Source organism: Cervus elaphus, chromosome 7 (genome assembly GCF_910594005.1).
Source record: "Cervus elaphus chromosome 7, mCerEla1.1, whole genome shotgun sequence".
NCBI lineage: Eukaryota > Metazoa > Chordata > Mammalia > Artiodactyla > Cervidae > Cervus > Cervus elaphus.
The window spans coordinates 47,233,286-47,305,374 of record NC_057821.1 but is presented as its reverse complement, the minus strand read 5'-3'; the positions used below and the strand labels follow the sequence as shown (position 1 = coordinate 47,305,374).

At 40.9% G+C, this 72,089-nt stretch overlaps 1 protein-coding gene across 4 annotated transcripts; it reads right to left on the bottom strand.

Annotated features, from left to right (window-relative positions):
* Positions 1-34,916: 34,916 nt before the first annotated feature.
* Positions 34,917-55,042, bottom strand: SLC35B3 (solute carrier family 35 member B3). Of its 4 annotated transcripts, XM_043908578.1 has the most exons (11): positions 54,919-55,042; positions 51,539-51,646; positions 50,390-50,683; positions 47,716-47,837; positions 43,848-44,002; positions 42,497-42,604; positions 41,159-41,256; positions 38,794-38,886; positions 38,269-38,380; positions 37,191-37,260; positions 34,917-35,624 (listed from the first exon to the last, which is right to left on the bottom strand). In XM_043908578.1, the coding sequence occupies exons 3-11, from the start codon at positions 50,588-50,590 to the stop codon at positions 35,474-35,476; spliced, it is 1,110 nt and encodes a 369-aa protein (XP_043764513.1). In that variant the 5' UTR covers positions 50,591-50,683; positions 51,539-51,646; positions 54,919-55,042; the 3' UTR covers positions 34,917-35,473. The 4 variants fall into 4 exon arrangements, with proteins under 4 accessions (XP_043764513.1, XP_043764511.1, XP_043764514.1 ...); XM_043908576.1 differs by lacking the exon at positions 51,539-51,646; XM_043908579.1 differs by lacking the exons at positions 37,191-37,260; positions 51,539-51,646.
* Positions 55,043-72,089: the final 17,047 nt, after the last annotated feature.

The following is a 72,089-nucleotide window of genomic DNA, read 5'->3' as shown; positions in this document are numbered from 1 at the left end:
ATGTTACCATTCTCCCTAAACTCTCTCCCTGGGCAATTTTACCTGATACAGAACTCCGGCTAAGTGTCCAGGTGATTGACTCCCCACCTGCAACTCTAGCTTTGATCTAGTGTATTATGAGCCCAAATCCCAAGGTTGCTACCTCACAGGAGACTCACATTCATCACCCACTGAGCCCTTTAGGGTTCACTTTCTTCTCCAGCCCTCGTTCTTCCTAAGGCATTCTATTTTTGTTAAAGATACAATAATTCTATGAGCTACCCAGAATTGAAGTCGTAGGGCCATCTGTGCCTCCTGCGGGTGACCAGCCATCCTGGCATGCACAGGAGTGAGAGATTACACAAGAGTAGGACTGTTTGTGCTGAAAATGCCAAAGCTCCTGGTCAACCCAGGTTGGTCATCTTACTTGCTCTTCTTTTGTCCCCAGAACTAATCAGCCATCTCTTTGCTCCATCTTCACTTCCATCTCTGCTGTGATGCCCACGCCAGGAGTAATGGAAGCCATCACCCCTTTTTCTAGGAGCCATGGCCTTTCGAGAGCAATGGAGCCATTAAGACGAACATAATGGCATGTTACTTTCTTCACCCCAAAAAAGGTGAGAAAGGGCATTGTTCAAACCCAATGTAGGGAGAACTTTTTATAAAAATTGTGTAATTTTGCAGTTGCCTCCCAAGTTTTTCATAACCATGTAATTAAAAGAATTAGGAGAGAGTTCTGGTCCTCTCTCATCCAGAGGCATCACCTCATCCTCTGGTTTTCCACGATTTATAATGCCATGGACACGTTCTGAAAAAAGGGGTTATTGTATGTTTATAGTTTAGTGGAGTTGTTTTCTATTCAGGAAGGCTGGAAAGAAATAATTGTTTTAGAACGCACCTCTTTCCAGCCTTTCCTGGGTAGGATCCAGCTAGTTTCAAGATGAATGTCATCTCTCTCCTCTACATTTTCATAATATTGTATATGCATCTTTTATGGTATTCCTCATTTCCTTATCTTGTGTACCTCACGTTCTTCTGCCGACACACATCTTTGACACTCTAAATTCCTTCTTTGAATTTGTATTCCTCTATTTGGTACTCCAGTGGGAATTTCCCCAGAGCTCAGTCCTGAGTCCCTGCCTCATTTCATTCTGCATTGTCTTTTTCAGCAATTTTACCCTTGTCCCTAACTTCAATTAATACCTATAAATGACAACACTCAAATTTATCTCGTCATTTCAGAGTCTTTTATGCTCAGACCTATATATCTTACAGCTTGTGTGACACCATACTTGAATATCATATGGTGCCTCAAATTTCACAACTGTAATGTTGGACAGTTCCTTCAGGATTTATTGCTACTCCAGTGATCACAGCTCAGCTAATGACCCCGCCATTTACCCAGTTTTTTATGCCAGATTCTGACCATCATCCTTTCCCCCTCAGGTTGTTGAAAGTTCCGTGGATTCTGTCTCCTATAATGTATCTTGAATCCTTATCTTCCTCCCTACTATCATGATCATCATCTCCCATTTACTGAGAAACACCTTCTTTGATTACTCAATGGAAAGTAGACTTTCCATGCATATTCCTAATAGGAACTTAACTTTTTCTTCATCGAATTTATCCTCATCTGTAGCCATAACCTGTGTGATTATGAGTGTTTTCTTTTCATTGTTGGGCCGTAAACTCTGCAAGCATTGGAGTTATGCCTGCTTTGCTCACAATTGCATCCTCAACTCCAGCCCAGCGCCCACAGCAAGCCTTTGTTGAATGTGTGAATTAATGAATGAGCCACACAGGAAGTTTTTCCTTTTAGTATTTGCCTACCACTGAATCATTGTTGTTGTTTAGTCACTCAGTCATGTCCAACGCTTTGCCACCCCGTGGACTGTAGCCCACCAGGCTCTTCTGTCCATGGACTTTTCCAGGCAAGAATCCTGGAGTGGGTTGCCATTTCCTTCCCCAGGGCATCTTCCTGAGCCAGGGACCAAACCTGCATCTCCTGCTTGACAGGCAGATTCTTTACCACTGAGCCACCGGGGAAGCCCATCGCTGAATAAGCTTTGCCTCAAAACCTTTTGCCACAGATAATAACCCATAAAAATCTAATTCTCAAATGCAGGAGAAAACAGTAATGTATTCATAAGGTTAATTGCACGTGATCACTTCTACTTAATAACGTGTATGGAATGGCTTTGAGCTCTAGGGTATCTTTCCTTGTGTGTGTGTGTGTGTGTGTGTGTGTGTGTGTGTGAGTTGCTCAGTCATGTTCAACTCTTTGCCACTCCATGGACTGTAACTGCCAAGCTCCTCTGTCCATGGGATTCTCCAGGCAAGAATATTGGAGTTGGTTGTCATTCCCTTCTCCAGGGGATCTTCCCAACCCAGGAATTGATCAGTTCTCCCACATTGCAGGCAGTTTCTTTACCATCTGAGCCATCAGGGAAGCCATTCTTTCCGTAGTTAAATAATATTTAACTGGCCAAATAACCCAAATGAGAGAGCAAAGATCAGTTCTCAGTATGACATTGATTTGTCCTCTTAAATCGGACCCTTAGCTGGTGATACTCCCCAGCGCTTTGGCTAAAACACAGTGGTGAACAGATGGCTAGAATCTACCTAGGCTGGGAAGGTCCACTGAGGGCAGGTCGGACAGGGTCTCGGAACACATGCCTGTGTGGTACTGTGTAAACAAGGCCATAAAAACCTGTTATCATGTGGGACTCAATCACACAGGTGTAATTTCAGCCTGAAGCTCTGGTTAGAAAGGACTTGGGAGGTTCTCTATTACAGTACATCACGTTACCTTGTTTTCAGCTGATGTTTCCCGACAGTTTCCTCTGATAGATCCAGGAGGCTGCAATTTATGCAGAATTCAGGAGTTTTGATTTTTGGCCTCCTTCAGGTACATGGGGAATAATAAGTCCATGGTTCACTTTTTTACTCGTTAATAGCTGTGCACATGGATATGTTTATTTTAAACTCCCTATTGAGGGCAGGAGGAGCAGGGGCTGACAGAGGATGAGATGGTTGGATGGCATCACTGACTCAACGGACATGAGTTTGAGCAAGCTCTGGGAGACGGTGAAGGACAGGGAAGGCTGACATGCTGTGGTCCATGGGGTTGCAAAGAGTTGGACATGACTGAGCGACTGAAAAATAACACTCTACGTCTCGGTTTCCCGAATCTTTTTTTATTTATTGCTTATTTTAAGTTAATTTTTATTGGAGTGTAGTTGCCTTACAATGTTCTGCCTGTTTCTGTGTGTGCTCGCTCCTGTATGTCTCTTTGAGACCCCATGGGCTGTGGCCTGCCAGGCTCTATCCATGGGATTTCCCAGGCAAGAATACTTAGGTGGGTTTCTATTTCCTTCTCCAGGTGATCTTCCTGACTCAGGGGTCAGATTTGCATCTCCTGCTTGGCAGGAGGATTTCTTCACCACCTGGGAAGCCTCTGCATCTGGGACATAGTATGTGCTAAATAAATATTAGTTATTATTCATTTACTCTTTCTGAAAAAAGTTTACTTGAAGACATATATGATCACCTATTCAATAGAGATATAATCAAAATAAGGAATTCTAGATGGGAAGCCAAATATATGAATGTGTACATATCTATTGTCTATTTTATACATGAAAACCAGTTATAAATGACAAAACTAGGAAACCATAATTATGTATAACGTTTTTAAGTTTAGAAATTTAATTTCAATATACAAATAATTCTTAAAAAACAAAAATATATAATATTTTCTATTAAAATTTATGTAGGTCTTAGTTGCATTCTAAATCAAAGGACATCAAAGATTTTTGCCTTGATTTTTTTTTATAGAGAAAAGGAAAAAAATTAAAAAAAAAAAACAGTTATGTAGGTCTAAATTCCAGATTACATCAACAAAATTTGGAAGTTCCTGAAGTGGTGGTATAGGAGAACCAAAAAGACTTTAAATTTCTTATCTTACATATTTGACAATAATTAGAAATTAATGGATCCATTAATTTTAGAAAAATATTCTCCATCCATAAATGAGAGATTCATTCCTTCCCTACTTGAAGTGTATTCCTTCTACAAATGGGATAAATAAATATGTATTTCTTCTTATATACAGATATATTTCTCAGATGTCTAATTGTACCTTGCTCTCTTTTTTTTAAAACAATGTTCCCAAAACTTTACTGGCACAAAAGCATGAATGAGTGAACAATAAAGAATTTATTCAAGAAATGTAAATGAGAAGGGGACTAGAATTACATCACGTAGCAAACAATAAATACAGGTCAAATATCATGGCCGCTTCTTCCTGTTTCTCCTTTCCAGTAAGTTCAATATATATTTCAGTAAATCTCCCCTTCCTTCATCCACAGTGGGGAACGCCCAAGATGCATTTTAGACCATTCAGTGGGTTTGCCAAAACATCTTCTCCATAAGGCTTCTCTCTTCCATAGATCACCTGTTAAGAATATATACCTCTCACATCACTGATTTACATATACATACACATAGAATACGGGCTTCCCAGGTGGCGCTAGTGGTAAAGAACCTGCCTGCCAATGCAGGAGACATAAGAGACTCCAATTTGATCTCTAGGTTGGGAAGATGCCCTGTGGGAGAGCATGGCAACCCACTCCAGTATCCTTGCCTGGAGAATCCCATGGACAGAAGAGCCTCGTGGGGGACCGTCCATAGGGTTGCAAAGAGTCGGACATGACTGAGTGACTTAGTGCACACACACACACACACACACAGAATATATACATATATACGTGGACGAGTGTTAGGAAATACAGCACAATATTAGTACTTGTTGTCTCTGGGTGGTAAGATTACACATTATTTTCTTTTCTATAATTTCTTGGAATTTCCAAATTTTCTATGATGCATATATAATGCTCTTCATCATAAAATGATATTAAAATTGAGAACAAGTTCTACATACAATTCCTGTGTCATATCCCCATTTGGAACCTTCCAGAGGTCCTTCAATGCCTGTGGGATCAACTCTTGATGCTTCGTATGAGAACCCTCCCTTGCTTTATCCGCTATCCCTCTCTGACTTGTAGTTCATGTCTTAATCATGTCTCACCAGGCGTGTCCATGTCTCTCTGCTCACATGGCTTCCACCCAGGATATCGGTTCCCTTCCCCTAGCGACTTCCACCTTCTTCCACCCCTCTGATCAGGCAGTAGCTCTCAGGAGCCTCACCGGGGCAGCTTCCCTGGGCCCAGATGCATTTCACCCCTGGGAAGTAAAGCAATTGGTACCACAGTCTTGATCCCCATCTAGTCTGTAAGGTCCCTAAGATTAGGTGCATATCTTACTCATCTTTATATTAATAACTTCAAGAATGCTCTTTAAACATGATTCAAGATGTAAAACTGAACTAAACTCCAGTGACGCTGGTAAAAGTGTTTTCAGTTCAGTTCAGTCACTCAGTCGTGTCTGACTCTTTGTGACCCCATGGACTGCAGCATGCCAGGCCTTCCTGTCCATCACCAACTCCTGGGGCTTCCTCAAACTCTTGTCCATCAAGTCAGTGATGCCATCCAGCCATCTCATCCTCTGTTATCCCCTTCTCCTCCTGCCCTCAATCTTTCCCAGCATCAGGGTCTTTTCAAATGAGTCAGCTCTTTGCATCAGGTGGCCAACTTACGGGAGTTTCAGCTTCAGCATCAGTCCTTCCAATGAGCACCCAGGACTGATCTCCTTTAGGATGGACTGGTTGGATCTCCTTGCAGTCCAAGGGACTCTCAAGAGTCTTCTCCAACACCACAGTTCAAAAGCATCAATTCATCGGCGCTCAGCTTTCTTCACAGTCCAACTCTCACATCCATACATGACCACTGGAAAAACCATAGCCTTGACCAGATGGACCTTTGCTGGCAAAGTAATGTCTCTGCTTTTTAATATGCTGTCTAGGTTGGTCATAACTTACCTTCCAAGGAGTAAGCATCTTAATTTTGTGGCTGCAGTCACCATCTGCAGTGATTTTGGAGCCCCCAGAAATAAAGTCAGCACTGTTTCCCCATCTATTTGCCATGAAGTGATGGGACTGGATGCCATGATCTTAGTTTTCTGAATGTTGAGTTTTAAGCCAACTTTTTCACTTTCCTCTTTCACTTTCATCAAGAGGCTCTTTAGTTCTTCTTCACTTTCTGCCATAAGGATGGTGTCATCTGCATATCTGAGGTTATTGGTATTTCTCCCGGCAATCTTGATTCCAGCTTGTGCTTCTTCCAGCCCAGCATTTCTCATGATGTACTCTGCATATAAGTTAAATAAGCAGGGTGACAATATACAGCCTTGATGTAATCCTTTTCCTATTTGGAACCAGTCTGTTGTTCCATGTCCAGTTCTAACTGTTGCTTCCTGACCTGCATACAGGTTTCTCAAGAGGCAGGTCAGGTGGTCTGGTATTCCCATCTCTTTCAGAATTTTCTACAGTTTATTGTGATCCACACGGTCAAAGACTTTGGCATAGTCAATAAAGCACAAATAGATATTTTTCTGGAACTCGCTTGCTTTTTTGATGATCCAGTGGATGTTGGCAATTTGATCTCTGGTTCCTCTGCCTTTTCTAAAGCCAGCTTGAACATCTGGAAGTTCACAGTTCATGTACTGTTGAAGCCTGGCTTGGAGAATTTTGAGCATTACTTTACTAGCGTGTGAGATGAGTGCAATTGTGCAGTAGTTTGAGCATTCTTTGGCATTGCCTTTCTTTGGGATTGAAATGAAAACTGACCTTTTCCAGTCCTGTGGCCACTACTGAATTTTCCAAATTTGCTGGTATATTGAGTGCAGAACTTTCACAGCATCATCTTTTAGAATTTGAAATAGCTCAACTGGAATTCCATCACTTTCACTAGTTTTGTTCATAGTGATGCTTCCTAAGGCCCACTTGACTTCACATTCCAGGATGTCTGGCTCTAAGTGAGTGATCACACCATCCTGGTTATCTGGGTTGTGAAGATCTTTTTTTGTATAGTTCTTCTCTATATTCTTGCCACCTCTTCTTGGTATCTTCTGCTTCTATTAAGTCCCTACCATTTCTGTCCTTTATTGAGCCCATCTTTGCATGAAATGTTACCTTGTTATCTCTAATTTTCTTGAAGAGATCTCTAGTCTTTCCCATTCTATTGTTTTCCTCTATTTCTTTGCATTGATAACTGAGGAAGGCTTTCTTATCTCTCTTTGCTATTCTTTGGAACCCTGCATTGAAATGGGAATATCTTTCCTTTTCTCCTTTGCTTTTCGCTTCTCTTCTTATCACAGCTATTTGTAAGGCCTCCTCAGACAGCCATTTTGCTTTTTTGCATTTCTTTTTCTTGGGGATGGTCTTGATCCCTGTCTCCTGTACAATGTCACCCACCTCCGTCCATAGTTCATCAGGCACTCTATCAGATCTAGTCCCTTAAACCTCTTTTTCACTTCTACTGTATAATCATAAGGGATTTGATTTAGGTCATACCTGAATGGCCTAGTGGTTTCCCCCACTTTCTTCAATTTAAGTCTGAATTTGGCAATAAGGAGTTCATGATCTGAGCCACAGTCAGCTCCCGGTCTTGTTTTTGCTGACTGTATAGAGCTTCTCCATCTTTCGCTGCAAAGAATATAATCAATCTGATTTCGGTGTTGGCCATTTGGTGATGTCCATGTGTAGAGTCTTCTCTTGTGTTGTTGGAAGGGAATGTTTGCTATGACCAGTGTGTTCTTTTGGCACAATTCTATTAGCCTTTGCCCTGCTTCATTCTGTACTCCAAGGCCAAATTTGCCTGTTACTCCAGGTGTTTCTTGACTTTCTACTTTTGTATTCCAGTCCCCTATAATGAAAAGGACTTCTTTTTTGGGTGTTAGTTCTAAAAGGTCTTGTAGGTCTTCATAGCACCGTTCAACTTCAGCTTCTTCAGCGTTACTGGTTGGGGCATAGGCTTGGATTACCGTGATATTGAATGGCTTGCCTTGGAAACAGAGATCATTGTAAAAGAGTTTTAGCCATCCGTGAACAGATGAGCTGGGAGAATCCTCAGCATAAAGGACGTTCTTCTTTATTCTCTATGTGTTCAAGAAACTGTTTCAGTTATTCAAAGAACTGGAGCGCCCAGCACCAAGGCCTGAAAACATCAGTCTCTTGAGAGATGAAGCAGGTATATCAGTCGAAGACGCTACCCCTGGGCTGTGGTTCTTCAGTGCCGGGTCTCCCGCCATTAGCTCTGTTAATGGCAGACATGGGGGAAAGTTGGGAAGAATGGAACATGTGAGCAGACAGGATTTTAAACTTCTCTTCTTAGTGTGCTTGGGAGAATATCCTTTACCAAAACTGCTGAGTACAGATAAAATACTTTACTGCTCTTTAAATCACCCTAATCTTGAAAGCAATTAACCGCGCTTTGATAATTGAATTGATTTTTCCTTCCTCATTGAGGAGCACTGACACCGACGGGGGAACCAAAGGAAAATGTCTTAAATATCATGAAAAATGAGCTTTATCGAACAGCTTAGTGCATATTTCAGATACATTTTAAAAGTGAAATTATAAAACTAAATTAAAAAGTTACATGTGGTCATACATGTTCTTACCTTACAATATCGAATTAAAAAGGAATGAATAATTCTGGACACTTTAAAAATAATTTTTGTTTTATATTGGAGTACAGTTGATTAATGATGTTGGAAAGCTGAAAGTGTGAGAAGCCCCTGTAAGTTAATGATTACTTAAGAAAGTAGGTTTTCTTAACCACAGAACCAGGCAGGCTTGCTTAGCAACAAAACCATTTAACAGAAGCATGAGACCTGCCCCCAAACAATAAAACTATCAGGGACTGATGCCCACATCCTGCCCAGTGAGTTCAGTAAGTTAATGATTCCTGGGACATGCTCCTCTATGCACTCTAAAATGAAAATATAAGGGAAAGGTGATATTATACTGAAGCCTGACATGACTGACCTATTTTAGTATATGTTACCTCCTTTTTGCTCATTTCCATTGCCCATGACAGTTTCAGTTTGACCATGTGGGAACAAGAAAACTCCCCCTCCCAGTGTGGAGGAGGAACGGATCGTGGAAGCATGACATCTGCTCAAGAAGGAGGAAGAAGGTGGTCATCTCCACTTTCCTACTTCTGCTTTGATTATAAAGCTGTAGCCCACTAAATTTCTCCACATGATATCCCCTTGCCCACCCACTTGTAAGCCTCACAAGCATCCTATTCTAATAAACCACTTTTTTTTTGTTGTTGCTGTTCCACGTTGCATGCAGGATCTTCGTTCCCCAACCAGGGGTCAAACCTGGCACCCCTGTAGTGGAAGGGCAGAGTCTTAACCACTGGGCCATCAGGGAAGTCCTAAGAACTCACTTCTTATCTATCACTTTGCCTCTGTCTGCATTCTTTCTGCACGGAACTCTTTGGAGTTCCTTGAGATGCATTTCTGCATGTTCAACACAGCAATGGCTTTCTCATTTGCTGGAGGTACCACATCAAAAGTTGAGCAGCCTCTAACTAAAGATAACACAGAGGAGACTCATACACTACGTGAGGACTGACCAGGTGACCTACTCTTGGTCCCTTTAATGCTGGGATAAAGTTCCAGCCACCAGCAAGGGGTCATTGCATGGACATTAATTGTCCAGCTCTGTGAAGGAAAAGATGAGCCTAAGGAAGAATCGGAAGGCAGTCCTCTATTGCCAAGATGTCAACACCACCAAAAGCTATCTATACATTCGAGGCAATCCCTATGAAGATTCCAAAGACATTTTTTACAAAAGTACAAAAAATAATCCTAAAAATCTATATGTAACCCCAAAAGGCCCTGGATAACCAATGCAACTTGAGAAAGAAGGACAAAGGAGGAAGCATCACAGTTCTTGATTTTAAGCTATACTACAAAGCAATAGTAATTAAAACTGTGGTACTGGCATGAAAACAGACACATAGACCAATGGAACAGAGTCAAGATCTCCAAAATTAACCAAAGCATATATGGTCACCTTATATTTGTCTAGGGAGCCAAGAATCTGCCTTAGGGAAAAGATAGTCTCTTTAAGGAATGCTGCGGAGAAAATGAGATATTCACAGGTAAAAAAATGACACTAGGCCCCTCTCTTACACCACTCACAAAAAGTAGCGTAAAATGGATTAGGGATTTAAATGTAAGACCTGAAGCCATAAAACTCTTAGAAGAAAACATGAGAAAAATCTCCCCGAGATGTTCCTTGGCAATAATTTTTTGGACATGACACCTAAAGCACAAACAATAAAATAAAAAATGAACAATGATACAACATAAAACTTAAAAGCTGTTGCACAGCAAAAAAAAAAAAAAAAAAATCAGACCCTCTTGGGACCATATTTAAATGCTGTGGGTGTTGCCAATAGCGAAGTAGAATCAATTTTTCATCTTCTGATCAGGATGTGGAACCAAGAAGTAAGTGTCTTGACCAGGTTAGTTTAGGAGAGGAAAGCTAAATATCCTGAAATCATCCCTTTTACTGAGACTGCCTGCTGCTGGGCTAGCAGGCGAAGCATGTTTCACTTGGCTCCCAGAATGGCGAAATCAGACTGTTGTTGCTCTTTAGTTGCCAAGCTGTGTCCTACTCTTCACGACTCCATAGACTGTAGCCTGCCAGCCTCCTCTGTCCGTGGGGCTTCCCAGGACAAGTCAGATACCGAGTGTTAATTATTGTACAGCTGTCCTGGATGACAGATGGGCAGGAAGAGCTAGTACCCAGGTTTATGAGGATGGGGAAGGAGTTTCAGCCTGGAGAAACCTCCCTCTCACAAGAGGGCGTGCCCCAGCTATCTAATTTGAAAATGAAATGAAGTTCAGTTCCCCTCCGCAGGTACCCTACCCCAGAATGCTGCCTTATTCATTCTGCTTTTCGTCACAATGGGAGGTGTCAGAATGAATGCTGTGGAAGTGGTTATTGGAAAAGTGCCATGTAGTACATTTGTGTGATATTGTTAAAATGGAAATCAAGTCAGATTCATTAGAATGCTTAGTACTTGCAAAATGAGGCCAGAGTCCTTTCCTAGACTCAGTTCCAGCTGGAAGAATAACTTCCCTGGCACAGCTGTCCATGCTTCTAACTGTTTCGGGCAAGATGGCCTGTGAATATAGATTCAAATATATTGGACGACTGACAGATACTCTCAGGACGTGTTAGACATCGGTTTTCCCTCCTTAGGAGATAAGTTCTGTTCTTTTGACTGACCTTGATAAAAAAACGACCCCTGGCAGAATGGGGTGCTATGGAAACATGAGATGCTGTCGCTGTGCTCCCCAATTATGGCTGGATAGCCACGGCCCTGGGTTTCAGTTAGGTGGAGGGTGAACCCCGGGTCGGGCAAGCGCCTGACTGCAGTAGCACGGTTTGAGGAGCGCTGTCTGCAGAACGAGCCGCTGGCCTGCCCGTGCCAGGCTCCAGTGGTTCGGGCACAACTTGATTCAAAAAAGTGCGTTTCCAGGTGACTCACAACATGGCCACAAAAGCAGCTTGGGACACACATGTAGGCACGCATGGACAACGCAGGAGCTGGTGCAAGGGGCAGAGAAAAACAGGAGGGAAGGAGGATAAATAAGGGATCTTCCTGGTGGCTCAGTGGTATAGAATCCCCCTGCCGCTGCAGGAGACACGGGCGACTAGGGTCCAGTCCCCAGGCTGGGAAGATTCCCTGGAGAAGGGCATGGCTACCCTCTCCGGTATTCTTGCCTGGGCCCATGGACAGAGGAGCCTGGTGGGCTACATGCAATGGGGTTGCAAAGAGTCAGCTGCAACTAAGCAACGAAACAACAATAACAACAAAGGACAAGCCAATGAAAGCCAAGCCTTAAAGGGGGGAGGTGGTTGATGGTATCAAGGGCTACACAAAGATCAAGGTTTGTGGAAACATTTAAAACTTGTATTTGTCCATGAGGAGATCATCCGTGACTCTAATTAAAACAGGGGCTGGCCAACTATGGCCCCTGTTTGTCTTTGTATGACCCACAAGCCAGCAGCATATTTTTCTCATTTTTAGATATAAAATATATTTTACAAATTATATTTATTCTGGCTGTCCTGGGTCTTTGTTCCTGTGCATGTGGGCCTTCTCTAGTTGCAACAAGCAGGGGCTCTTCTCCAGTTGTGATGCTCGGGCTTCTCATCGTGCTGGCTTCTCTTGCAGCACGGGCTCTAGGGAGTGTGGGCTCTCAGGAGTGTGGGCTTAGCTGCCGCAAAGCATGTGGAATCTTCTTGGACCAGGGATTGAACCCATGTCTCCTGCATTGGAAGGTGGACTATTAACCACTGGACCACCAAAGAAGTCTTAGATATAAAATATTTAACTGTGATCATGGCTGCTTGGACTTCCCTGGTGCCTCAGCTGGTAAAGAATCTGCCAGCAATGCGGGAGATCTAGGTTCGATCCCTGGGTTAGGAAGATCCCCTGGAGAAGGATAAGGCTACCTACCCAGTAGTCTGGCCTGGAGAATTACATGGACTGTGTGGTTTATGGGGTCGCAAAGAGTCGGACATGACTGAGAGGCTTTCACTTTCACTATGGCTGCTTGATGAGTTGAGGACATTGCCTCTTGCACTGAAAGCCTAAAATGTTTGCTATCTGGCCCTTGACAGAAGAAAATTTGCTTACTCTTGCTTTGAAAAGATATTCTAGGAGAGTGAAAAGGGAAATTGAAGGAACATATACCAGATGTCTTCCATCATCTCAGCAACATGGGAGGATCTTATTATGCTCCTCCCACAGCTCAGGTGAGGAAGATGGGAAGCGGGGAGAGCTTCTGGACTCTGGCTGCATATGAAAATCTCCCAGGGAGATTTAACACATGCAGATTCTTTGGTCCTGACCTCAAGACATTCTGGTCTAATAATTGGCCTGGAATGGAGCCTAGCATGTTTTTAAAAGGCAGGAAGGATTGAGTGTGAAAGTGTCATACTCCTGTTGGAGTGTCAGTATAACTCATCTGGAGTTGAACTGGAAGATTTTGAAGCAAGCTTAACTGACGTTAAATTTCAGCCGATTTTAATGGATTCAGTCAAGACAGTGGTATTATTTTCTTCAGCAGCAGGTAGTGGCAAGATGGGAAGTCAGTCAATAAATATTTATTGAGTGCCTCAATTGTACAGGGCACAGCAGAAAGATGATGGGGTGGGATGGGGGTATCTTAGGGTACTGGTGAAGATACCCTAAAATGGTTAATTCTGTGGTCCACAGTATAATGGGAACCAAGTGAGGTTAGGATAGGATGGACAGACAGATGGACTGATGAATGGATAGTACATTGGATGGATGGATGGAAGGATGGATTGATGGATGTGGAATTCAACAGGACTAAGGATCTGGCAATGACTGAGGGAGAAAGAGAAGATTCAGTACACGTGAGAAAATAAAAAAATATGAGATGCTAATAACCCAGAGAACACTCATGATGAAGCTTTTCGGTGGGCATGTTTCCATTTCTCTTAGGAAATAAGAAGTTCCTAGGAGTGAAATTGCTGTTTGGTGATGAATTTATATTAACTTTTTAAGAAGTTGCTAAACTGCTTTCCAAAGTGAATTCACCATTTTACATTCCCACCAATAATATATGGGAGTCTTGTAGACTTAACTTTAAAAGGTTAAAAGAGAAAGAAGATCTACCAATATATAAATTCCAAGGTTGAAATTCCATTTCCTGGCTTGTATGATCTTCAGTCTCCCTGTTTAATGGAAGGAAAGTTGGTGGATTGAGTGTGCCTTGCCTTCTCTGGAGTCTCACTTGCCACATTTTGCTGTTTGGCTGGAAAAACGGTTTTCTGAGCCCATTCAGTGCTACAGGTTCAGGGGAAAAAACCCTGGACTCCTCCACTCCTAGCGACCCCAAGAAACCATCCACAGAGCAAAGAACATTGAATGACTGAGAAATCTCTCCTAGGCTACAGCAAAAAAAGAGTTAATGCAGTTTGTAACAATTATTGACTACAAGATCTGCAATGATTGCATAAACTTTCTAAAATATGCCTGCAAGCTTCTGTTATTGATGTGGTGCCCCCCAGGGGTGCACATATGGGTTTAAGTGTCTAAGCTGTTTTATTAATTAAATTGCTATGATTTACCTCTCCCATGTTAGCATTTACAGTTTATGAAACAGCCCTGTAATTAGAAAATGACGAGTGTGGCTTGTTTACTTTGTGGGTGAAATATTATATACATAAACACTTATATATGTGTATACACACACATACACAAAACTGTGTTTTCCCCGGCCAACCCTCACAGGCTACTTTATTTCTAGTCCAATTAATAGGCAACCTCCAGTGGTGCATTAAATTGCTTTTTAGGGGGAGGAGGGAGATAGCTGGGAAGTTCATTGTTCCTGCTGAGGTGTGTGATGGCATCCATGAATGTTTGTTTATTTGTTTTCCCTCTATAGACAGAACACTGAAATCTTAAGATTGTATTGTAAAAAATATGTCTAGAATGGCCCCGAGGTACCTAGAGAATTCTAAAATTTGTAGAGCTATTTTTAAAAGGTTTTATTGAAATATAGTTGATTTACAATGTTACGTGAGTTTTAGGTTACAGCGAAGTGATTTGGCTATAATACATATATATCTGACACATATATATGTGTACATCAGAGGTTATTGCAAGATGTTGAGTATACTTCCCTGTGCTTTACAGGAGGTCCTTGTTGATTATGTATTTTATGTATAGTAGTGTGTATATTTTAATCCCAAATTCCTAATTTTTCCCTCCCCCCACTATCCTCTTTGGTAACTATAAGCTTGTTTTCTATGTCCATGAGTCTATTTATGTTTTGTAAATAAGTTCATTTGTATTTTGTTAAGATTCTACATATGTGATATCATATATTTGTCTTTCTCTATTTGGCTTGACTCACTTAGTATGACCATCTCTATTTTAATTGTACAATGTCTACAATCTCCACTCCCCACTTGAAGGTATTTCCAGGAATATATAATACATATCCTATGCTAAAAGACAATACATTGTTGTTGAAGCGCTTTTTGCTAACCTTTATTTTATATGTATTAATTCATGCCTTCTACGAGCACATGTGCTGGTCCTGATTCCAATGTTGTATATATTTTTACTGATTTCCTCAACTGTGGGCTATATCTGACTTTGAAGAATGTCAGATTATGATTCTGGTTCAAGAATATCAAAGGAGTGCTGAACCTTAGGTTGGAAGAACTTTGAGAGTTACATATTCACTTTGGGTGCTATATGAATCAGTCATCATTGCAATTTCAAGTCTCTAAATGAAGGAGGTAGTGCATGATTTCAGAAGTCTCTATCTCAGGAGGTATTAGTGGCAAAATGAAATGATGGTTTTTAAAATATTTTAACACTTAAGGAAAAAGGTTTAGGCAAGAATACTGGAGTAGATAGCCAGTTCCCTTCTCCAGGGGATCTTCCTGATCCATGGATCAAACCTGGGTCTCATTGCAGACATTCTTTACTGCCTGAGCCATGAGGGAAACCCTTCCTATACTTAAAAATATTCATTGGGTTAACAATCTAACACTGAATGAACATTGCTTTGCTCTCATAGCTGAGTGATGTGGTCTGATTGTAGAGGGTTAGAACAAATTAGAAGGGCAGGAGAGGACAAAGAAGTGAGTAATAATGGAGCTTAGCACAGGTACACCATTTCACTCATCTACTTAACAAATGTTTATCAAGAACCTATGCTTGTTTAGTGTTATCTGGGGGGGAAGGGGGATGCGAAGGAGAGATAAACTGGGAGACTGGCATTCACAAATACACACATGGGTCTCCCTGGAGGCTCTGATGGTGATGCAGGAGACTGGGGTTCGACTCCTGGGTCAAGAAGATCCCCTGGAGAAGGGAATGGCTACTCACTTTCACTCCAGTAATCTTGCCTGGAGAATTCCATGGATATAGGAGCCCGGAGGGCTATAATCCATGGGATCCACAAAGAGTCAGACACGACTGAGCAACTAACGTATATATAAAATAGATAACTAGTAAGGACCTAACTGTGTAGCAAAGGAACTCTACTAAACATTCTGCAATGACCTTTATGGGAAATAAATCTAAAAGAGTAGATATATGAACATTCAGAGAATGTTCCTTTGAATGTAATTGTTCTTTAAAAGTCTTTTGAGATTAAGCAAGGTTCTAGTGGGGATGGGGGACTTCCCGATGGTTCAGCAGGTAAAGAATCTGCCTGCAATGAGAAGACAGGAGGTACGGGTTTGTCGGTTCAATCCCTGGGCGGAGAAGATCCCCTGGAGGAGGAAATGGCAACCCGCTCCAGTATTCTTGCCTGAAAAATCCCATGGTCCATGGTGTCACAAAGAGTAAGACATGATTGAGCGACTAAACACCTTAGTGGAATAGGCTCAGTTTTTGTCTTGGCTTTCCTGATTTCATTTTTAAAAAAGTCTTGGATGATGACATCAGCTTAACCACTGTCTAGCAATGGCAGGATGCGGGTCATTCAGGTGAAAGGGTGTAAATGCCTCCCAGCTTCTCGTCATCAACACTGACAAATCTCCGTAGAGAGAAGAGAATGAGTGATAGAACCACGGGGAAGAGCAGGATTTATAGCCAATCACCTTTAAACATGAAAAGAGGAGCATTGAATTCTTTAAAAGCAGTTTAAGTAAGTAAAAAATACAATATTTGTAACAGCAATTAATAATAAGCTAACGTTTGTGGGGAAACGTGAGAAAAATGCATATCTTTGTGTTTGCTTGTATTTACAAAAAGAAATGTTGGAAAGAAAAGCAAAACTAGTGGGACTTCCCTGGTAGTCCATTGGTTAAGGCTCCTTGCTCCCAATGCAGGGGGTGCAGGTTCAATCCCTAGTTGGGGAACTAAGATCCTACAAGCTGCTCAGTGTGGTCAAAAAAAGGAAAGAAAGAAAACAAAAAAGAAAAACAAAACTAGTAACAGTACTTATTCATGTGTGTGTGTGCACGCATGCCTGTGTGTGTATAGTACTTGTGTAGGAGCGTGACTTGCAAAAAGAACAGGTGTAGAGAAAGTGCCTCTTCCCTGTAGACATACACAAATAGTTTCATGGCATACGAACCACCTGGGGATGCTGTGAAATTCAGGGTATGATTCAGTCAGTCTGGAACACGGCCCGAGATGCTGCATGTACAACAAGCGCCCAGGCAATGCCTGTACTGCTGGTCTATGGACCACACTTGCCTACGACTAGGGAAATTTGTATGTGACCTTAGTACCGAGTGGTACTGAAGGGTTAATACTCCTTTGGCTGGAGTGGTAATGACATTATGGACATAATGTAGGTTTCTAGAGAACCTACAAAGATGTACAATACAGGTTAAAAGGCGTGAGTCTGGGACTTCTTTTAAAATACTTCAGAAATAAGAGGCACAAACAGCTCCAAGAGGATAGAGGAAGCATGTCTGGCAAAATCTTGATTTTTGTTGAATCTGGGTTCTGAGTATATTAGAGTTCATTATACTATTCTCCACTTTTGTAGGTTTGAAACTTTTCTTAATAAAATATTTTAAATTGTGTGCAATTTCTGTTTCCTTCAAAAATAGCCCTCCTTAAGGTTCTGAATGAAAGTGTTAGTCATTCAGTCGTGTCCAACTCTTTTCGACCTCATGGACTGTAGCCCACCAGGCTCCCCTGTCCATGAAATTCTCTGAGGAAGAATACTTAGAGATGTATTGGTGGGTTGCATTTCCTCCTCCAGGGGATCTTCCTGACCCAGGGATCAAACCCAGGCCTCCTGCATTGTAGGCAGATTCTTAACCATCTGAGCCGCCATCAGTACTGAGTTGATCCTGTTGCAAAATCTAAATTAAAACCTGGTCTTCATTTTACTTGACTTTCAAGAAGCTTTTGGCACATTTGACCACTTCAACTTTCTCAAAACATTTTTCCTCTGGTTTGCTGACACCACTCCAGTATTCTTGGGCTTCCCTTGTGGCTCAGCTGGTAAAGAATCTGCCTGCCATGTGGGAGACCAGGGTTCGATCCCTGGGTTGGGAAGATTCCCCTGGAGAAGGGAAAGGCTACCCACTCCAGTATTCTGGCCTGGAGAATGCCATAACTGTATAGTCCATGGGGTCGCAGAGAGTTGGACATGATTGAGTGACTTTCACTTCCGTTCTATCTTCTTATGGTGGAACAAGGGAGAACTCATGAAAGGGTGTTGCTGTTGGAAGAATCTGAAAGCACATTTCTCAGTTTCCAGCTAAGATGTGAGTGTTTCGGACACACTTTGTGGAGACGAGCATGATGGAACATGTGACAGTCCCGGGTTATGGTCCCGGAATGCATCTCTTCAGAATTTTCGTTCCCTAGTCCCACTGGAAGGGTGGGTCACGTTTTCTGTTTGTTCTGCAGACCCCATGTCAGTGGGAGCAGAGACACAGATATAGTACCCCCAGTTCTTCTCTCGAGAGTTAGCGGGAGCCCATCAAATGTGCTGAAGGGCTTCTTGGAGGTGGTGACAGGACAGTTGGGAAAAGGTAGGTGATCTGCTTAGTGGATTGATACCTGTGAAAACTTGATTTCAGATCTTCAACTGTCAGCCTGCTGAGAGGGTGTAGAAAGCTTCTAATGAGAATGCTTTCACTTTTGAAATTCAGAAAGGTAAATTTCCCAAGGGACTGTAAAATGACTCACGTCTCCTCTATTGATATTTTTCTCTGTGAAATAAATGTCTTTTTGCATTATTTAAATAGCACATAATTAAGTACTAAAGGCTCTCTGTTCCTTGTAACCAAAGCAGAGCCAGCGAGGGATGGAGGCCTAGGGGGCTGTGGAGAGGCATCGTCTCTTTGAGCGGAGAGAGAGAAAAAAACAATAGGGAGAGAGACAGACAGAGACCAGGGGCGGGAGGAAGAGAAAGGAAGTGTTTAACATTCAGAATTTGTCCACCGCCGATAATTTATTGGAACTCATCTGTAACAAGGCCTGGCACTGATTTATAAGTTGATTTGAAAAATAAATAAAAGTGATAGAAACCTGCATTTGGTTTTAATGATAGACTGTTGCAGCGTGAAAAGTAAGGATATGAAACATTGCAAGGAAATTAGATAGTGTGCCCTGAAGACAATTGCAGCCACCAGCCCATTAATTGTTAGATATTTATTATTAAAAATTTCTTTTCATGAGTGACTGCAGAATATTTGTGCTACTCAAGCTGTTGAGTTCTGACATGAATGAAGTGTGGGGCGCTCATTTGTTTGTGTGTGCGTGTGTGCATGTGCATGTGTGTAACCAACAAGAAGGCTGGCCAAACTGGGTGGTAGGTCTTTACAGCGAAAACACAAACAGAGGGGCTGCTTCTTAAACAATTCAGAACAGAGCAGGGGACGCTGGAGCACTTCTCTTTCCTGAAGCTGCTGCCACCGTCATCAGCATCCTCCCCATCACTATTGTCAGAATCACCATCATCACCACCATCACCACCACCATCACCATCACCACCATCACCATCACCACCATCACTCTCATCATCCCCATCCTCAGCATCATCACCATCTCCACCATCACCATCACCACCATCACCATCACCACCATCATCATCACCACCATCACCATCTCCACCATCACCATCATCACCATCACCACCATCACCATCTCCACCATCACCATCACCACCATCACCACCACCACCACCATCACCATCTCCACCATCACCATCACCACCATCACCACCACCACCACCATCACCATCACCACCACCATCACATCACCACCATCACCACCACCACCACCACCACCACCACCATCACCACCACCACCACCATCACCACCACCATCACATCACCACTATCACCACCATCACCACCACCACCATCACCATCACCACCATCACTCTCATCATCCCCATCCTCAGCATCACCACCATCACCACCATCATCATTACCACCATCACTGTCATCATCACCACCATCACCACCATCATCATCCCAGTTATCATTTCAACCCTGGTAGAAACTCAGGTACACACACAAATTAGACCTCTTCATCTCAGAAAATGTAATTCTAAAGTCACTGGCAATACTACCCCCAAAGGACTCAACCTATGAATATAAAAAAACATTTTGTTATCTCACCAGCATTTACCTTATAATGTTTTATTTTCATCTGAGTAGAGTCGGAAGGATTGCTATATGAACATGTCAGGGTTTTGATGATTATAGATGATGCGTGAACTGAAAACAAGCATAGTTTTACCCTCCAAGTTATAGGGTGTCTGAAACTGCTGTCTTTAAAAAAGTAGCTAACATTTGTTTTCTCACTGAGAAAAAAAATAGAGTAGGTCTTTGATTAACTGGAAATTACTCATCATTACAGACTAATACTGTAATGTTTTTCACTCCTTCTTTTATTAATATCTAAAAGTTTGTGTTCATAATTATTATTTGCCTGATATTTCAAGGAAAAGAATATGTTTGGACAGATTTCCGTTTATCTTAGACATGTAAATAACTAACCCAGATACATTTTCTTTTTAAATCAGAAGGCATTTTGTAGCCAGTCTTAACTCATGATTCATTCTAGGGATGTTTTCAGCTTAATTTTTCTACTCTACAATGAGGAAGCACATGGAGAGATTATTTCCAGTGGAGACAGATGACATAGCAAAGATATCATGGTTTATGCAAATGCTGTGTTTAAAAATAGCTGTGATGAGTTGTAATGCAAATCAATATTTAATTTGCCTTTATTAAATATCTAATAAAAATATGGTTCAAAAATAGTGCCTAGGTGGCCCATATGCTCCAACGTCCAGCTTTGCCATCCAGTGACTTACAGATGCCATTCCCGCACACTCTGTCTTACTGATGGCTCTTGTCTGGAGCGCACCCATTTCTTGGGTCGACCATTGAAGACCTGAGCACATGCTGGATTCAGACTTGGGCGAGATCGTAGGCTTCCTGAGGATAGAGACTGTATTTCCTTCTTTGTGACTCCAGAGCTCAGCCTGGTGTCTGTTGCTGATGGACTGATGAAGATCTCTCAGCCTACAGGCTTCGTCTTGATGAGATTGAGATAACCGATCAATATTCACTTGTTGCTTTCCAGCCCTTGTCCTCCCCTCAGTGAGGAGGTTATTACACAAATGTTGCCCGCTTGGTTGAGAACCAGCCTTACATTCTGGAGTGAACGCTGTCATTGGGTTCAGTCGCTAAGCTGTGTCTGACTCTTGGCGACCCCATGGACTGCAGCATGCCAGGCTTCCTTGTCCTTCACCATTTCCTGGAGTTTGCTCAGACTCAAGCCCATTGAGTTGGTGATGCCATTCAGCCATTTCATCTTCTCCTTTTGTCTTCAGTATTTCCCAGCATCAGGGTTTTCTCTAATGTGTAGCCTTCGGGCTGTGAAGGAGTAAATGTCTGTAGTTGAAGCTGCCCAGTGTGGTCTTGGTTAGGGAAATTAATTCACGGTCTTTCCTGTTTCCTCTCAAGCAGTTTCTCCTTCAGTGTCCCGAGGAGGAGACTGGCCCCTGGCCCCATCCCTGCACAACTGCATTGGGTGGGTTTTTATTAATAGTTCCTATACTAATATACACGCCATATGTCTTCAAGCATGCACTCTGATTCTGGAGGCTGGGAAGACTCCAGACAGTGCCCATCTTTTATGTTCTTGTCAATACCATGTAATCAATATATATTTATTGACCGATTGGCTGTAGGGAGAATACATCTCAGGACTTCATACTCCTTGCCGAGTGTGTTAGGTGTGTGTGCATACTAAGTCATTCCAGTCACATCTGACTTTGCAGCCCTATACACTATAATGTGCCAGACTCCTCTGTCCGTGGGATTCTCCAGGCAAGAACACTGGAGTGGGTTGCCATGTCTTCCTCCAAGGGATCTTCCTGATCCAGGGATTGAACCTGCGTCTCTTGTGTCTCCTGCACTGGGAGGCAGATTTTTTTTTTTTTTAACCACTATTACCACTCAGTTGTTGGTTGTGTTAGGTAGCCCAACAATAATTCTTCTCCTTGAGCAAAGCAGGTTTCATGGTGAGCCTGCATTAGGCATATAGTGGTGCTAAGGCTCATGGTTTAATATGGATGTTTGTAGATTCTGTTTTGGGGAATCCCAAACTGTGGCAACAAGTGAATCTTGAAGTCTTGACTTTGGATTTGCTTTGAAAATGTTGAACTGCTTATTTTATTTGATCTCTCAGCCCCCTTTCACCCCAAAAACATGTGGGGTAAGCAAAGATTTCATTGTTCCGATTTGAAAGATTAAAAAATGAGGTTCAGAAAAGCCCTTAAACAACTAGAAAAGCACATAGGAAGCTCCTGGGACACTGACCACCAAAATGGTCACCCACTCCAATACGCTTGTCTGGAAAATTCCATGGACGGAGGAACCTGGTAGCCTACAGTCCATGGCGTAGTAGAGTCAGACATGACTGAGCGCTCACACATGCACAGGTCCTGTGATGAAATCATCCCTGAGTAGTGTTCATAGGAGGAAGAGTTTTTTCTCTTACCTTTCTCTTCACCCTTTAACAAAAGTCTTCACCGCAACATGCATGTGAACAAGCCAGAAACTCTATTTTTCAACTCTCCATGCCACAACGTCTTAGCTTTAAAACCAAAACTTGAATGCAATCTCCATAGAATTTCTCTGGGGAGAAATGACCTACTTCATTTCCTATATTCCTCCTTGTAGTTACTCTGAGTCTTGGGAATTACCTTGTCCATGTATTTTCATTCAGAATGAATGCTTTAATATATTTCTTTAATCATCTGTTGCATCCGAGAATATTGTTTCATGCATATTAAAGACTTGGGCATGTAATAGACCAAGGCTCTGACTAATAAAAGCACTCAAAGCATGTCACCAGTTCTTATTGCTTTTCTTGGCTTCAGGATAGATGTGTTTTATTTGGCAAATCAAAATAATAATAATGAAAACAATAATGATGACAATCATGCTTCCATTAAACAAAGGGAATCATTTTATTTTGAAAGGTGTTATGGCCTTGTATAGATCATTATTCTTTTGAAGGAATTGACCTTTCACCATAACTTCAGAGTGGAAATCAATCACTGAGTATTAGGAACCTAATAGGCTTCCAGGTGGTGCAGTGGTAAAGAATCTGCCTGCCAATGCAGGAGATGCGAGACATGGATTTGATCCCTGGGTCAGAAAGATCCCTTGGAGAAGGAAATGGAAACCACTTCAGTATTCTTGCCTGCAAAATTCCATGGACAGAGGAGCTTAGGGGGCTACATGACTGAGCATGCACGCACGCGCGCGCACACACACACACACACACCTCTACTAGAAGTAAAAAGTCTTCTAGTCTGGTTTGAGTCTATGGGACTTTCACAAAATAAATAGCTAAATGTACAAACCACATGCTCTAGGGAAACAGAAGGGAAAGTGTTTCCCAGGGGATGAGGTTTAAGTGGGATTTTGGGAGAGGAGAAAGGTCAAGATGACTGAGCAAAGGGAGAAGGGGGTTGGGGGCAAGGGAGGAGAATTTAAACATAAACACAAAGTTGGAGAATCACTGAATAAACGCTTACTGTTCTGCTCATTATTCTAGGTGAGGCGGCCCCAGAGATGAAAGATGCGGTTCTGATTCTAAGCTTACGAGTAGAGAAGACCCTCGTAGGTGCTAGAGGCAGAGTGGGAAGTACCATGGAGGCTCTGAGTGAGGGATGCTCCCTGACCTCAGAGGAGGCTGCACCACACAGCTGGGGGAGAAACGAGAGGACATAGAAACCTTTCCCAGAGCTGTTAATGGCTAAGAAAAAACTTAAGACATGAAGGAAGTAGCCAGAGGAAGAACATTCCAGGCGGATGGAATCGTTCGGTGAGAGCAGGAGCAAAGAGAGAAGAGAGAGCTCGTCACGTATCTAAGTTTGGCTGGAGGGAGCTTGTGTGCCAGGAGAATAAGTAGTGAGGCTGGGGGACCAGCGAGATTGTGGTAAAGAATCCTGACTTTACCCTGAGAGCAGTTGGAACAAACACCATATTGGTAGAACAGCTGGGAGAAGGAAGGTCTGATTAGAGCACAGAATTCTGCAGAGGTTAAAAAAAAAAAGAAGGAAGAAAGAGCATGCGAAGGGAATGAGAAGGAAGACTTCACTGTCTTTCAAGAGGTCAGGATTCGAGCCAGGAGTTCGCGTGGTCACTGTAGGTTCATGTTCTTGTTCTGGCGTTTATTTCTGTGAGACCCACTTGACGTGACTTTCATGCACGTGATAACACACAGTCAAAATAATCAGACCAGATTGTGTGAACAGGGGCCATCAAAGTCATGCTGTCTGATTTAGCTAACATCATCTGATGATGACAGGTGGAAAATTAATGTTATGCCCTTCATAACCTCAATGAATGCCAATCTTTCTCAAATCATGTCTTGTCCCAATTTCTGATGTATTGAAATTTCTTGTATAAAAGGACATGTGCTAAAGTGGATCTGAACATCACAAATGGTATATATTTCTTTCTTTATTCTTAATTCCTATTTGTAGATTCAAAAATCTTTGGGAGCGGGTTTACCTGGTGGTGGTTTGGTTGCTAAGTCATGTCTGACTCTTGAAACCCCACAGAGTCCGCCAGGTTCCTCTGTCCTTGGGATTTCCCAGGCAAGAATACTAGAGTGGGTTGTCACTTCCTCTCCAGGGGATCTTCCCAACCTAGAGATGGAACACTGTCTCCTGCATTCCAGCCAGATTCTTTACTGACTGAACCATCCAGGCAGACATAGTCTTCTTTCCTTGATCTCAATCAATCAAGTACATTTGGATTGTCTTTTAACATTCAGGTAATGGAAAATGGAAAAGTACAAGAGAGACTAATAATGGAGTATTTCACCCTGATCCTTTAGTAGGATTCTGAAAATAAATTCACACCATCTTGCCATTCAGTTTACCAGCCAGTAAAATGTCCTTAACAGCTTTCCTACGCAAATGCCCTGGGGATGGATGATGCAACTAATGGCAAATTTCTGTGTGACTTCAGGATTTATTGCTGAAAAGGGAATGTACTGTGATTTAGAGTCTTCCTGGAGTAAGTGACTATTGTCAGTATGTATCGCCTATAATTTAGAAGTGGGGTCTTGATATGAGATGAGACAGGCAGTAGCTCTTTAGTCCAACAGGCTTATGCAACAGACAGAAAAGCTCATTTTCAAGGTATGTTAAAGGATCAAGGTAGAAAAGAAATTAAACTGATAAAAGTTTTGTGTAATGAAAATATAGGGTTTTATAAAACATAGAGGCCAATTTGAAGGAACTCTGAGATGTAATCTGGGAACTGCTGTAATCTGAGAAGCCACGGAAAAGAAGAAAAAAACCCCATAGGTCAGTATTCAAGTAAATGGCCTTACTTCCACAGCCCTGTTATGCAGTCAGTTCATTTATTTAAAAGTAATTTAATTTTAAGTACCCCAGTACTGTTTCTGCAAGGCTCACATTAAAAAGGGCATACTAAATTTCAACTCTCTGTGTTGAGAACAGAATGTTTTCTTTAAAAGCATCAGTTTCATTTAGCGAAGGCAGTTCTTCATTTATTAGAGAATTCAAAATAGGTACACTTTTATGGGACATGTGTCATCACAGAATGACGTGGTATATGGTTAAAATTTGTAGTTTTTAGGAGATGCCGTGTATGACATCCAAATATGGAAGATGTCAATCAAACTGCATGCCTTACTCAATTTCTTTCTCAAAGGATCATCTCTCATAGGCACCATCAGTCAACATTAAGAGATGGTCACATCGACTGATTAGAGCTCATCTCGTAATCTGACCTGAGAACTGCTTAGTTTGGCATTGATTTGAGCTCTGGGGTCGTGCGGATGTAGTGCCTGGATCTCCTTGAGGGATTTTGTTGGGAGGGGCTGAGAAAGCTGCTCTGCTGGAACAAAGTCACACACCCCCAAGAGAAGCTGGAAGCAGCCATGTGGGCAGAAGGGACGGAAGAACTGCCTGGGATCCTGGTGGCTTCCTTTATCCTTCTCCCGTCCCATGGGAGGCCAGTTTGCATTTCCTGCTCTCGGGTTCTTCCAAAAGATATCTCAACGCCCTGGTAATAAATCCACTCCCACACTCTTGACAAACTACTTAAATATGACTTTGTAGCACTTGTACTCACCAAACCCTTTATCATCAAACTTTATCTTGGCAAACCATTCTAGAATTTAACCACATTTTTATGACCTTTTCAGCCAGTGTCCCCGTATTTGCTCCTCCCCCAAAGCGATTGTATATAAGTTGTTTAAATAGTTAGCAATATTGTGCTAATCTGGCCAAGCATGGCCGTAGACTGAATTTTAATGAGCTTCTAAGCACAGTTAGTGCTTCCCAGGTGGCTCAGGTGGTCAAGAATCAGTCTGCCGATGCAGGAGATGCAGAAGACGTGGGTTCCAACCCTGGGGAAGATCCCCTGGAGAAGGAAGTTGCAAACCACTCCAGTATTCTTGCCTGTAAAACCCCATGGACAGAGAAGCCTGGTGGGCTACAGTCCATGAGGTCGCAAAGAGTCAGACATGACTGAACAGAAACACACACACAAACTCAGGTAGTAAATCTGGTACAATTTTCAACAAATGTACCATTGGTTAAAAAGAAGTGGTTTGGTTTCAGAAAAGACATATCATTGCAAAGCTGTCAGCTGGAAATCCAACAGAAGACACCCAATGAGCAGAAGTTAGTGACAGTATGGGAAATGAATGATGTTCTTGCCATGTCTGTCTTATCTATGAAATCATTTACATCCACAAATGCTTTATGATTGATTCCTAAACCTCTCCAAGGTTAGAATTACCCGGGAATGGTTTGCAAACATTAATCCCTAGGTCTGTCCCAAAACTATAGCGTAAGAACGTAGGGGACATGTGATCTGGAAATCTGTGTATTTACAGCTGTGTAGGTGATTCTAAGGCTCAGCCAGCTTTGAGGATCACTGTTCTAGAATACATATAATGTCAAGAGAGAAGCTTGCCATTGAAAATAAAATACCAATCAATATAGAAAAAAATCAATTATATTTCTAGATATCAGCGTTGAACAATTGGAAACTGAAATTTTAAAAAGTGTAGTTTACAGGAGCACCCAAAACATGAAATACTTGGGTATAAATCTACTGACAAGTGCAAGATATATATATTCTGAAAGTTATCAAATACTCACAAAAGAAATCAAGGAAGATCTAAATATATGAAAATAAGTACAATATTTATAGATTGGAAAATGTAATATGGTTAAGATGTCAATTCTTCTAAATGGATCTGTTGTTCCAACTGAATACCAGTTGAAATCCTAGCAGCAATTGCAAGTTTCAAGTGTGCACGTGTGCTAAGTCGCTTCAGTTGTGTTTGATTCTCCAGGCAAGGATACCGGAGTGGGTTGCCATGCCCTCCTCCAGGGGATCTTCTCCACCCAGGGACTGAACCACTGTCTCCTTTATCTCCTGCAGTTCTTTTTATTCTCTTTGTTTATCTCTTTTATTACAAATTAGTGTATATATGTTGATCCCAATCCCCTAACTTATCCCACCTTCCCTTTCCCACCTTGGTGTCCATATGTTTGTTCTCCATGTCTGTGTCTCTAGTTTTGAATTTTCTAAGTTAGCTGTAGAATTTCTTTTTCAAGAACCAGGTTGAATTCCCACTCCTTAATGTACAGTGAACACATAGTGGGTCAACCCAAGCCATAGGTGGGAAAAAGGTCCTTGAGGATAAATGAGGGTCTAGACACACCCAGAAATGCCCAAGAGGGTCACTGGTTTCTCTTGTCTATAACCAAATGGCAACCAGCAGTGGTGCCCCTTGACCACATTCTAGCCATTTGATGAAAAATAATGTTCCGTCATGGAAAGATCAGGAGTCCAGATGGAATAAGATCAAAGTTAAAAGAGAAATTCCTGTTTAATGGATGAAAGCAAGATGCTTTGGCCAACCTTTTTTTTTTTTTCTGGTAAACAAAAAGAGGAGTCCATGTTAGAAGCAGAGTGAATTGTGTGACCCATGGTTTGGAAGAGCGTGGTCAGTTGAAAGCTTAAAAAATTTAATACTTTGAGAGTGCGTTACAGTTTTTTGCTTCCTATCATCATAGCTCCTTTTTTAAAATGTATTTTTTAATTGGAGGAAAATTGCTTTACAATGTTATGATGATTTCTGCCATACAGCAATGCAAATCAGCCATAATTATGCATATATCACCTCACTCTTGAGCCTACTCATCCTTATCAGATGCGTCGGTACTATAACTGTTTTAAGAGCATTTTAAGATTTTGAAAATATATTTCTGAGAGTAATAGAGTGATCAGAAAAGATCCTAGGGTGAATATATAATGGCTTTCTTCTTCTTTGCTTTAGTGAAATGCTTGAAAGCCTACTCTTTGTGCTGAAAGGATGATTTGCTATTTTAAAACTATTATAGACTCAGTGAGATGGAGTTTGTGCATGCATTTTAAATAACCAGGGCCGACTCACATGGGACGAGGGTGGCGGGTAAAATACATGATTCATGATAAGAAACTGCTGCCTTGAAATCACTTCTTACCGTAACACTGGCCACTTCATTAGAGTGGTAATTAGAAAGAAAGAAGGAAGGAAGGAAAAAAAACAGACAAGGCCATTTGAGGGGGAAATTAGCACTTAATTTCCAAGACTGTTTTATTTTAATGAATGCGACCCTGGCAGGATTTTGTACTTAAACTGCAAACTGAAGAATGATGAGGCTAGTGTTTTAGATTTGTCTTCTAAATGGAAAACGCTTAATGAAGAATGTGATGAAAACGTATCTGATGAGTGAATTCATCCCTACAGTCAAATATAGTGTCTGTGAAGAAGGACTTAAGAAATAGATATATGTAGGTAGGCATGTGTGTGTAGATCACATCCATTTAATCAGTTGCTACTGTCATTAAGCAAAGAAGGATTCTCTCTGCGTGCACCTTTAGTTTGCTAAAGATACTATTAGGTCAAACCTTGTGCATTTCTGTTGGCTTTGCTGTGTGGCATGCGGGATCTTATCCACAACCGCTGCTTTGGGAGCACGGGGTCCTAACCACTGGACCATCACGGAGTTCCTAGATCAAATCTTCTTAAGACATTTCATTTGACTTCTTTAATGACAGGTGTCAACATCAAGACAGTCTTGAGATTTTATCATCTTGTGCTGCTTAGCAGTGAGTTTGCAGAGAATCATTCTATCAATTAGAATATAGTTAGAAACTAGAGAAAAATGACTACTTGCCTTTATGAATCTCCTCTGGATATATGTACAAAATATATTCTTAACAGTTAGGCTATGTATTGATATTAATGGAAATTTTCAGAAGGTACAGAAAAATCAGTCCCCAAATGGTCATACTCTGTTGAGTCAGATATGAAACCCAATATACACTTGGTGACTCAGATGGGAAAGAGTCTGCCTGCAATCCAGGAGACCCAGGTTCAATCCCTGGGTCAGGAAGATCCCCTGGAGAAAGAAATGGCAACCTACTCCGGTATTCTTGCCTGGAGAATTCCATGGACAGAGGAGCCTGGCAGGCTACAGTCCATGGAGTTGCAGAGAATTAGGCACTACTGAGGGACTAACACTTCTTCCACACACTTGATCATTCTTTCCTTTCACTGTAACTGGCATTAGGAGGAAAAAAAAGAGGGGGCAGTGAGACCTGAAGGGAATCTGTAGCAATCACACTGCAAGGTCTCATTCTATCCTTGTCTATCATGAATAATTATCCACGTTTTACTTATTTCATCTATTTAAATCTTATCAATCATGTCAAACTGATTAAAATGGTCTAATTAATTATGTTTTAGAAATTTTGGGGGGTATCATAGGATTAAGACATTTAATAAAACACGTTTTGTGATTAAAGTCTCCGAAGAATCCCATAAGTGTTCAGCCCTCCTTCCTGAGGCCCCTGTAACATACAGTTCATTCTGAAGCAGCGGTAAATCACTGCAGTGAACGTTTTCTTCATAATGTCACTGCAAAATAGCATAAAGAGTATTCTAACTACATGCCATGAAATTAAAACAACAGACCATGACTGGTAGGAAATTATGGGTTTATCTTAACTTTTGTGAAGATTTTTAAAAAAGTAACATTTATGGAAAAAGTAATGAATATTAAATCTTTCATACACCTGCCATGATTAAAGAATTCTTTTCACTTTGCAGCGACTTTGCAACGTGGTAAGATTTCCGTTCGGTTTGAACGAAGAGACTCAGACAAGTTAAATAGGCTCAGGCCACACAGAACAGTGAGTTTGAAAGGCAAGCAGAAGTCTATCGGGTGAAAAGCATTCAAATACTTTCAGATGTCCTAATATTGAAAATGTCCCGAATCTGTAACTAAGACCTCTACACTGCAGTGTGGTCCATGGACCTGGAGCATAGTGTCTCGTTTGTAAAATTTCAGGCCCCAAGCCAATCTTACTGAATTAAAATCCTATTATCAAAGAAGATGCTCAGGTGATTCATCTGCATACTCAAGTTTTATAAGTGCTACCATTGTGGGGAATTATCAATTATCATTCAAGGCTAGTAAGATCTTCCTGGAAGGAAATCAACAGAAGTTTATATATTTTTATATAGTTTATATATTTTTATGTAGACATTACAGCAAATCTTCTCTAGAATGGGTGTACCTTAAGAGGTTCTTTATATGTGGAATCCAAAAAGAAATGATACAAATGAACCTCCAAAACAGACAGAGATTCACAGATTTAGAGAATGAACTTAAGGTTGCAGTGGGCAAAAGGTGGGGGAGAAGGGGAGTTTGGGATGGCCACGTACACTTTGCTGTGTTTAAAATGGATAACCAACAAGGACCCACTGTGTAGCACATGGAACTCAGCTCATGCTATGCGGCAGTCTGGATGGGCGGGGCGCCCGGGGAGAATGGATACATGTATGTACGTGTGGCTGGGGCTTCTCTGGCGGCCCAGATGGTATCCACCTGCAATGCAGGAGACCCAGGCTCAATCCCTAGGTTGGGAAGAAACCCTGGAGAAGGAAATGGTTACCCATTCCAGCATTTTGCCTGGAGAATTCCATAGACAAAGGAGCCCGATGAGCTGTAGTCCACCAGGTCAGACACCACTGAGCGACTGACGCTTTCACTTTGTCACTTTCGTATGTATGACTGAGTCCCTTTGCCATTCACCTGAAGCTATCACAACATCGTTAGTTGGCTACACCCCAAAATAAAATACACAGTTTTTTCTAAAAAAAATGAGGGCTGTATTTGATTCTTTTTGTGCATGAAAAAAAGTGAAAGTGAAAGTTGCTCAATCATGTACGACTCTTTGCAACCCCATGGACTATATACAATCCATGGAATTCTCCAGGCCAGAATACTGGAGTGGGTAGCCTATCCCTTCTCCAGCAGATCTTCCTGACCCAGGAATTGAACCAGGGTCTCCTGCATTGCAGGCAAATTGTTTACCAACTGAGCTACTTTTTGTGCATGCTCAGCATCTAATATAATGCTTGGCTCACATCTGGTTCCGTGAGAATGAATGAACAAATGAAATAGAGCAGCCAAGGGATTTCCTTGGTGGTCCAGTGATTATGACTCCGTGCTTCCACTACAGGGATGCAGGTTCAACCCCTGGTCGGGGAACTAAGATTCCATACTCTTTGAGATGTGGCCAAAAAAAAAAAAAAAATAGAGCAGTCAAGTCAGTGATGTTACAGCATTTGTTAAAAAGGTTAGGATGGTTGGTTCAATGGACAAGTATTGATACAAGGCCATTCCATGGGCATATATGAAAAGCAGAATGTGTGCAAATGAGGCATTCTTGCTCAAATGCATAATGGAAACAGACTGTTATTTAATTAATTACGAAGGAAGCACACAAGTTTTGAGCATCACTCTGCTTCACCTGATAATTTGAAAACCACATCATTTAAAGAGCAGTTGTGACGCCAGGATGCATAAATATTTTCATCATGCCAAGTCATATTGTTGGTTCATAATCTTGGTCAACTTTTACTAGAATTCTGTGTTCTTTGACAAAGGAAAATCTAGAATGTAAAATGGGTTAAAGATAAAAATTACTGCAGGAGAAACCTGGTTCTCTGTGACAACCGGGAGGGAATGGGATGGGAGGTAGAACGGAGCTTCAAGAGGGAACGGACATATGGATACTTACAGCTGATTCATCTTGACGTGTGGCAGAAACTAACACAGTATTTTAAAGCAATTATCCTCCAGTGTGGAACAAAAAAGGATACACACACACAAAATCACTGTAGGAAATTAAGAGACTTAGGTAACAGTCCAGCGAATGCTAGAAGTTATTTTAAAACATTTGTTAAGCCTGAAACCTGCAGTGTAGTCCTATCTATCTGCAGTAGGTTAAGTGTCACAGGTTAGGGGTGCGGTCCCCACAAGACTGCCCTTGCTTCAGGACCAGCTGCAAGCCCCGAGGATCCCAGGCTACCAACCGGTAATAAATTTGGGGTGTTCCCACTTCCCCTTCAGGTTCCATACTTTGCTAGAACGACTCACAGAATTCAGGGGAGCACCATACATTCCACTGCGGTTTTATCGTGTCTGCTGTTTTGTGCTCAGTCGTGTCCGACCCTTTGTGACCCCATGGCTTGTAGCCCGCCAGGCTCCTCTGCCCATGGGATTCTCCAGGTAAGAATATTGGAGTGAGCAGCCACGCACTCTTCCAGGGGAATCTTCCCAGCCCAGGGATTGAATCTGAGTCTCTTGCGTCTCCTGCATTGGCAGGCGGATTCTTTACCACTAGCACCACTTAATCATAAAGGGCACACATCAGGAACAGACAAAAGAAGAGACCCGTGGAGTGAGGTCTGGCAGGATTACAAACACTAAGCTTCAGTGTCTACAGGAGCATCGCCCTCCTGGCGCATCCACGGGTACCTCCAGCCAGGAAGCAATCCCAAGCCTCAGTGTCTACAGGAGCATCACCCTCCTGGCGCATCCACGGGTACCTCCAACCAGGAAGCAATCCCAAGCCTCAGTGTCTACAGGAGCATCGCCCTCCTGGCGCATCCACGGGTACCTCCAAACAGGAAGCAATCCCAAGCCTCAGTGTCTAGGGGTTCTACTGGGTCTCATTACATAGCCACGATTCGTTGAATCACTGACCATACGATTGAACTCAATCTCCAAACCTCTTACCTTCCACAAAGATTGAGCTGAGGTCCTGAGGCTCAAAACCCCCGAACCGTAGAGTCACATGGTTAGTCTTTCCAGCACGGCCAGCCTCCACCCTGGAAGCACCACAACTGGACCTCCAGGGAATTCCCTGGGAATTCCAGTAGTTAATATTTTAAATTCCCTTATTGTTACTTTTTGGTAGCGAGGCTACATGATAGAATATCTGAAAGATCATATTTTAAATCTGGCACAACGTACACATTCAAATGTTGATTTCCTTTCCTATAGAAATTAGTATGTATTTTTACACTACTACTACTCCATGGATACAAGTGAGATAAAGTTTCTCTCTTTCTGATGGCAGGTCAAAAAACATGGGGAGTACAGTGTTAGCCTGACAAACTTTTAAATAAAATGTTAAATTGTTTAAAATTGGGGGTAGGGTGGGTGGGATGGGGAGTTTGTAATAGGCAGTTAAAAAATTAAGAGAAGTATGGGGATAAAAGGATGCCTTGATAAGTTAAAACGGTAATATTTCATCAAGGATTTAGAATTTTTTTTTTTAAAGCACAAATCCTTATTGTCTTAGAATTTAAGGCAGTAGTATAAAAAGGAACAAATTAACCTTTCCCTTTAAAATATGAAAAGTTTCGAAATGATTACCATTTGGGGAAAGAGACTCACATTGTTTTATTTAACATATGATACATGAGCCAACTCATTGGAAAAGACCCTGATGCTGGGAATGATGGAAGGTAGGAGAAGGGGATGACAGAGGATGAGATGGTTGGATGGCATCACCGACTCAATGGACATGAGTTTGAGCAAGCTCCGGGAGCTGGTGGTGGGCAGGGAAGTCGGCCGTGCTGCAGTTCATGGGGTCACAGAGTCCAACATGACTGAGCGACTGAACTGAACTGAGGGAAGCCTGGCGTGCTGCAGTCCGTGGGGTCACAGAGTCGAACACAACTGAGCGACTGGACAACATGAAAATCAAGCAGAATTTCTTGGGCTGGATCCTTAATTATCCTGGGTTCTGTTGTACCCATGTATGCACAGAACAGGTTAAGGTCACCATCAGAATATGATGGAACTTTAAGAATGAGATTAAATATTCCAAGTATGCTATTCTCACAAAATGTAAGTGATATTACTAAGAGCGTGGATATCAAGCTGTTTTAGCCAGAATTACTGACACTGAAAATGAAGATTAATGGGATTTAATACAGTTAAAGCAATTCTAAAATTCAGTGCTAAAAAATCAGGGCCAAAATCTTTCTGAACTTGACTCAAAACTGTGCAAGCAACATACTGTGCTAAATCTACTTGTGTTCTTAAATTTACCTCATCTTCAACCTGCCAAATTAAATTTCACTTTTAAGAGAAACTATGATAATCTTATTATTATTTAAGAAAACAATTATTTTCCCTTCAGGATTCCCTGGTTGCTCAGTGGTAAAGAAACCTGCCAATGCAGGAGACATAGGTTTGAACCCTGGGTCAGGAAGATCCCCTGGAGCAGGAAATGGCAACCCACTCCAGTATCCTGGCCTGGAGAATCTCATGGACAGTGAAGCCTGGGGGGCTACAGTCCACGGTATTGCAAAAGAATTGGACATGACTTACACACTAAACAACATTTTCCCTTCAATTTAAAAATTCAGATCATGAAGTTTCCTAGCACCTTTGATGAATAATAGGAAATCTGCCTTGTGATATATATACTTATAGGACACAGGATGACAACCCTTCTACCTCTATCCCCTATATCCACAGAAAAATTAAAGCACATTTAATGTATACTTTTAAATGATCAGAGAAAAGCCTAAGATTTAAAGTATACTTTACTTTCCCTCTTCATAACAAAATCCAACCTTTATTTTCCCTCTTTATAACAAAATTCCATCAAACACATTCTTTTTACAAAAAAAAATCACAGAATAATTTTTATTTATAATGAAGTTATTCTCTCTGGACTTTAAATCATCAGTTCACTCTTACAACAGAGATTCAATTTAAATAAGACCACCAAAATGGAATGGAAAAAGGAAAACAGTCTATTTTTACATATCAATTTCTTTGATATGTCATAATGATATACAATCAGGCTTGCAACATGGTCCATTTCCAGTGAAATTCTCAACAGGCTGTAAGCATTAAGAGTCCTTCATGTTGAAGTTTCAGTCCAAGGTGTGCCGGGCGAGGCCCTCATGATTGCTCTGGAGGTTAGACAAACAGGGTTCTAAAGAAAGGCCGACTTCATACGTACATATGTAATCCATCCACAAATGGATAGCATGCCTTCAGAGCCTTTGGTTTTCATAAGTCCCTTTGGAAAGTTGATTGATGAATTAATTCCATTTTACAAACAGAATTTTACAGAACGAATTACTGCCTACACAGTCTGTGCCAACGTCCTTGACTTCCGTAGGTCCACCATCTTCTTTATCAGATCATATGGTGATGGCAGTCTTATTTTATCCATGTTTTTGCTGTAAACATTGAGAAATATACCAAGGACAACTAAGAAACCAGACCACACATACCTAAGAGAAAGAAATAAGGAAGAAAAAAGATTAATGTCAGAGTAACAATTTATCATTAACCATAGAATTTGATGATTTCACAAAAATTCTTCAATAAAATATTTTGCTACTGGATACCGAAAATAATAGCACTAAAATAGTATTTATTTTATTTTACAAATAATATTTAGGTCATAGTAGATAGAATTCTGTATTTTTAATGTTAAGTATGTATGTCAGGAAAGTATTTTACAGAATTTTAAATAGAGTGCATTTGAGTTTTGAGGATAATAGTAAATTCAAAGTCCAACACATCTACCACAAGTCTCATAAGTATGTTTAAAGCACTGGATACATAAATCTGCCACGGAATTTAACACAGCAGCCCAATGGTTATCCCAGTGGGGGGCAGAATACACAGACAGACAGGGGCACATCAGAGAAAGCAGAACTGGCGTGGATTAATACAATGGGTACCTAACCCATGCACAAAGAGAAGCTCGCTTATAGAAAACAAACCACACAGGTGCCCCTCCTATCAGCTGGGCACTGGTTCCAGAACTAATCCCCTCTACCCAGAGGATACTGAAATCTGCAGATGCTAAGGTCTTTTATATAAAATGGCAAAGCATTTGCATATAGCCCATGCACAACCCTGTGTATACCGTTAATCATCTCTAAATTATTATCAGACCTAACGCGATGAATCTGCCATGCAAATTCAAACTGCACTTTCTGCAACTTCCTGGAATTTTTTTTTCTTGAATATTTTTGCTCTGCAGTTGGTTGAGTCTGCAAATGCAGAACCTGTGGATAAGGAAGACTGACTGTATGGGGATGATAATTTATTGTGTGGTTACCTTTACGCTTACACACCTGACCCTTGAACAACGCAGGTTTGAAAAGCACAGGTCCACTTCTATGTGGTTTTTCTTTTTAATAAATACACAGTTGGTCCTCTGTGTGCATATGTGGAACCTATGGACGCAAAGCGCTGACTGAAAGGGACTTCAGCATCCTTGGATGTCGGGTCCTGGACCGGTCCTCTGTGCATTCTGAGGGACGACTGTACAATGACCATGTCTAAGGCCGAATCTTCTCAATTACCATCCAGTGTAAGTTTAAATGATGCTAATTTCAAATACATACTAGACAGTAAAGAAAACAGCCAGTGCTTCTACCAGAAGCCAGAAACTGAGAAAACCATTAGGGCACAATTTACAGAATATTTCTCTACCTCAAATCCTTTGTAGGACAAGGCAGCAAATAACCTTAAGAATCATCTATGTAGATATTTATAATTTATATATCTGCACCAGGGCAAGGGGGATCCCTTAATCTCACCACATCATTCACATTCATTTATACAAGAAACAGGGTCACAAGTGCATTGGGACTGGTTAGGCAATTTAAGTGTACAAAATGATTTCTTCAAAATAATTACATACGTTTCTGAAACAGCAGTAGACACATCCATAAATGTGGGTCAAGATGAAAAGGATTCTTGACAAAGAAATTACGGCTGTTTAAGAGGAAATGTGAAAGTACCTAAAGGTAGAGAAACTTGTTTAATTGAGAAGTACTTACTGGAATGTGAATGGTTTGGCAAAGAATATAAATGAAAGAACAATGGTCATTGCTTTTCTCCCTGTTGTCACTGTAGGGAGAAAAAGGTTGGTTTTAGAATGTGCCTACTATCTTGGTAATACTTTGGAAATCATCTATTTGACACATCTTTACAGAGCCTACTGTGCACCAAGATCTACATGAGGTGTCAAGGAAACAACAAAAAAACAACAGGAAGTCACTGCTCCTGCAACCATGGCGTTCACAATCCAGCAGGGTTACAGACATTAAACAATGAGGCTACATTTTACAGTACAATTGTAGTAAGCACTTGATGGAGGCCATGATGCTATGGAGCTTCACCATCTTTTAGACAGACATTCTTGGTCCGGCAAGAAACGTTTTTCCAAGGAAGATAGGATTAGGTAGAACGGGGGAGATTCTTTGAAGGCAACAATCTACAGGACACCCTAACATTCTAACGGTGGGCACAGCCGGATAAAACCATGAACATCCTTCCTGTCCTCTGTCCTTCAGGGGTTATGGCCGGAAACCTTCCTCCCCGGTCCCACTCGGGGGGACAGGGACTCCGCACGTGGCCCCAGCACACCCTCCTCCACTGGACTGTGTGCTCGGCTCAGCTCCTTCTCTTACTGGTCCTCCTTTCCCAGATTCTAGTTCCGGGGACATAAACGTTCAACGCATGAATGAATGAATACCAGAACTGTTTTGGAAACACGTGTCAGAGCCTGACTCCCCAAAACTATTTTTCCTTCTACCTTAGTAAAAGGATCCCATTTTTAAACCAGGATACCTGCCCAGTCTCTCCTACATACAGTTGGTGTGGTCATGGAACTGGGTTTAGTCAACCAAGTGTCAGTCAATTCAAGTGTCAGCAGAAGTCTAGGGAGTTTACATAAAGAGATGGACGTGTCTTTCATGTTCTCTCCACCTTTCTGCCTGGAAGGAGGATGAAGATGGCAGAGCAGAGAGACGGAGGGACTGGAGTCCCAAGGGGCTGGAGCCGCCACGCCAGCCTGGGGCATGTGGCCAGGAGGACATGCTGATTACATAATCTAATCAAGTATGTCATCCTTACCTGTTACAGCAAGAAGGGCACCGAAAATTTTAATCAAAGCCAGAACAAAAGAGATTCCAAAATACCCAGTGAGGGAAAAAAGGAAAGCATAACCATAGGTCCGGATTGGATCCTGTAAAATATAAAAAACCTTTTCTAACGAAAAATGCAAAACAAACTCTGAGGTATTATAAATGAAATAAAACTACAGATTTTAATCAACTTCTTGAGCAATAATAAGCCATTCAACAATGCAGTCAAGCAAAGATTCTTATTTAGTTCTGATTTAATGGAAAAATAATGATGAAATTAAAAATCCCCAACTTATACATTATGAATAGTTTAAAAATTAACTTATAGAAAAGAGCAAGGATAAAATAAATTTAAATATAAATCATTTCATTTCTAAAATAATTTCTGAGCTACATATACTGTATTGAAGAAGTCATCAAGCTAAACAAAATAGTCTTTTTGAACATGGGGAATCAGAAATACAGAGGAAACTAATGGAAGATGTTTATTTTAAAAAATGTGATTAGTGTTTACCTTTGAACAAAATGTTACTGCAGGGCCTAATCCACTAGTGCATGTCAATCCCAATAAAATGTACACAAAACCGATTGAATACGAATACAAAACCTAGAGAAGAGAAAAATAAAGTGGAAAAAAGTGCTCTTGAACCAAAGGTGGAAATGAATAGTTTTCAATATGTGACTCAATTAATCTATTCAATTAAATGTGTAGAAGAAACCATTTTAAAAGTAACATCATTGTTTCAATATGGCCTAATTTTTTGGAAATGATGGTTGATCCTGTTTATAAGTTTTAGGTATAATGTAACTTGTACAACAGAACTCAGCAGAACTAATCCTTTCCTATATGACTACCTAATTATTCATTTTTTGCTTAGCTTAATTACTGAATTCAAACCAGATTTTAGTGTTGGGATCCTAGAAACATACACAAGACAAAGATACTCTGAAAACTACTTATTAGACACGAAAAACCCAAACATTAAGCTTGCAAAGACTATTAAAATATAATGAAAATAAGCAGCATATGGCATATTTATTATTTGATTTCTCAATTTTCCTACCAATCTTTCTATCCTGGTTTATTATGCTCCTTATAAGCAGAATCAGCATTACTGTCAAACGTCAAAACTTGCTATGTGTCAGGTACTGTGCTAATGATGCTCTGTATAGATTAATCCTTTTTATTTCTCATAACCAGCTGAAGAGACAGGCACGTTTTTTTTTCCGGCTATACATATATTTTTTTAACCTTTTTATTTTGCATTGGGGTATAGCCGATTAACAAAAAGTGTGATCGTTTCAGGTGAGCAGTGAAGGGACTTGGCCACACACACACAGGTATCCATTCTCCCCCAGACTCCCCATCACCTAGGGTGCCACATAACACTGAGAGGAGTTCTCTGCACTGTCCAGTAGGGGAGTCAGGCACTCCTGACCATCATTTCCTACCAGTGTGTGGATGGGGAAACTAAAACTTAAAGTCATCTTCCTGAAAGAGGAGAGCTAGTTTAGGGAGGACATAAACCAAGGCCATCTTAGAGCAGAGTGTACGTGTGAACCACTGTATTGCACTAACTTTCTAATTACCTATAGTTTCTTAATTTTCTGCTCTTTCCCTTACCCAGGAAGAGTGGTGATGATCAAGAAAACTCCTGACCAAGATTAAGGCTCCTGTGTTCTCAGGGACTCCGCACAGATGCCCCACTCTGCTCCCAAAGTAACCAGCCCTACATACCCTTAGCGCAGTGAGCTCTCTCTGTCTAGCAAGGTGGTCGGGTGTAAAACTAACGCAAACACACACATGATGTATTTACTGCATACAAATGCCAACCAGTTAGAAGACACACAGGAAGAGAAGATACTATTTGCAGTAATGAGGGCAAAAAGATGAAACACCTAACAATAACTTCAGTAAAAAAAAATAACTGGATTTATACAAAGAAAACTTGAAAGTCTAAGGGACATTTAAAGGAAACACTTGAATAAAAGGAAAGTCATACCTCATTCTTGGACTGAAAGAATCAAGTGTATAGATACCATTCTCTCTAAATTAATTTATTATTCAATGCCATACCAATCACAATACCAATGAGATTTCTAGTTTATCTGGGGATATGAACACCCAAGAATAACTACTGGCAGTAAAATTCTGAAAAACAAAAGGAACGATGCTGGCTAGTCCTAACAGATGGTAAACATCTGGTGATAAAGCTGCTGTCATATGCTTCTGGTGCAGAAACAAAATGGAAAGGATAAAATTCTAAACCCTGCATCAGAACATGAGAGGATGGAAGGAGACATTTAAAATAAAAGTTGGAAAAGCGAACTATTCAATAAGTGATACTAGGGCAAGTGGAAAGTCATATGGAAGAAAATTTATAGAAAGCTTTGGTTGGATCAAAGATTTAATAAATAAGGAGATTATAAAACTAGGAGGCAACTGGCATAAAATTCTTAAAATTTTAGAGTTGGAAAAGCCCTTTTCAATAATAATGCACAGCCAGAAGCCATGAAGCAAAAGATAAGCTAAACTACATGCACATTATAAACTTCTAGATGGAACATAATACCAGATACAAAGAAAGAATAAAAATGATGCAACAGAAATTTTTTAACATGCCCCAAACTCCATAAATCAAAGAGGAAAAAAGATTATCAAATGCTTATCATAAGGTGTTAGTGGTGACAATGGTATTTTACTTTTTACCTTCGTATGACACTTGAATGTGCTACTTTAATGAAAATAGTGATGATAAACCAGTTTAAAAATGCAATGCAAAAATGCAAGTCTTCAGTACTATAGTTTTGTTATAAAACTAAGGACATCATCATTTTTGAGTCTGTCTGATGTGATGAAAAAGCACGAGAGCATTTACCATTTCTGAATTAGAAGCATTATGCAGCTTCATGACTTTCTCTTGGACATTCCCAATGACAGCGTCTGCACACAGGGCCAGCGAGATGAGGACCACACCTTCAGGAAGGCACAAGAAAAAACAACCTCCTCAGGCAAATGGATGAACAGTGATCAAGACTTATCAGAAACTTAGCTGGGCTAAAAACACAGCAGACCTTAAATTACACTTGCTCAGTAGAGTACTTTTATCCACATCCAGTTGTAACAGGCATGTAGGTGATATTATTGAAGAAAACAAAACTAATATTAATAAATTGCATTAATGCCATCACCTTATGATGTTTAATAATCATGTCAAATAATAGTTTTATGTTTATTGATTTTTAATAGGACTTGAGATAATTATTTTGCAGTTATCCTGGATTTTATATGGGTTTTATATACACATTTTCGTTTTAAAAGGCTCTTTCCACAATGCACAGAAATGAAGCCAGGCAGTTTAAGAACTTTAGTGATTAGGTTACAAGTCTGAAAGAAACACTGTACTGAACAAATACGGTGAGAATGACAGAACCACTGAGACCACCTTTTCCATCATCGCCATCACCCACCCCCGTGTGCAGGGGCTTTCACATCCGTCATGCGCTCCCACTGCCTTCGTGTGAGGCAGGCTCTTATCTCTTTTTTATGTGAACCACTCCTGTCCCTGGTGGCTCAGGTGGTATAGAGAACCTGCCTGCAACGCAGGAGTCACAGGTTTGACCCCAGGGTTGGGAAGATCTCCTGGAGGAGGAGATGGCAATCCACTTCAGTGTTCTTCCCTGAGATATTGCATGGATGGAGGAGCCTGGCGGGCTACAATCCACGGGGTTGCAAAAAAGTCAGACACGACTTAACGACTAAGCATGCACATGCCTCTGAAATGACTTTTCCCCTCGGTCTCCAAATATAATCTTCCTTTTGCAGGTGTGGACACAAAGAAGTTAAAACAATGAAAAGTAAGTGTGCACATTTCTTTTTTCTTAAGAAAATAACCATTACTACTGTGGCTCTATAACTTGTGTGTTTATTTCCAACTCAGTCCTTAAAAGATTGATCTATCAAGTACTTCAAAATAGGAGATCCTAACTGGACAAACAGCCTCCTGTCATGTCAAAATACAAGAGTACTGAAAACGATGGTTATGTTTCAGAGTTGTGACACTTTTACTACATCTTATATGAGAGTCCAAAAACTTTATGCCAGATATGAGAACCACAGATGTCACACCATCATGTAAAACACTAATCAAAGTATAAAAATTCTTACTCTGAACTGAAACACTGACAAAATCCAAGAAGACAGATAAACTCCTTACCTGTCAGGTTGAAATTTGGTGCAACCGTGCTGTCGGCTAGGGTAAACCATATCAGGCCGAGGCTCATACATAAGGCAGCAGACACGTCTGCAACATTATAACGCTTTCCTGTGTATAATAAAGGGTAAGTCAACCTCATTATGCAATTACCCACTCAGCACAGTGCTGGATCTATGTGTCTAACAAGCTCAGCAGGGATTGCTTTTTATATACAATGTCAGAAATGATCAAGAACATTTTAGTCAAGGGATGAGATGGTCACAGAAGAGTTTCTGAAGATTAAATTATCCTATGAGCACCAAAATGTCCTTTAAATTAGATATGAAATCCTTTTTTCATCTGTTATGATAGTGATTAAATTAGAACATTTAAAAGGTTTGTGGAATTAGTGCCTCTTTTATTTTATAACATAAGCCTATGAATTATCTTATAGTTTCTAAGTTTACAAAGTAACCAGAGTAGTTATTCAGGCTATATATAAGTTTGCAAATAACTCGTCAGATAACTTCTAAACTGGTGAGGATTAACTTATTTCAGTACATCTACATTTAAATAAGGAAATTACACAATGTAACTTTTTGGAAGGATTGTAATGAGATATTATTATACAGGTTAAGTCATTTACAGAGTTAAATGTGATTTTTTAAGAGGAATTGAGATTTTTTCTTATGTGAACAGTTACCCTGAAATTATATGTTTCAGTTGACATGCATATTTTCATTTTAAAAGGCTCTTTTGGGAAGGCTTATAACGCATAAAATGCAGTCAGGGCTGTGTGAGAAATCTAGTGTTATCAGAACAGGAATATTCCTCGTGACAGTCATATGAACTTGCTCCACAGCTTGTCACTGTCACTGCTTCCTCTTTTACTCCAGCTTTCATAGGCCTGTAACTTAGTTGGGGCTCAGCAGAGTGGGTTAAAGAACACTTTTGCTCAGCTTAAGCTGTACTTCATCACGAGAATTATCTATTTGTACAACAGAGGTGGAGAGTGGAGCCCTGGAGAGTAGGAAAATCAGAATTGAAAACAGAGCTTTCTGGGTACTTCTGAGCTAAGCCTTCAATATGTGAATACAGCCTTTTGGCAATGTAGTAGACTCCAGGCAAAAGGAATAAAACAAAATACTATTTTGATTTTCCCCAAGTCCAAAGGTTTCAGACCCTGAGGTATATCAGGGAAGTATCAGTGTTTTTATAATATCTTATTTATATTAGATTATCACTCAGAATTGTTACAATACCGAGAATGTTCATTAAAGATATTAATCGAAGTTTAATGTTTTTCCTAATGCTAGATGTCACAGCATATCCTGTTAGCTTCAAACAGTATGAAAACATATCATTACTATACCTTGAATAAAAACTCCTCCTAGCATAACAGGAATCAATTTGCAGCACTTGAAGATGACTTGGGTAGGATAATTCAGGTAGCCCAAGGAAGTGTTTGATAACCCCATAGTACCCACAGTTAGAAAAGCTATTATCATGTAGGTTTTTCCTGGTATTCTGTAAAAGACAATTTTCAAAATCTTCATTTTGGGACCCAATTATACTACTGTAAGAGAATGTGCTTACAATGTGTAAATTTCTAATTACTTTTCTAATTTCTGTTTAATACTTCTAGAAATATTGGTAAAATATCACTATTCTTAAAGGTATAGCACTGCTTACTTGTATAAGAGAATGCTGGTAAAAATAAGTTTACCCTTATTTAATGAACTGTAAGTGAGGGCTCTCAACTGTGTGAAAAAGTAGTACATTAGAGAGTTACTTATATTGTTACTGAAAGTATAAATGTCTGTTACATTTAAGGTTTTTTAACAGTAGTTACAGTTACATACAAAAACCATCTTGACTAAATGTAGACAAGAAGAATGGATTTCTAAGAAATACTGGCTTCTAAAACGGTAAAAGAGCACCTTGCTGCTGCTGTTCAGTCACTGAATCGTTATCTGACTCTTTTGCAACCCCATAGACTGCAGCCCACCAGGATCCTCAGTCCATGGGGTTCTCCAGGCAAGAAAACTGGAGTGATTGCCATTTCCTTCTCCAGGGGATCTTCCTGACCCAGGGATCCCACCTGGGTCGCCTGCACTGCAGGCAGACTCTTTACCGTCCGAGCCACCAGGGCAGCCTTAGTTAACTTTCAGCTCCTTTTAACTCCTAACTGCTGTTGTTTCCCAATGTTTCCATCTAGCATTAGGAAAAATATACCTGTCCATTCTGCTCGAATAATCAGAGCAGAATTTCTCTAGGAAGTCCATGGTGGTTTAAAACTCTAGATGATTTTTATTACTATAAAGTCTTATGCCTTATCTCCAATGGTATTAATTCTATAAATTGTTAAAACAACCAACTTTCAGATGAGGAATCCGACTCTCTCTTGATCCCAGATATTCTACTTTGGGTTCTAACTGGACTTCCTAAAGGAGACTCTTAATATGGTATCTTCAGAATTCTGAGCTATTCTTGGGAGCATATGGTTACTTTGAATAGATACTCAATGGTCTAAAATAATAACTTTGTACATTCACATAATTCTATTATGTTGCATTTTTAGATTTATGTTGCAGATTTAGATCTAGTCTTCATTTTGGGATTTGTGTTCATGTTTAAATCAAGACAACAAAATTCCTTTTTTTTTTTAACATGGCTATGCATAAGGCAAAATAATTTACTAGAAAAGTTCAATTATAATGTATCACTCCAATTCAATTTTGAGACTTTTGCTTACACTTAACTACGAACACAGTGGTCAATATTCAAAATTCACGTGGAAATAACTGGGCATGCCCACACGTATCAGTGTACACAGACACTGGTTTCTACACTGTCCGTGGGGTTTAACCCTCAGGGGGGTTACCAGTGAAGGAGGTACAGCATTGCTTCTCCAGGAGATGACAGAAGTCAGAAGGGGCGAATTTCCTCACTCATAAATTGCAAACAGTGGCCAGAAAATTCAAGTCAGAAGAATCACAAGATTAGAAAAGCAGTGCAGTAAAGAAGAAAAACCAGCCTGCAATTCAGGAAACCTAAATTCAAAAGGTCCCAGCGTGGGGCATGAGCTCGTGGAAATCCCAGCTCTCCTCCAGGTCTGCTTTCTCACTGGTGAAATGAGGCTAGATTTCACCATCTTGCCTCTAGGACTCTCACTGTTTCTACTTGAATACTCCAACTACTTACTACTTTAGATATGATGGGGAAGCTGTAACTCTGAATAGTTCTTGGAAAAGCAATTTGACAGATCTTTACTGAAAACTCACACAGAGAAATTAACACCAAAGTTACAAGGTCATCTTCACTGAAATAGCAAGGCGTATACTTAAGGAATTCTAGACCATGACATGTGATACCACACATCGCCATATTTCATCCTCAACATGAAACAGAGACAATGTCAGAAACTTCCCTGGGGAATTGACAGAACTAACAGGAGGCTCAAATCCACATTTTCTAACCCCCAATTCTGTGCTCTTACAAGCTCATGGATATTCACATAAATACAAGAAGAAAAAACTAAGCAAAGAATTCAACTAATTAGAGGTCTAAAGAGCAGTGCCACTTAAATAAATTCAGAGATAGATACATATTCAGAAATATGCAATTGGGCATGTTTTCACTGTAATACACCTTTAAAGATTTTTTTTTTTTCTAAAAAGGGTTTTAATGTGCCTCGGAATGAAAAGTTCTCAATTCATAATTACATTTTATTATAGGGCTATAAATTCTTCTACCTAATTTCTTCACCTCTGTTTACGTCAAACACAAACGACTTTGTCTTTAAATATGTTATGGGCATGTGATTTGAATGCTGGGAAAAACATGACTGATGGCTCACTCTCCATCTTTTGGTAGCTGAGAAGAAGCTGTATCTTTTTAAAATTTACCACTTAGGAGGATGCGTCATCTTGTGTTTTTTTCATCTAATAAATACAGCATTGTGATTTTTTTTACTTTAAAGCAATCAGAGGTCCAGCAGTTTGCAATACATAATAAATCATCAAGTTTCCACGTATATTAGTCTTGACAGATGCATTTACTTACTTTCTATTCTATCTCCTATGGTTGAGCTAAGTCTTGCAGAGTTTCAGAGCATGAAAATAATAAAGAAGATCTTGGAATCAAAATATTTTTAAAATTGCTGCCGTAATAATTTATTGGCAATATAGAGGTTGAGAGGTAAAATCAGACCAATGATACTGATGTTGCTCATTTAAATATTTAAAATTTTATAGTTGTCTTCATACAAACATCAAAAACACCTATTTAAGAAAACATTTATATCAATGAAGACAATGTCAACACTGTTATCTCCTTGGTACACTTAAACTATCCAATATATGTATGAAATACTCACATTCTAGGGTCTGACATGACAGGATAACCACACTTAAACTTACCCAGAAAATATTATATTCAAATTCCCTACCACATTCTGATATAAGAGACGAAGTTTTCATTGCATATTGTTCAATATGCCAGGAAAAATATTTCAAGATATTACTCAAACTTAGGTGGTCATATAAACCACCTAGGATACTGTCATATAAACGCTTAAGTTTTGATGGGAAGGAACATTATGAAATTTCTCTAATGTCCATGAATATAATCCCTACTGCTGGTCATTACAAATGTGATAAGTGGAACATAACCCACAAAACAAAGCATTAACTGTCCATTTCAAAAAACCAGTATAAAAATAGGTATTGACATTTCATATCAGGCCACTCTTAGGTAGTATAAAATTTTCAGTAATCACACCTATTTCCATTATAAGAACATACATGTACATCTGAATATGTTCTAAGAAAATCTATCTTATTATTGAGTCTGAACAACATTCTGTTTCTGGCGGCACTGCGTGGCTTGTGGGATTTCAGCTCCCTGGCCAGGGACTGCACCAGGGCCCCTGCAGTGACGTGCAGAGTCCTGACCACGGGACCATCAGGAAATTCCTTCAGCAAGTTTTTGGTAATGTTACACTTCAGGGGATACTACCTTTTTCAATATATAATGGAAATATCAAATTCACTATTTTTAATACATTGACAACACTGATGAAAATTCTTGGGTATTAAATGTTTTATTAACGTAAAACATATATTTCACATATAACATACTCCATGTGCCCAAAATAATAAAACAAAAAAATTAACTACTAGTCATGTACTTAACTGCCAAAAAATAAAAATAAAAATAAAAACAAGCAAACCACATACCTTCTCCTTTTGTCCTGAATTAGCTGAAGTTCTATTAGGCCAAATATGGAGTAAAATGCAAACTGCACTAAAGTAAGATACCAGCCATAGGGCTTAAAACCCTCCACTGAAAATATTAATTCCTGTCAAGAGATACATGAACACTGTTAAGTTCAGCGGAGGACCAATCTCCTCACAATGAATTCATATAAGCACAGCATTTTAATAGAAACCAAGCTTCACCCCTCAAAACAGCAAAATGAACCCCAAACCATCCAAACGTAAGGCTTCTTAGAGAAGCTCAGATGCGGCAGACATCCAGCACAACAGGAGGCGGGGAGGAAGAACTAGGAAGTAACCCCATTGCATGCTTTTCTTTTTTTTTAAAAGACCAAAATTAAGAGAGTTGCCCAAAACAATGAGGGAGGCGGCTGACTGAAGAACTCATGTACTTTTTAAAAAGCAAGTCTCATTAGAAGTCTACTACCTCAAGCCTGTTTTCCTGTATTAAAATAATCATTCAACTCACTAGTTAATGGTTTTTTTTTTTAGAATTCCTGCATCATGGATTACATAAAAAACCTTCCCTTATAGAAGAATGGTTACTTTTCCTAAACATAATGTTATATCATGAAAAAAATTTGTTAATTGTTAATAAGCCATTCTTAATCTCATTAAGTTGTCTAATAAAGTTATCTGGCTTAGCTGAATAAATCACCTACCACATATATAAATATTATATAAAATTACATAATATATAGTATAAATATACATTTCAGCTATACTTTAAATAAATTTTAAAAAGATGAAATTGATGGATAAATTTATGTTCAAAGAAAAACTAAACATAGGCTCTAAAAAGATCCTGAATTGATTTTGTCCATTTAGGATTCTGTGCAATTTGCCAACTTTAGATTTCATGTTTAAGTAAGTCTATGAGTTATTTAGTAGGAGTTATCTAGTTTATAAAAACACAAAAAAATCTTTATTAATATCCTGACACTAGGTAAATATTTCACTTTCTATATTGCTAAATTTACTACAAAACCCCATTTTCTTTAAACTATTTTAATATGGAGTTTTATGGAAGAGTTAGTAGCAATGTCAGTTCTCACAAAAGTAATGTTACAATTTAATCAGTTTATCTAATTTTAAAAGAAATTTCGAACATATTAGTTTTAAGTTAAAATCCCTGATCATTTATCAAATAAAAACTTAACGAAATTTGTAAATTTCTAATTCATTTTCCATTACAATGGCTAACTTTGCTCCCAAGTTATTTGGTAACAGTGGTTTTTCAAAGGAGAAAAAATGCTTCTCAACAAGAAATTCCAACATCTGATAAAAGTTACTATTTTGTGTTGTTCTTCATTGTTATACCTGAATTTTTATATCATCTTCTAGTAGAAAAACAGTTATCAATATAAATATTAAGATTTTTAAAATTCATGTTGTTTTACACTAAGACACCCTATGGCACTTTTAGAAGCAAAGGAATAGTCACAATTCTATTTTCCATTTTTAAACTTACTTTTATATTTCATTTCTATAAGATAAAGGAAAAGCAAATAATTAGTTTTAAGATTACTCTGATTATAAAGAATATCAGAAATATTATCTACATTTAAGAAAATGCATCACTTTCCTTTTCTTGAATTATAAAGATTTCTCATGTTAGGGAACTGCAAAGAAAAAGCAAGTTGGTAAAGGCTGAAAATATCCACTAATGAACTGACAATTGAGAATATGTCTGCTGTTTACACTAGCCTGGATTGTTATCCATCCAGCTCATGTCTTTGAAGGTCAGGACTTTGCTGGTCAGATGTATACAATTATCCCATAAAACAACACAAATACAAGACAAACTGTGGCAATGCTAGACATTTTTTGCAGAGGCAAAAATCACAGAAAAATAATGTTCTGGCAAAGTTGGCTTCCCTTGTAGCTCAGTCAGTAGAGTCTGCCTGCAATGCGGGAGACTCGGGTGCGATTCCTGGGTCGGGAAGATGCCCTGGAGAATCCACTGGCAACCCACTCCAGTATTCTTGCCTAGAGAATCCCAGGGACAGAGGAGCCTGGAGAGCTACAGTCTATGGGACTGCAAGAGTTGGACACGACTGAGCACAAAGTGTGTTTACAAGAGGAAACCAACAAGGATGAGAACACAACAGATGCTTAAAGTAAAGAATGATTCAAATAGTATAGGATTAAAGACACACCCTTGGAAAAATATTAAACATCCAGATATATTCTTGCAAAATGACCTCTTATTGAGCTCCAGGAATTTAAAAGTAAACGGGAATATAGCTTTTGTGCTGTTCAATTTTATGTGAGAACTGTGTTCCAAAATACCAATCAATACTTGAATCATTTTCTTTTAAAAAACACATGGTTATATTTACTTATTATACATTTTCCAAAACATAACACTTCATATTTTTTCATAATTTTAGTTTTTAAAAATTGTCTACGGCTCCCCTTCCCCCATGTAAAATACTTCACTCTAAAATTTGGATCCCTGTTTTCAGCCAATTTTATCTTAAGTAGCCCTTTTCTACTAGTATACTAAGAAACTCAAATTTGTGAATCAACTTGCTATCCTATGAAGGGAAGTCTCTTGGACAAAATTGTTAGGGCCCATAATGAGCTCAACTACCACAAATAATTAACATATTATAAACAACTAATTTTTTACCTGTAAATATCCATAAACTAGGTAAAATACAAAAACTCCAGCAACGCATATTAAAAACTGAGTCAGTTTGTTGAATCTGCTGAGATTTATGCCAAGCACTACAACGTCATCTATAGACTTGATGTGTGGTGACATTGCTTGCGTTTTGGAGGGGACAGTGATAGAAATGTATTTCCTGGAGCTGTTGAACTTGAGATCCATTGTTCTTATTTTGCCGCATTCAGTGCTACCAAAGTTATCTTTGTTGGTTTTCTCTCCTTTGTTCAGTCCTCCTTCTGCCTGCTGAGCCAAGTCCTACAGAAGGGAATAAACAATTCGAGCAAAACATTCAGACCATCAAGTAAAGTGCTATGCTCCAAATACTATATCAGATCACATTTTGAAATTTATATAGGTAAGAGTCATTCTCTCTGGATATTTTACATTAATTCTCCTCTTCAAGCTTCCAATCGACCAAAATAGGTTTACTCTCTAAACAATTTACCTTCACCTGATAAAGACCAATACACCACTAAATACACACCATTCTTACCTCCACAGCAACAAATCAAAAGCTAACCTTGTATTTATTTCAAAGAAGTAAAGAAGTAAGGGTGCCTTTATTATGCTTCTATCTGTAGTGAGGATATAATTTTTAAAGCCCACAATAGCATATGCAGAACATCTTCAACATTAAAAGTCAATCTCTGATCATAGAAAAGAGTAAAGAATAGCCCAAACTCCTACAGCTACTAAGCCAACTGTAAAATTTATTTGCTAAAGACACTGTAAAATAAAGTCAAACATACGTAGCCTATGTAAAAATCCAGATTTATCTGAGATTACAGAAAAGATACTATGCTTTAGCAACAGCATCTCTTGAGTTAAAAGGAAATGTTCTCTTCCTTTAGAGAACATTATTGTAATTTAAAAAGTCTTTGGTATAGTTGTTCAGTGAGTATAGAGCTTCAGTTACACCAGATAACTCTGGCCCTAGACATCACCTGTTGCAGAGACCCTATAACACAGAACCTATGGTTAACTATGTGGGGCTGTGCACTCAATCATTTGTTAAGCGGGTAGATCTTATGTAAAGCATTCTTAATAGCAAAACACACACACATCCAGGGAACACAAGGCACTTCTGGTGAGGACAGATATGTCCATTACCTTGCATATGGAGATGAGATCTCAGGAGTATGCATATGCCCAAACTCATCCAATTCTATCTATTAAACATGTGCATTTCTTGTATGTATCAATTATACCCCAATAAAGCTGTTTAGAGAAAAGAAATAAAAAATAAAGAAGTTCTTGGGTTTGTAAAAAGTGAAAAAAAAAACACTTTTTGTTAGTTTGTGAAAAAAAAAAAAAAAATATCATGAAAGCTCCACAGATGACTGTCAACTTCTCTTTGGATTAATAGAAACTGAAAAATAAATTCATGTAAAAGTTGATGAGACAGTGTAGAAGTATGACAAAGTACAGAACAAACTTATTAAGAAAAAATTACTTTCCTACAAGAGACTGTTACAATCCAGAGGGAACTAAAACATAAGACTCTACTTGAAGGAAGAGGATAATAATAATTTTGACAGTGAATTATCCGGAAATCTTAAAAGAAAAAACAAAACCAAACAAACACCCCCCTTGCGATATGGAAGTTTAAAATGGCAATAATTAGTCACTTCTTCAAGATCCCTTCTAATCTGCTGAGTTACAGAGATTAAGTAGGCCCTGTTCTGCAATTTAAACTTGGGGTCAAGGCTCTGAATACAACTTGTAACTAACAGTAATACACAGGCATCGAAGATTGTTTGTTGAACAAGCTACCTGCCATGTTTCTAGACAGAAAAATGTGTACTTTTAAGAAGTTTTTACTGTACTTCCTTTCTGTATTTCTTTTAGACATGTTCTTATTTCCCACATGCTTAATTAATGTCATCTCTGTTTAGACTTTTAAAGTCATCTTGCAGGATCCCCTTGAGATATGACTTTCATTATAAAGCATGCCTTAAAAGACCTTACCTAAATGTTGTGTCTGAATGAAGAAGAAACAAAAAAGTTAGCAACTATTTTCCATATGTTTTGGCCTGGGTGTACAGCACCATTCAAATAAATCTGTTCTTGTGTAGGTTTTTAAACTTCCTCTCCCTTCCTGGAATTGAGAATGCAATGTTTTACTAAACAGAACATCACTGGTTTAGATTATGTGACTGATAGAGGAGGACACTGAGCTCTGATCGCCAATAACTGTGACCCTGACGGCCGTATTCCTTCCATTTCAGGCATCAGTGACTGACATTAATCATCATCTGGAATAAAACAGTAGCATTTCCAGCACATATTGAAATTTAAAAATAAATGAATGGTGAGAACATTGATTTAAAATGACCTACTGAAATAAAATTTAACTTCTTAATCTACTCTTTCTTAACCTTTAGAAGAAAAGTATCCCACCACAAAATGGTAGGCTATAAGGAAAATATGCTACTATGATGTGAAAAACCTAAAAAAACACCTGATTTTGTATTTTGCCACACTATGCTTTACAGTTAAAAGAATCTTGCCATTTATAGCTAGATTAACTGGACTCTGGATATTAAACATGACCTGTGGGGTATAATTATAAAACAGAGAAAAACAAGATTCTGTGCTATTTCTTAGAACACACTTCACTGCACAAAGTTCAAGAAACTGTGTGCTCATTTTTAAAGGTTATTCCTTTTCAGATTGCTGGGAGAAATATCAATAAGCTCAGATATACAGATGACACCACCCTTATGGCAGAAAGTGAAGAGGAACTGAAGAGCCTCTTGATGAAAGTGAGAGAGGAGAGTGAAAAAGCTGGCTTAAAATTCAACATTCAAAAATCTAAGATCATGGCATCTGGTCCCATCACTTCATGGCAAATAGAGGGGAAACAATGGAAACAGTGAGAGACTTTATTTTGGGGGGGCCCCAAAATCACTGCAGATGGTGACTGCAGCCATGAAATTAAAAGATGCTTGCTTCTTGGAAAGAAAGCTCTGACCAACCTAGACAGCATATTAAAAAGCAGAGACATTACTTTGCCAACAAAGGTCCATCTAGTCAAAGCGATGGTTTTTCCAGCAGTCATGTATGGATGTGAGAGTTGGACTATAAAGAAAGATGAGCACCAAAGAATTGATGCTTTTGAACTGTGGTGTTGATGAGTCCCTTGGACTGCAAGGAAATCCAACCATTCAATCCTAAAGGAAATCAGTCGTGAATATTCACTGGAAGGACTGATGCTGAAGCTGAAGTTCCAATACTCTGGCCACCTGATGTGAAGAACTAACACACTGGAAAAGACCCTGATGCTGGGAAAGATTAAAGGCAGGAGAAGTGGATGACAGAGGATGAGATGGTTGGATGGCATCACCAACTCGATGGACATGAGTCTGAGAAAGCTGCAGGAGTTGGTGACCGACAGGGAGGCCTGGCGTGCTCCAGTCCATGGAGTTGCAAAGAGTCAGACACGTCTGAGCAAATAAACTGACTGACTCTTTTTCCCCAAGGGGAAAAACTAAAATTAGGATTGAACAGGTATATTAAGAAATTAAGTACAAATAAAAGTGTTAGTTGCTCAGTCCTCTTGGACTGCAGCCTGAGAGGTTCCTCTGTCCATGGGATTCGCCAGGCAAGAAGACTGGAGTGGGTTGCCATTTCCTCCTCCAGGGGATTTTCCTGACCTAGGGATCGACCCTTTGTCACCTGCAGTGCAACCAGATACAAATAACACCTGTCTAAATTAAATCAAAGTCTGTATCTCTCTCTTCCGAATCCCAAACTATGTCAGTTAGAAAAACGTCCATCCAATAAACAGTTCTAGACGTCTGATATCTTACTGTAGAAGAAATGCATATGCCCAATACTAAAAAAAAAAAAAAAAAAAAAAATCACAAAAAGAACACCAAACCCTTTCTCCTTCTTTCAACCTCTCAGAAAACAACAAGGTGGTGGGAGTGAAACGGCAAAGCCTGGAGGAGTCTGCAGGGTACGAGCGGAAGGTCATGACACGAACTTGACACCCCGATGAGGACAGTCACCTCGCACTGCAGGTGGACAGCGGAGTACCAGAGTGCCCCGCTGAACGCAGAACCGGGAAGTAGTTGTCAACTCTAAACGCTGTCGTGGTAGGAAGCCAGGAGGAGGCTGAAAGAGGCCCCTGGGGGAATAGCCTAGCAGACCAGACCCTCCCAGAGGTGGTCTCGGGCCTGCGGGTCCACACACCGGCCCGAGCGAGCTCTCGCCAGCCGGAGGGCACAAGGGGAGACCGTGCCAGCAGGTTTCCGTTAAGCCAGGCCCCGGCGCCCTGTCTTCCGACCTCGTCCCGCTCCCTCACGAGGATGCAGGTGGGCCGTGTCACGGTTCTCAGGGAGGACGGGGAGGGCTGGGTCCTAAACACGGCGAAAGGCCCGGGGGTCGGAGGGGGGGGCCCTGGGTCACCTGGAAGGGGGACCCCAGCCTAGGGGCAGCCTCAGCCAGACGCAGCGTCTCCCCCTCCCCAGGTCCGTTGCCATCACCTCCTGCGTCTCCTCCTCGCCCACTCCGGCACTTGCCACCTCAGCCACCGCAGCCGCAGGCGCCGCCTCCTCGCCAGGTGCTCGCATCCCCGGCGCCCGCGCGCCACTTCCGCTTATGTGTCCGCCTGCGCGTGCGCAGTCGCGCGGCCCCGCCCCCTCACCGGCCCCGAGCCTCCGCCGGCAGGGGCGCGGCTACGCCTCGCGCATGCGCCCTCTGCCCCGGCGCTCGCTGGCCCAGCGCCGCTGTGGTCCAGAGATGATGCTGCGAGTTCGCTGCTCAGCCGGTTAAACGTAGCGTCCCGGCGGCGAGTGACTGTCGGGTGGAGAGCTCTCTTCCTCCGAGCTGTGCTGCTATTGTTTCTAGTCTTCGAGCCTCTGAGCCCGTGCAGCTCCTTTGGCTGCCAAGCAGGTGGCCTTGCCCTGGAATTTGAGAAGGAAGCCGGCTGGAGAATGTTGAACCCCGATACAGACACCCCAGGGGTTCCCTCTTACCTCTGCTCGATCCAAATGAGATGGGGTAAAGTCACACTACCTTTCTCTACTTCCATGTTCTACCTGCTTTCTGGAGACGGTGAACCCAAGTAATGCTTGGGTTGCCTCTGACGGAATAATTCAGCTTTTGGCTACGGCAACCCCGGTCCTTTTCGCGAAAATTAGCGTTGTTGTGACGGTGCACTTGCTGCTCAGAATGTGTAGATACCACAGCTCAGCCAGCCCCCAAACTAAACGTTTACCCTATAGCTAGGGCTGCAGGTGCAGTGATAATTGGTTTGGGGGTGACGCTAAAATGATACAGATTACTGTAAGGAAGGAACATTTTTGAGAACATGCTTTAGATACCGAGGAAAGGAATGAGTTGGGTTAATACATAGGTTGCAATCCAGTTGTGTGCAGCTTTCAGAATTTCACAGGGAGCAGCGTGAAGATTTATACTGAAGCACAGCGGGCATCTCCTGTTGGAAGTGGCGGGTCTGCTAGGCATCTCCATTTAATACGTGTTAGGTTGAATTTTACAAATGTTGACTATGGCTTAGACAGTTTAAATGTCCTCAAGAAGTAGTAAATGACAGGCTTCCAATGATGCCATTCTGTTACTTGGATAATGTGGATTTAAGTCTGCTGTTAGGCATGTATATAGCATGGGTCATGCACATAATCCATAAATTAGAAATGTAAGCTCTCTGACCTTAAGGAGTTAGAGACAGACAGGAACCGGTAAATGCTGGCATGAAACAACTTAAAGAGATGTCCTGAGTTACCATCTACTTGTACCTGGACAATTGCGGTAGTCTTCTAGCCAGTCTTGCTGCTTCCCTTTTATTTCTCTACATCCCAGTTCCCTTCAGCAGCTGAAACGATCCTTTTAGAAACTGTGAGAGAATATACCATTCCTCTGCTCAGAACCCATTTTACTCAGATTCAAATTCAAAAGCTTTACCTTCTAAGTTCAAAAGTTCCTCCTAAGAAGAAAACTCGATCTGGATGAACTGCATCCACAGCTGCTATTTAAAGCCCGTCTCACCCTGTCCTGCCACCCTGGGCAGCAGCCCTCAGGACTCACTGTTCCTTCTGCATGGACCACTGCCCTCTCAGCTACCCATGGAATGAGTGCCCTCACTTTCCAATGAGGTTGGTCAAATGTACCTTGGTCTGAGAGTTCTTCCCCGACTGCTCCATCCAGGAGAGCTAACTGCCACCCACCCCAACCACCCACACCTGCCCCAACCACCCACACCCCCACACACACTCACGCACTGTCCTTCTGCAGCTTCATGTGACTGCATAGCACTTGTGATGACTTCCCACACATGTGTCGTTTATATCTCCCTCGCCTCTCTCAGTTCAGTTCCGTTCAGTCACTCGGTTGTGTCCGACTCTGCGATCCCATGGCCTGCAGCACTCCAGGCCTGCCTGTCCGTCACCAACTCCCAGAGTTTACTCAAACTCGTGTCCATTGAGTTGGTGATGCCACCCAACCACCTCATCCTCTGTCGTCCCCTTTTCCTCCCGGCTTCAGTCTTTCCCAGCATCAGGGTCTTTTCCAATGAGTCAGTTCTTCGCATCAGGTGGCCAAAGTATTGGAGTTTCAGCTCCAATGAATATTTCAATGAATATTGGACTATTCCAATGAATATTCAGGACTGATTTCCTTTAGGATGGACTGGCTGGATCTCACGTCTTTGGCTCTGCTGAAATGTTCCAAGAGAGCAGGACTTTGGTCTGATTTATTCACAGCTCTAATGCCATCATCTAGAATAGAGTGCCTGGCACACAGGCTGCTCTCAGTAATTACTTGGTGAGCGAATGACTCAGTGCCAAACGAGGATGAGGATAGTACTAAGGAAATTCAGGAGAAATAAAATGTTGGCTGGAGTGGTTTGAAAGCTTCCTTTAGAAGGCAGGATCTAAAGTATGAGGAGGATTCTCTTTGGGTGAATGGGGGCTGTTTAGAAGGGGGAAAGGGGAGGGAGGGGTAGTCAGAACAGAGTCAACCAAGACAAAGACACTGGACAAGGCCGTCTTCGAGTCTGCAGTCATTCTCAGTGCAGCCTCTAAAAGCATAACCCAAATGGGAAACTGCCAGTGGCACATCTGTGAAAATTCACTTTGCCTCATCAAGGCTGGTTTATCTTTCCCTCTTTACTGGCAAATCCTATCCTTCCTCGATTGTATCCATCAGATACTGTCAATTCCAGACTGACCAGGACATACATTTAGAGAACAGTTGAATTTAAGTCATGAGAAAGAAAATACTGAAAATAACAAAGAATTAAATGTTTAAATAAAGCATCAGTGACACACACACATTTAAAATTTTCTCCTATACCTGAAAGACAAAGAAAATAATATGACACAAAATAACCAGCTGGATTAAATGTCCCTGTAATTCTCTCTGGAAGTCCAAAGGTATTTCTTATGTATGAAGAAAGAAGAAAATCAAACAGTTTCATTTTCTAAAATTGTCCCAATTTCAACTATGACACTGCTTCATTATAAAGTTATGTTTATTTAATTCTTTGCCATAAGGTTTGAAATCACTTTATATATATCAAACAAGAAGTACAATAAATTATATAAATATGTAAGTGTGTACTAGTCATCAGTAATTTTCATAACCCTAGTCATGAAGATAAGCATGCTTTGCCTTTTTTTTCCCATTTATTTTTATTAGTTGGAGGCTAATTAGTTTACAATATTGTAGTGGTTTTTGCCATACATTGACATGAATCAGCCATGGATTTACATGTGTTCCCTATCCCGATCCCCCCTCCCGCCTCCCTCCCCATCCCATCCCTCTGGGTCTTCCCAGTGCACCAGCCCTGAGCACTTGTCTCATGCATCCAACCTGGGCTGGTGATCTGTTTCTCCCTTGATAGTATACTTGTTTCAATGCTGTTCTCTCAGAACATCCCACCCTTGCCTTCTCCCACAGAGTCAAAAGTCTGTTCTGTACATCTGTGTCTCTTTTTCTGTTTTGCATATAGGGTTATCGCTACCATCTTTCTAAATTCCATATATATGCATTGGTATACTGTATTGGTCTTTATCTTTCTGGCTTACTTTACTCTGTATAATGGGCTCCAGTTTCATCCATCTCATTAGAACTGATTCAAATGAATTCTTTTTAGTGGCTGAGTATATTCCATTGTGTATATGTACCATAGCTTCCTTATCCATTCGTCCGCTGATGGGCATCTAGGTTGCTTCCACGTCCTTGCTGTTATAAACAGTGCTGCAATGAACCCTGGGGTACACGTGTCTCTTTCAGATCTGGTTTCCTCAGTGTGTATGCCCAGGAGTGGGATTGCTGGGTCATATGGCAGTTCTATTTCCAGTTTTTTAAGGAATCTCCACACTGCTCTCCATAGTGGCTGTACTAGTTTGCATTCCCACCAACAGTGTAAGAGGGTTCCCTTTTCTCCACACCCTCTCCAGGATTTATTGCTTGTAGACTTTTGGATAGCAGCCATCCTGACTAGTGTGTAATGGTACCTCGTTGTGGTTTTGATTTGCATTTCTCTGATAATGAGTGATGTTGAGCATCTTTTCATGTGTTTGTTAGCCATCTGTATGTCTTCTTTGGAGAAATGTCTGTTTAGTTCTTTGGTCCATTTTTTGATTGGGTCATTTATTTTTCTGGAATTGAGCTGCAGGAGCTGCTTGTATATTTTTGAGATTAATCCTTTGTTGCTTCATTTGCTGTTATGTTCTCCCATTCTGAGGGCTGTCTTTTCACCTTGCTTATAGTTTCCTTTGTTGTGCAAAAGCTTTTAAGTTTCATTAGGTCCCATTTGTTTATTTTTGCTTTTATTTCCAATATTCTGGGAGGTGGGTCATAGAAGATCCTGCTGTGATTTATGTCGGAGAGTGTTTTGCCTATGTTCTCCTCTAGGAGTTTTATAGTTTCTGGTCTTACATTTAGATCTTTAATCCATTTTGAGTTTATTTTTGTGTATGGTGTTAGAAGGTGTGACTTTATCTTTTTGATAATCAGAGAGTTTATTATAGGAGTTACTCTTTAGGAATCCAGGGTAACTTTTATATTAAATCAAATGAGCAGTACTTTAATTAAATATTATAAATACTTTTTTAATGTAAAAGTCAATGTCATGGGCCATGTTTTGTCTCCCACAAAATTCCTATGTTGAAGCCCTAGCCTCTAGTACCCTAGAACGGGACTGTATTTGAAGATATAGTCTTTAAAGATGTAATTAAGTTAAAATGAAGTCAGGAGGGCGGACTCTAATCCAGTTTGACTGGTCACCCCGTAAAAAGAGGAAATGTGGATACAACACATACAGAGGGAAGACCACGCGAAGACACAACACTTTATCTTGAACTTCTCGCCCCTGGAAATGTGAGGAAATAAATTCTGTTGTTGAAGCCACCGATCGGTGGTATTTTGTTAAGGCAGTCTTGGCAGAGGAACACAGTCAGTGATGTATTTTCCCAGGTCAGATGTGAGCTGTGTGAGAAGCAGTCTGGAGGCATACTTGTTACAGAGGAGGCATTTAACCAATACTGGCTCCAGAACACTACCACCCATTTACCCTGTGAGAACCCTTGTGGTCTAACAGAACTAAAGATGTGCAGCTGTGAATAGGTTATAACGTCTAAGACATTCACTGGCCTGTGTGTCAAAAGCCTTCAGTGTGCTGACCTGTATTCTCGGCTTCCCTTCTAGCGTCTGACTCGCTGGGAAACAGTTTTATGCAAGCTTCCCCTCTTCTCCCCGACAGCTTCTCTGTGTTTGCCAGGCTGCCCGAAGCCCTTCTGACCTTGCCAGCCCCCAAGCCCAGCGGTAGCTCTCTCAGCTCATGCCATGCACGGCCCAGAAGCGTTGGTGAGTTAACACTCCTGGGTCCGCCTTCAACCAGGTAATAGTAGCCAGTGGATAAAGATTCTTGTCTCGCCCACTTTAGCAAGACAGGTTGGTGAGACTGTTCTCTGTGCTTCTTAAGAGGTCCTGGGGAAATGGAGCTCCAATCGCCTACAGCACCAACTTCAGTAACACACTTCCGTATCATCTTCTATATCTTTCTCCTCATCCTCTTCCTGCTTCTAACTAGAATCATCTCTCAAGTGACCTGGCCACACACAAGTAGTTGTCTTAGGTGATGCTTTGGGGGGAAACCAAGCTAGGAAGTTTTGTGTAAGAAGAAAGTTTGAGCTGAAGCCTCTCGGGTCTCTGGAATTGTTCTTGCTCACCAGTCAGATGGCTCCTGTGTGCTTGGCATCAGGGCTACTAAGGCGCTTCCTCCCTGTCGTGGGTAGAAGATGAATCATTGATCTTCCTGGTCGCTCTGGCATTTAAATGGGAACGGGGCAGTGGTACTTCTAAGGATGGGGGATTTTATTTTTTAATCATCATGATCAGCCAGCTGTCAACTCAGGGCTCACCATGAGAACTGGTTGTGGACCCCATATCAATATTTAACTGTGGATATGTATGATTAATATTGGAATTGCAGTGCCTGTTAGTATTAAAAATTTACTTAGTATTAAAAATTCATGTTAGTATTTAAAAAAATTTAGCCCAATACTGTTGACAAAATATAAAAAGGGACAAAATTGGGTCAGTTGTAGTGATGTGGATGAAACTAAAGTCTGTCATACAGAGTGAAGTAAGTCAGAAAGAGGAAAAGTGAACATTGTATATTAACACACACATATATATATATAGAATCTAGAAAAATGGTAGAGATGAACCTATTTGCATGGCAGGAATAGACACTGTGGTAGAGAATGGACTTGTGGACACGGGGCAGGGGAGGGAGAAGGTGATGAGTTGAGAGAGGAGCACTGTTGTATACATACTTTGTTGTTGTGTTGTGAAGTCATGTCCGACTCTTTTGCAGCCCTCTGGACTGTAACCCTCCAGGTTCCTCTGTTGACGGGATTTCCCAGACAAGAATACTGGAGTGGGTAGTGATTTCCTTCTTCAGGGGATCTTCCTGACCCAGGGATTGAACCCAGGTCTCCGACATTGCAGGTGGATTCTTTACTACTGAGCCACCAAGGAAGCACGTGTATACACTGCCATGTGTAACATAGATAGCCAGTGGGAAGCTGCGGTGTGGTACAGGGCGCCCAGCCTGGAGCTTTGTGATGACCTGGAGGCTGGGATGGGGCAGGGAGGGAGGCTCGTGAGGGAGGGGCTGAATGTATACTTGGAGCTGATTTACGTTGTTCTACAGCAGAAACTAACACGACATGGTAAAACGGTTATCCTGCAATTAAAAAAAATTAAAAATAGATGTTGGCACAGAAGAAGGAGGAGACAGGAATACTAAGCAGTCTTGTAGAAAGGTCATATTGTGTGATGAAAGGTTCATGGTATGTGAACAATAGTGATGAATCAGAAAACTGACATTTCATAATGTGGAATAAATTTCATTTTCTCTAGAATGTTAATTCCTTTAACCAACATTTATTGACTAGATCAGGAAAAATATATCATTTCTAGAGTTAAAAAAGTATCATACAGAGTAGTTTCACTGCCCTAAAAATCCCCTGCACTTCACCTAGTCCTTCTCTCCCCACGTATCCCTGGCAACCACTGATCTTCTCCTGTCTTCATTGTTTTCCTTTTTCCGGAAGTCATATGGTTGAAATGTACAGTATGTAGCCTTTTCAGATTGACTTATTTTGTTTAGCAGTATGCATTTAAAGTTCTTTCAGACTTCTTCGTGTCTTGATAACTCACTTCTTTTTATTGCTGAATAATATTCTACTGTATGAATGTTCCACAGGTTATCCATTCACATTTTGAAGGTCATTGATGCTATTTTATAAAGATTATTTTTCACTTTATATGAGATTTTAGAAGATTTATTTAAAAGAGTAATTAAATGCAGAAATTTATTGTTTCTAGAAACAAAAGATGTTAGAAGATATACCTCATGGTAAAACATTTAATTAAATCCTCTTTAGCTCTGAAATCAATATTTCATCAATATAGGACAATTTAGATTCTGAAAATAGACAAGTTCTTTTTGTAATCATAAAAAGGCATTTAAAAATTTCATCTTCTTCATAATCAAATCTCCAACAGCATGAGAGGGTACACAGAAATATTTTCTTATGAATATTTATCTCATCATTATGTCTCAAAAATCTTTTTAGTAGGAAAATTTTTAATGTATATTTTGTTAAGGCTTATACTATAGAAAATTCTTCTATACTATGGGAAATTCTTCAAGAGATGGGAATACCAGACCACCTTACCAGCCTCCTGAGAAATCTCTATGGCGGTCAAATAGCAGCAGTTAGAACCAGACATGGAACAACAGACTGGTTCCAAATCGGGAAAGGAGTATGTCAAGGCTATGTATTGTCACCCTGCTTATTTAACTTATATGCAGAGTACATCATGCAAAATGCCGGGCTGAATGAGGCACAAACTGAAATCAAGATTGCCAAGAGAAATATCAATAATCTCAGATATGCACATGACACCACCCTTATGGCAGAAGTGAAGAGGAACTAAAGAGCCTCTCGATGAAAGTGAAAGAGGAAAGTGAAAAAGCTGGCTTAAAACTCAACATTCAAAAAACTAAGATCATGGTATCCGGTCTCATCACTTCATGTCAAATAGATGGAGAAACAGTGGAAACAGCAACAGACTTTATTTTTGGGGGGCTCCAAAATCACTGCAGATGGTGACTGCAGCCATGAAATCAAAAGATGCTTGCTCCTTGGAAGTAAAGCTCTGACCAACCTAGACAGCATGTTAAAAAGCAGAGACGTTACTTTGCCAACAAAGGCCCATCTAGTCAAAGCTGTGGTTTATCCAGTAGTCATGTATGGATGTAAGAGTTGGACTATAAAGAAAGCTGAGCCCTGAAGAATTGATGCTTTTGAACTGTGGTGTTGGAGAAGACTCTTGAGAGTCCCTTGGGCTGCAAAGAGATCCAGCCAGTCAATCCTAAAGGAAATCAGTCCTGAATATTCACTGGAAGGACTGATGCTGAAGCTGAAGTTCCAATACTTTGGCCACCTGATGTGAAGAGCTGACTCACTGGAAAAGACCCTATGCTGGGCAAGATTGAGGGCAGGAGGAGAAGAGGATGACAGAGGATGAGATGGTTGGATGGCATCACTGACTCGATGGACATGAGTTTGAGCAAGCTCTGGGAATTGGTGATGGACAGGGAAGCCTGACGTGCTGCAGCCCATGGGGTCACAAAGAGCTGGACACAACTGAGCAACTGAACTGAACTGAACTGATACTATATATAGAGTCCTAGAATATACAGAGGGAGTTTAGAGTCATCTGGTCCAGTTTGAATTTCTTCTTTGACATTGAGGGCAGGTAGTCTCAGAGCATATGTTTAAATGATTGGAAGGTTACTCTTATAGATCAGTGGGTTTTAGTTTTTTTTTAGATAATTCTAAACATCACTTCATGGCAGACAGCAGGGGAAAAAGTGGAAGCAGTGACAGATTTTATTTTCTTGGGCTCCAGAATCACTGTGGATGGTTACTGCAGCCATGAAATTAAGAGATGCTTGCTCCTTGGAAGAAAAGCTATGGCAAACCTAGACAGTGTATTAAAAAGCAGACATCACTTTGCTGACAAAGGTGTTTCTAGTCAAAGTTATGGTTTTTCCAGTAGTCAGGTTTGGATGTGAGACTTGGACCACAGAGAAGGCTGAGCACTGAAGAACTGATGCTTTCAGACTGTTGTGTTAGAGAAGACTCTTGAGAGTCCTGTGGACTGCAAGGAGATCAAACCAGTCAATCCTAAAGGAAATCAGTCCTGAATAGTCATTGGAAGGACTCAGGCTGAAGCTGAAGCTCCAATCCTTTGGCCACTTGATAGGAAGAGCTGACTCATTGGAAAAGACCTTGATGCTGGGAAAGATTGAAAGCAGCAGGAGAAGGGCATGACAGAGGATGAGATGGTTGAATGGCATCACCGACTCAACGGACATGAGTTTGAGCAAACCCCAGGAGATAGGGACGGACAGGGAAGCCTGGAGTGCTGCAGTCCCTGGGATCACAGTTGAACGTGACTTAGTGACTGAACAACAACGATCATTAGAAGAGTCTTCCTTTTACTGAACTAAAGTGTGTTTTACCATAATTTCTCCCCATTCATTCTAATTCTACTCCATGAATCATAAAGAAGAGATTTAATCTTCTTTTCCAATGATAGTCCTTTGAATATTCAAAAAGCAGCTATGAGATCTTTGCATATTGGACATCCTGAGCTGCTTATCATCTTACATATCACCCTCTGAATTGTCGTGCTAATGCTGTTGTTCACAAACAGTTTGTGGATGTATCGCCCAAGTTTTTCTCGTTTATTCATTTGCTGTATCTTAAGTGCCTGCCTCCTGATAGACTCTGTTAGGCTCTGGGGATGTAATGGTAAACAAGACAAAAGATGAAACATACTTCTGGACTTCCCTGGTGGCCTAGTGGCTGAACCTCTGCATTCCCACTGCAGAGGCTGCAGTTTCAGCTGCTGGTCAGAAAACTGAGATTCTACATGCTGCACAGCATGGCAAAAAACAAAAAAAAAGATATACTTCCAAGGGCTGAATTGTGGTGTTGTTTTTAGTTGCTAAGTTGTGTCTGACTCTTCTGTGACCCCATGGACTGCAGCCCGCCAGGCTTCTCTGCCCATGGGATTCTCCAGGTAAGAATACTGGAGTGGGTTGCAATTTCCTTCTCCAGGGGATCTTCCCCACCCAGGGACTGGACCTTTGTCTCCTGCATTGGCAGGCGGATTCTTTACCACTGACCCACCAGGGAAGCCCAAGGGGTGAATGCAGACCAACAAAAGAAAAAAGTAAGTGAAGTGAAATCAAACAATGATAAATTGTGAACAGTGTAAGGAAGGGGAGAGTCGAGGAGTCGAGAAAGAAATGGGTGGGGTTGGGGGAAGCAGCTATTGAAGGTGTTTGGGGAAGACTCCCACGAAGGAGAGACAAAATGCAAAGGAGGAATGTTCTAGGCAGTTGTGGTCATACGTGCTAGAGCTCTGAGGTGGAGAGGACTTCAAATTCTACAACTTGAAGGCTCCCTGGGACTAGAATGCAGTGGGAAAAGGTGCTCGTGGTGGTTTTAAAATGTCTCAGCGTATCTTTTCTTAAGATGGAGACTAATTTCCACCCCTAAATCTGGGCTGGACTTGGTGGTTCTTTTTTGATGAATGGAAGGGGGCAGAGGTGATGCCCTGTGACTTCTGATGCGTGGTCATTGGAAAGGAAAAATGGCTTCCAGTAGATTTGCTCAGTCTTGGCTCTTCATTCAGAGAGAGGTCGGCTGCCACGTGGGGCCCTAGCAGCCCGTGGAAAAGCCCACGTGGTAGGGACCTGAGGCCCCGCTGATGGCAGGCACCAGGCCTGTGGATGGCCCATGAGGATGAGCCATTTTGGAGGTGGATCCACCGGTCCCGTCATACCTCCCAGTCAACATCATCTTGACAACCTCCTGAGAGGCCCCAAACCAGGACCACCCAGCTAAGCCACTTCTGAGTTGATGACCCATGGAAACCGCGAAGCGTACCGCATTTACTGCTGTTCTGAGCCACTGAGTGTTGAGATAATTTGCTATGCAGAGAACTGGTTAGGGAAGGGGTGTGTCTGTCAGGTTGCTTCTGGCTTGAAATAACACGGTGCCAGGGTGCCAAGCTGCTTCTGACTCTTTGCCAGCCCCTGGACTGTGGCCCGCCAGGCTCCTCTGTCCGTGGGATTCTCCAGGCAAGAGTACTGGAGTGGGTTGCCATGCTCTCCTCCAGGGGATCTTCCTGATCCGGGGATTGCACCCACACCTCTGCCATCTCCTGCATTGGCAGGTAGGTTCTTTACCACTAGCGCCACCTGGGAAGCCCTGAAATAACCGAAGACCGACAGGAAGCACCTTGCAATGAGGAGTTTGTTGCAGACCTTACTAGGACGTCCAGCAGTGGGCAGCTCCGGGCTTCGTCCATTCTGAGGCACCACCACGCCCAGGCGCTGGCCTGGTTCTGCTCTGTCATCGGTTGCTCACCAGTGATGTCCCCTCAGAGGACCACGAAACAGCAGCAGCAGTTTCAGCTGCCACTCGCCAAGTGAGGCATTTCCTCCTGAGTGTGCTTGTACAGGTAAGGAAAATCTTTCCCTCACAGTTGGTGGCCAGAACTGAATAAAAAAGAAAAATCACATGTCCACCAGAATCTGGCAGATGAGATGGAGAACAATGCAGGGGCTTTGGATGGCGCCTCGATTTCTGGCTTACGCCGCTAACTAGAACACCCTCTTTGTTGTTGCTGTTTTCTTTTTTGGTTGGGTGGGGAAATCAAGAGTTCCGTTTGCATATGTTAAATCTGAGATGCTATAGGACATATACGTTGAGACGTCAGGGAGCACTGGGCTGCTTACATTTGGAGTGAAAAGAGGAGATAAACGTGTAAGCGTCATCTGCCAAAAGATGGCTTTTGACCCCGTGCAGTCAACGTGACCACAGGGGAATGGATGGGAGGCGGTGGGAGGTCCATAGTCCAGCCTGAAGACCCTCAGCACGTCAGATGTGGGCACAAGAGGAGCCAGTGAAGGGAGGACCAGGCAAGTAGGAGGGAGTGGGGCGGGCAGAGGATGGCGTCCTGGAGGCCACAGAGGCACCTTTTTTTCAAGGAGGGCGTGGTTAGCTGTGTCCTTTTTGCTGAAAGGTTGAACAAAATGAAGATGTAAAAGTGACCTTTGGGTTTAGCACAGGATGCTGAGCAGGGAGGCAGATTCATAAGAAGCTGAAGGATTCATGGGGTGTGAGCGAGTAGAGATGGCCGGTGAATGCAGCTCTAGAGGGGTTTGGTCCTGAGTAGCTTTAAGGGGATGTAAGGTCAGGGAGGTGGAGGCTTGTCAGAAGACTCCAGAGCGCATCTCAGTGCTACTGGAAACTTTCCCTCATAGAAAAGGTGAATGATTGACAATACAGGGACGGCCCAAGTTGAACAGTCCCCGAAAAGGACACACATTTATGCACATTCCTGTATAGCTTTAAAATTAACTATTAGCATACAAATAGAATATCCATTGTTTGGAGAAAGTGATTTAAACGGTATGTTGGACCTATTAACTGCTTTTGGTGAAACAGTTTTGCAAAGTGGCTCAGAGTCCAGACTGCTAGATCCAAGTGGCTAAGAATCTAGATCTTCTAGAGAGGTCTTTCTGGGTTCCAATCAGCTGTGTGACCTTGAGGAATTTACTTAACCTCTCTGTGCTCCTCAGTTTTTATAAAATGGAGATAGTAATAAAAGCACCCACCCTCCCAGGGCTGTCATCAAGGTCACCTTAGTTAAAAATGTAAAGCATTAGACCAGTGCGTCATCCACGGTAGATCCTGTGTCACAGGCCTGTGCTTGCTAGTATTTGCTCGATCAGGTTCTACTAAGTGATTTAGGCTAAAGGTACTGTTATCAGGAAAAAAAATATTGATTAAATTTTATTATTATTTTTACATGTGTTCGGAGTTATGTGTAGAAAAGTGTCCTATATTGAGATGCAACCTCAAATAAGAAAGTGAAATTGACACTGTAAATGGTAGTTATCCTAGCATTACCAAAATCAATGGGTTAGTCTCTGCTACGTATTATTTTCTTCTTGTAGGGAGTCTTGAAATATAAAAATTCAAAAAGAATCACTAGACGTTCATCAGAAGGCATCCAAAGAAATACTGATGGGAGCGGTTAAGGTGCTGAGTTAAACAGCATGGCCCAGAATGTGAGATGGATTCTATCTTGTTTTAGGCACAACAGCACTTTTCTTCATCCCTCACCGAAGCTTAATTCCCACCCTAGACTGTCTAGCTGCTTGCAGGAGCCTGCAAAAGATGGAGCATTGATAGGAATTAATGCTCGGTGGGTTTCCAACAGGGAGACCCCTGAAGAACTGAAAAAGCATGAATAAATGTATTCCAATTACAGGCGAACGTGGGAGCGGGTCGACTGGCGCTTAGGGGTCTGGATCGGCTCGCCGGCGATGTGGGCATTATGGAGTGATTTTTACTTTACTGCCTTTTCCATCAGATCATCCCCTTCCTTTCACACACAAGGTTAATTCACTTCTTGATCACATTATTTCCTCGCTGCTCTTTGACAATATAAAAATTCCGAGTGGACAGCTCAATCCCTCTTCCATCTCAGATTTGATTGTTATTGTATTGCCTGGAGTCCCTCCGCGGCCTCCGGCAGCCCGCACCCCGCACTTTATGACACTTAAATGGCTCGGCTACAATTTCTCCATCTATTCACGAAATGCTGTTAATAACTCATTTCCAAAGAGGCCCTTCTTTATGTCTTGGCATTAAAGGAATTTTTATTAGGTGCCAGGATAGGTGACCCACAGCCCCAGTAACCAAAGAGTTAATTAATCTGTTGAAATTTATTGCCTTTTATACTGCACTCAGTGTGACAGTCCCTAAGAGAAACAGATACTATATTTACAACCCGGGTTGAAATATTCAGTAATATAGTCTGCATACTGACCTACTCCATCAGTGTATGCCTTCTGCTGGAACATCCATTCATCACAGAAGATGAATTTGTGTAATCTATCTTCTTTCTTATTCTGAGATTCCAATAAATATTGAAATAATAATTTATTGATTACCTTGCAATATAAATGTGTAGTAAAGTCACCCAAGACGTTTGCATGGTAATGCATTTTGGAAGTTCTTGGCGTTTGTTGGGAATGAAAGGCAAAACTGTAGTAGGAGTGACACGGAATACTCTTGTAGGTAAAACACCAAACTTAATTTCATATTTCGTGTCGGGAACTGGTGAGGGGGGTGGTTTCTGGACTACCAGATGTTGAGACATCACGAATATTTATTATCACATCTGCACCTTACCTTCTTTGTATTTATTGTTGTCGTTGAGTCGCTAAGTTGTGTCTGACTCTTTGCAACCACCTAGACTGTAGCTCACTAGGCTCCCCTGTCCATGGGATTCTCCCAGGCAAGAATACTGGAGTGGATTGCCATTTCCTTCTCCAGGGGGTCTTCCTGACCCAGAGATAGAACCCTGGTCTGCACTGCAGGCGGATTCTTTACCACTGAGCCGTAAGGCAAGCCCTCTTTGTGTTTTACCCCCAGAACATTTTAGATCACAGATGCTTTCTTTGTGTCACCTTCACTTGTAAAACCACTTCTTTCCTGCATGTAGTACAGGCAAAGATTAAAAGGATTTAGGAATCGTGGGTACCACCTTCCATTTAATTCCAGTTATATCTTCTAGGACCGTTTTATAAATTCTCAGTCTGAACTGTATATTTCCTATGACTGTACTTTGGAGGGTCCTTTGGATTCTTGACCTAAATCTCAATTCCCTTCTGTAATTTTTCATGGGTTTTTGCTGTTACTTATGGGGCAATTTTTTGGTCATGATTCTAGGGTCATGATAATTTTTTGCATCAAATCTGATTTGGTAGAGAAACATGTGAGAAGTGTATGAACGGTATTGTAGAACATTGAGATGGCCTTGAGAATCAAGCACAACTATTGTTAAACACTCAGAAACTCTAAATGTCTTTATATCTGGATATATTACGCAGTTTGGGTGAACATGAACTGAACAGCCAGCATTTCTGCTCCGCATGAGTGCCAACACCAGCAACCTTATACCTTAGGGTTTGTTGTAGGTGCGGTTCTAGTGAATTCAGTCGTATTCAGTTGATGTAGCCTACCTCTGGTCTCCATCATAATTTATCTTGGTTTTGGGCAACTCTTTATAATCAAGATAACTCTTCAGAGTGGATGAATTTCTAGTGTGTGAAGGCTGCTTTCTAGTGCTTTACTGATAAGGTTAACCAGATGGTGAAATATAATACCTTGAAAGATTCAGTTTTGATATACGGTCAGTCAATTCTGGGATAAGGAAAAAAGCAAAAAGAATCAGAGCTTTTTAGATTCATTTTTTGGTCATGAAATTGAAAATATACTCTTTTGGAGGATAAAGAAGTATCTCATCATAATTCTCCTGACAATTAAACCTCCTGGCTATATGTTTTTAAAAGAAGACAAAGTGTGTTGAAAATTTTGTCATAAAAGCTTTATATAGAATATATTTACATCACATTTTTCCAGGTGAAAAATTATGAAGCTTTTTAATGGCACCTGAAAGTTTTTCTGATGTAGATTCCAAGTAAAATATATTTTCTTAAGTATTTTTAGTAACAATAACACAAATTAAGTCATATGTTTCTCCTCTATTTTATTTTGCTGATGTCCTTGTTCAGTTGCTCAGTTGTGTTGGACTCTGCGACGCCATGAACTGTAGCACGCTGGGCTTCCGTGCCCTCCCCTATCTCTCTGAGTTACTTTGTTCCGGTGAAACTTCGGGTAAGTGACTACCAGTATGTTATAGAATTATGCAGTCCCTGAAGCTTATTCTGCTGTAACCCTTGCTACTCTGGCACGGATGTTATTCTCTGAAGGTGGACAATATATAGTTTTTTAATCAGGTTTGATTTCCAATGATTTGATTATTTCAATTCTCGATTGCTTATGGATATATATTTAAGTATCTAACAAAAGAATTATGTTGATGCATTCGACTGTTCCTTTAGCGATTAGGTTTGCTATGAGATGGTAGCCACATAATCACTGTGCTGCTCCTTTTATTATTATTATTATTATTTTGGTCCTTTTTACTCATTGACATTAATAGCTGCTCCTTGTTCTGCTCATGTAAAGTTATGTTCTGATTGAAGCTCTCCCTGGTGTTTGGCTAATTGGACTATTCATTTAAAGTGTATGATGTTTTATTACCTTATCTTCCATGGTATTTTACATTTTGGATTGACTGATTCTAATTCCTATTTCAGAGTAGTATAATTTCACAGTAGCATAACCTTGGGGATCCATTACATTTGGCCTTTAAAACACTGCTTTATTTTTCTCCACACAGTAGTGAAAATCTGTGGCATTTTCCAGCACCCACATTGACTCCCTTTTTATACCGAAGCCACTTTCCCTTCCCCTCGTCATTTAAATCAGTGCAACACACTATACATTTATTAAGCACCACTTACATGGCAGGCTTCCCCCATGGCTCAGCTGGTAAAGACTCCTCCTGCAATGCGGGAGACCTGGGTTCCATCCCTGAGTTGGGAAGATCCCCTAGAGAAGGGAACAACTACCCACTCAAGTATTCTGCCCTGGAGTATTCCATGGACAGAGGAGCCTGGCAGGTAACAGTCCATGGGGTGGCAGAGTTGGGCATGACTGAGTGACTTTCACTTTCACTTACGTGGCAAATTCTGCATCAGGTACTGAGGACATGGACTTGAATTGGCAAAAACGCCACTCTCAAGCTGTTCAAAGACAACATCTGTTGACTGAGACAGAAAAGTAACAAACAATGATTTTTAAAAGCCTTGTTTCTGCCTCGTCACACAAGGTCTTTCATTTCGGGAAATAGAAGTTGGATAATTTTGGAAACTAGCCTTTTATTTGGCTTTCATCCAAGGGCAGGACATCATTAAGCACTTGAAATGGATTGTTTTACTTAATCTGCACAAGTTGTCGTTGTTGCCATTCAGTTGCTAAGTCGTGTCCAACTCTTTGTGACCCCATGGACTGCAGCACGCCATGCTTCCCTGCCCTTCACCATTTCCTGGAACTTGCTCAAACTCATGTCCATCGAGTCGGAGATGCCATCCAACCATCTCATCCTCTGTCGT

Excerpts from the sequence above, each read along its gene's own strand:
- SLC35B3 (XM_043908576.1), bottom strand. The coding sequence starts at position 55,005 with ATGCGAGCACCTGGCGAGGAGGCGGCGCCTGCGGCTGCGGTGGCTGAG. Across the intron at positions 41,257-42,496 it reads ACCAAATTTCAACCTGACAG|GTGTGGTCCTCATCTCGCTG; the intron begins GTAAGGAGTTTA and ends GCCTTCCTGAAG. Across the intron at positions 37,261-38,268 it reads TGCCCTTCTTGCTGTAACAG|TGACAACAGGGAGAAAAGCA; the intron begins GTAAGGATGACA and ends TTCTCCCTACAG.